The 71,830-nt window shown below is 43.6% G+C and overlaps 1 protein-coding gene across 5 annotated transcripts; it reads left to right on the top strand.

Annotated features, from left to right (window-relative positions):
- Positions 1 to 44,995: 44,995 nt before the first annotated feature.
- Lsm6 (LSM6 homolog, U6 small nuclear RNA and mRNA degradation associated) lies at positions 44,996 to 61,254 on the top strand. 5 transcript variants are annotated; one of them, XM_050161563.1, is made up of 6 exons: positions 44,997 to 45,146; positions 46,191 to 46,288; positions 51,095 to 51,328; positions 51,436 to 51,540; positions 55,371 to 55,484; positions 60,980 to 61,254. In XM_050161563.1, exons 4-6 carry the CDS (start codon positions 51,447 to 51,449, stop codon positions 61,012 to 61,014), a joined length of 243 nt encoding a protein of 80 aa, XP_050017520.1. In that variant the 5' UTR covers positions 44,997 to 45,146; positions 46,191 to 46,288; positions 51,095 to 51,328; positions 51,436 to 51,446; the 3' UTR covers positions 61,015 to 61,254. The 5 variants fall into 5 exon arrangements, with proteins under 5 accessions (XP_050017519.1, XP_050017520.1, XP_050017517.1 ...); XM_050161564.1 differs by lacking the exon at positions 44,997 to 45,146 and adding an exon at positions 45,221 to 45,497; XM_050161560.1 differs by lacking the exon at positions 51,095 to 51,328 and having other exon boundaries at positions 44,999 to 45,146.
- The last annotated feature ends 10,576 nt before the right edge of the window (positions 61,255 to 71,830 follow it).

Raw genomic sequence — 71,830 nt, 5'->3', positions numbered from 1 at the left:
AAACACAAACAAAATATCATTACATTATTCTGAGGATGTAGTCTAAGGATTCTGTCTTGGTTTGTCATTTTGATAATTCTTGGTTTATCTCTTAAAAGGTTGTTTTGTATGAGTGCCAAGATACAAGCCTTAGAAAAACTTAATACAACAGGACATAGGATAATCAAACCCAGACAGAGAAATTTAATGGAGAGCTAACTTCAGCATTGCATTATAAGATTAGAGATCACAGATTACTCTAGCCAGGACTTGAGACAAGCCCTGCACTTTCCCATTATACAGAGACTGGACAATAAATGATACAGCTACCTCTCCCAGGACTTGACAGTTAACCCAATTTTTTCTTTTCAGGATCCCCTAAAGATGATGTTGCTCCCAAACAGTGGGGAGTAAATTTAAGAATAAGATGCCTAAATTTCCAAGAGGTAGAGTCGGTGGGTTTTGGTCATTCAATTAGAGGCATATATTTGTCATTGTTAGGGGGATTATTACAAGTTGTTATTGGTAATGGTCCAGAAAAAAAAAGCTAAACAAAGGAGATTAGATTCAGGGTTCTTGTTTTGCAAAGAACAAAGGGGATATATACACATATATCATTTCATATATGTGTGTATGTATTTAAAAAGTAGATTATTGAATCTACTCTGAAAAGAAAAATGGTAGGATGTAGATATGAGATAGAAAGGTAGATTATTAATTCTACTTTTAAAAAGCAACTGCTAGTTTTAAACATTTTACATTGGAGTGAACTTTTGTATACTGTATACAAATTTGTTATACTGATACAAATTTGAGATTAATTTTGTTAAAATATATTATACATACATTTCTAATCTTGTTCAAGGCATTGTAACTATATAGCTCATTTAACAATATAATGCAAATTTTTAGTTCTGGAAAGTTATTATTACTAACTAATTAGGATATAAGGAAATGCAGGTTAGTAATTAGTCAACCATTACAATTAAACTTGCCATCACTTTAAGTATGTTTTCAAAGTCAAACATATATTTTAGATAGGACAGCTTCAAACACTTCAGAGATATACGGAATATGACATTTAAGATGTTTTAATAACATAGGTTCTTTTTCATGACAGTGAGACATGCTTGTTCTTGGCAGCACCAATTTACTTCAGAGAAGGATATGGGCATCAAAGAAACTCCACATGGAGTTTACTTTCTTGTGGCAAAAGTAAGCCACTGATCAAGAAAGTGCTCTTGCCTCAACTGCTGACAGTATGCTGTCCTAATTGGACAAGTAGGACACAAAAGAAAGTGATTGCCAAACATTGTCAAGACAAGACAGGACAGTCCTTCAAAAATCCTGCTTCCCAGAAAAGTCTGTCAAATATTCTAAGCCTGTAGGCCAAGAGATGGATGCTCCAATGTTGCAGAGGAACCTTGGGTGAGTGTCCAGGCAGCCAGCTGCTTCTTTCATTTCTCACAATTTTTGGAAGTCACTTGCTCACACTTCCTGCTTACTCAGTTGATATCATTTCCTCCTCAGGTCTCAGAGGGAGTTGAAGACTAGATAGTGATAGTTTTCCTTGTTTACTAGACTTGGAAAAATTCACTAAAGAAATGTAAAGTATATAAGGTTGAGAGACATAAAAAGATAGTTTTGAGTTGGTAATGCAAGTTAGAATAGAAAGTGAATTAGGTACAATACTTTGGACTCACCAAGAGAGGCTAGATAATGAAGTATTTTATCTGAATTTGTCAAATGCAAAGGGACCAGACTTTGTTGATGTATTTATTGCCTGTATATATTGTATATAGTTATTGAATACATTGTATATAATTTTTATATTAGCTATAGCCCTCTTTTTTATTTTAGACAAAAAAATGGGAAATGTGGTGATATTTTATTTGTGATTTAACAAATAAAGTTTGCCTGAAGATCAGAGTGCAGAGCTAAGTCACTAAAGGCCAGGCCGTGATGACATACACCTTTAAACCCAGGACTCAGGAGGCAGAGTCAGGCAAATCTCTGTTAGTTCATGGCCACCCTGGGCTACACAAAATTGATCCAGTCTAAAAGAAAACCAGAGCTCACACAAAGGTGATCCCAGCACTTGGGTTCACAAGACTTTAATCCCAGCTCTGGGAAGGTGGAGACAGGAGTGAAATGGTTAGGCAGAGAGAGAGGAATACAAGGCAGGACGAGACAGGAGATCAGATGCAGTCTGAGGATTCATAGAGACAAGGCAGTCTGAGGACGTGGTCTGAGGATTTAGTCTGAACCTGCATTCTGAGGTTCTGTAGAGATAGCAGTTTGTCTGAGGACTTGTAAGGACAGGATGGCCCCTTTGGTCTGAGCATTGGTAGAGGTAAGAACTCTAGTGGTTGGCTGCTCTGCTTCTCTGAACCTTCAGCTTTTACCCCTGATAGCTGACTCTGAGTTTTTATTATTAAGGACAATTAGAATTGGTGTATTTCTTTAGGTGGAAAGAAAATCCAGTAGAAACACAGCACAAAGTCTGAATATATTGTTAAGAATTTATTAAAGTTTCTTCATAGCTCCACAATATATTTTAAAAAGTATCCAGTGGGGATTTGTAAGGAATATGTACCTATGTAAATTGGTTACCTCACTAATTATGTGTGACCTTAACTGCTTATAAAGTCTTCTATCTGCCTCTGTCCTGTACCACATCTCTCTTAAGACATCCAGTGGCGACAGTTCCTTGCCCACTCTTTCAGGAAGCTTATTTATATCTTTAATATACATGTATGTGAATGCACATACACATGAAGTTTTTAAATGCATAAAAATTCAATTGGTTTATGACCATTGTATAACATATACTGTGTTTCATTTGGTTTAGTGACACAGCCAAAACCACACAGGCAGACACACCTCATTTTGTAGCTCTTTTTTCCCCAGAATTATTATTAAAACTGTCCCTCCCCAGGTCATTAGTCTTTATATTTGATCTTGGCATCAATTTTCCTGATTAACAATCAGGGAATGTGGCTGCATGTAATATTTGGACTTTATTGAGATTTTCTTCATGGCCTAATGTGTAATAAAATTTTTACATGCTCTGTGGGGTTTTGGAAAGAATGTCTAGTTTTTGGCTTTTGACTAGCTTGTTAATTGTTTATGCTTCAAGTTCTTTATGAAGTTGTAGGTTTGTAACTAGTCAACGGGCCACGTTTTGGGAGGTGTGAGTCTCCCATTGAGCTGGTTTGACAATCTTCATCCTTTAGTTATTTGCCGCCTTGACGTAAACTAGTGTCCTTTGGGAAGAAGGAACCTCAATTAAGAACATGCTCCCAGCAGACTGGCCTCAGCAAACCTGTGAGACATTTTCTTAGGTAGTAATTGATAGAAGAGGGCATTTCCCACTGTGGGTGCTGCCACCTCTGGGCAGGCAGTCCTAAGTTGTAGAAGAAAGCATTCTGAGCAAGCCGTTGCCTCTGCTTCAGTCCCTGCTGACTTTCTTTGATAATGAACTATAAGCTATTAGCTGAAATAAACATCCCTTCCCCAAGTTCCTTTTGGCCGTGGCACTTTATTACAGCAATTAGAAACCTAACTAAGATATTTACATTACAACTTCCTGATTTTTATGTGTGTTTTCATCTCTGTGATTGGGTTAAAATGCTTTGGGGTTAACATAGCTTCTTTGTGTGTCATACGGAGTTGTATGCAGTTGGTATTTTCTTTGGGCTCCTAACCAGTTCCCAAATGAAGACATGAAGATTTATTATTAATTATTATTATGAAAGTTTGGCCTTTAGTTTATGCTTGTTCCTCTAGCTCTTATAACTTAATCTAATCTGTTTCTGTTTATCTATGTTTTGCCTTGGACCTTTTTACCTTTCTTTCTGTATGTCCTGCTTTCCTGTTTTCTCTGTGTCTGTCTGTCTGAATGGTCCCTGGTGTCTCCTTGGCATCTCCCTCTGTCTCTTTTTCTTTTTTCCCCTAGCCTAAATTCCTCCTCCTCCTTATCCTCCCTGCCCCGAAGTCCCATCTATATCTCCTTCCTCGCTTTTGTCCATCAGCTTTTTATTAGACCAATCAGACACTTTAGGCAGGCAAGGTGAAACAACAACACATATTTACATAACTAAACAAATGCAACACATCTTTACATAGTTAAAACAAACAAATTTTTGCATAGTAAAACAAATATTCTGCAATACCATTATAAGTCAACATAAAATATTTCATTCACTATCTAATAAAAATTGTCCTAACCTCTATAGCAGTTTTTACAAGCAAATGCCTTATTTAGCTGTTATAGCATGGTTTACTTTTTTATTCAACCAATGACAGCTTTGTATCCTATAAGTAGGTTTCGTGGAAATAGCATGTAACTAGATATATGTGCTATAAAAAAAAAAGTCTGTTGTATACAGAAGAGAAATTTCTGGAGTCCCCGAAACCCAGATCTAAGATTTGTTTCCATCACCAACTGCCCATGTAATGCATGCAAATTATGGCTTCTCCAAGACTCAGTGTCCTTACTTGTAAAATGGGCCAGCATATTCAAATTAGTTACAACTATGGACTGCAATAACAAATGAAGTTCCCAACCAAGGAAAACGCCAGTGGTTTTGCAAAGGAAGTAATAAACGTCCAAGTGGGAGATGGGAGGCATCTCTTTGTAGCCCAGTTTCCTCTACAGCTTGTCTCATATCTTCAGAAAGGGCCTGACTGCTACTCCTTCTCTCAAAGTCTGAAACTCCAGAAAAAGACTCTTGACCGGCACGCAATTCACGTGACCCATACCGTTTAAACATGAGAAGAAGCATTCAAGAGCAGGAGAGGAGACTAACTTTCCACCTCGGGGTGAGACAAGGGCCACAGCTAGATACCTGGAGCAGTGGCATGTCGCGGGTACCAACGCCACCTTTCACAGCTGGTGCCTTTTGTGCCTCGTAACCAGTGTTATCATGAACTAAAGACTCCAGCCCTCTAAAGAGAACTGCAGATTTCTACCATAGGCAAGACATGGGGAATAGTTCACGCTGCTTGCTTTCCCGGTGAGTGGAAATGTCCACCCAAAATGAGATGATTCTTCCAAGAAACAAGCACTCAGCTTCAATGATGTAAAAACTGGACTCAAGTTAGTTCTAAGTGACCAGAAGGGCAACAACCTTTTGTCCCCTTGGTCATCTTCTAAGACTAAGCTATTTCAGAAAGAGTCCTCTCTAAAGTCCCTCCATCTTGAGCCCATTGTCCCATATGTGGGGCTGATCCCAAGAGCTCACTGAGAAGAGGCCCTGCATCTTGGTAAAGTCCTGCCAGACCTCCAGAAGTTGAGTGGCGTGTGTCTCTGTAGCATGCCATCAGGACACATCCTCTTTGTGAGTAAGGTTGTCACTGTGTTATGGAGTTCTTCAGCACAGGTTTGGGCCTAAGCACAGTTGGTTAGAGAGGGGTTCAGCCAGCAGGGTGGACAGGAAAGCAAGGGCAGCTGAGGGCAGGAGGCCCGAAGACCAAAGCCAGATCTCACCCTGAAGGCAGGACAGAGGCCCAAGGTCCAGTAGATGTCCAGACTTGAAGTCCAGACTTCCGCTAGAAGCTGGCAGTTCTGAGGTCAAGCCAATCGGGGCTCTCCATATAGGGTGTGTGAATGGTGATCATGGGATTCTGATGAGGCTAGCTGAGTGAGAAACAGGAATCAGAAGAGCAGAGCAGTGTGTGGTGCTCTACTAGAGGAGGGCGTGGACATCGGTGGAAAAGCCCGGTCATATCCGGTGGCCAAGCTTTCTTTCTTTTCCAATGTCCTCCCAGAAGCAGGCCCTGTAAATTCTCTTTAGAAAAGCCTTTGAGTCCGTTTCTTCTTGATTATTCTCACTCTGTCACCTGCCTCGCCTAGCCGACCCCAAGCTCTACCTGAACAACAGGGACACCAGTCCAGCCATTCCGCTGAGGCCAGTGGCGCCCTGCCCTTTGTCTGCACTTCATGCAAAATGGAGTGGTCCTTTGAAAGCACAAATATGATCATGTCTAAGTCTTTGTCTCTAAAAATCACATTCCTAGAGCTCCTGAGGGCTGCGAGACCCGCTCGCTCTGGTGGCAGTCTTCATATCAGCCTCATCTGGTCTGCGCTCCCTCCATCACTGCAGCTCGCTACCTTCCCTTGGTCCCTGGACCAACAAACATGCACGCCCAGTTCCACTGGTCCAACTTTCCCTTGTTCTCTTGGAAACACGGCTCCGCCTCTTCCCCCCCACCCCCACCCCACACTTACCCTTGCAGCCCACGCCCTTCTTGCGAGCCTTTCTCCATTACCGTTTTATTTTTATGCTGGCTCAGACCCTGAGAATTGAACATGTCCGGCAAGGGCTCTCCCCAAGACCTGACATGGATAGCCTTTCCACAGCAGCGCCCCAGCTCCAGGTCTGTTCCCCGTCCAGGAGGTTCTGCTTGTTCCCACGGTGGAATTTTCTCCCACGCTACCCCCTGGGTGCTGGCCTATTGTCTGTGATTGTCATTAAAGCGAGAGCTCCAAGAAGACAGAATAGCGCTTCTTCCCTGCTTTCCCCTGTGACCACAGGGTTAATGAATCCATTAATTAAACACGATTAGAGAAAAAAAATACAGATAAACTAGGCAGCATGCAGAGCTCACTAAGGAGCATTGTGGGTTCCGCTGTGCCTTCCAAAGGAGGCTTTAAAGTCCAAACTCTGTCCCTACAGGTTTTAGAAAGATCAGGGCCCTGCCGATGTCTAGGTGTAAACTTCCCATCTGCAGACCAGGAATCACAAATTTCTGCCTCTCTGACCCACCTAGTTGTGATATTCTGCAGCACTAGCCTTAGGAAACCAACACAGCAACACTTGGCAGAGCCCAGGTACCCAAACCCTACAAGTTTTGTGTAACGAAGCTAGTGGCAGACACCACTAGCCAATGGCCTGGCCTGTGATCACACTGAGTCAAGACAGGTTCAGGAAATGCACGAATGAAGTTGCCAATGATAGGCTCAACTGAATCCAACAAGATGTGTCTGAAAACCCAGAGCCAACCACTCGGAACTCTGAGGACTGGGGAGGGGGAAGTTACTGCTTATTCCATGGGGAATAGGGTGTCGTTGGATGGCTTAAAACGTCAGAATTGCGCAGAGAAACCACCCGAAGCTGAATGACTCCTCCATTGCCCACCACCTCTGCTTCAGAAGGAGACAGGATAAAGGGAAGCTCAGAGTAGAAACTGGTTCAAGCAATTTAGGATGCCAGAAGTAATTGTGGAGTCAGAAGTTTAAAGGCTGTTAGGTAGGCACAGATTGTATGAGGGAAAGTGAGGTGGGAAATGAGCTACTTCTATTCTCTAATTAGCCAAGAAGAGAAAACATGTGTCGCCGGCAGATGTGGGATGTCCTGTATATATGGTGAATTTATTGGTTAGTTAATAAAGCTGTTTTGGCCTATGGCAGGGCAGAAGAGAACTAAACAGGAATTCCCAGCAGAGATAGAGGAGGAAAGAAGGCAGAGCCAGACGAGATGCAATGTAGCTGCCGAAGACCCTCACCAGTAAGCCACAGCCTCGTACCAATACACAGATTAACACAAAGGAGATGGCAGACCTTCAGTTAAGCCAGCTGTGATCAAAAGAGGAGAAGTTATTCCACTCCTCATCAAGATAACATTGTTCTGGTTGATTTTGTGGCAGCAGAGCCTAGTAGTATTACTTAGAGTCTGGAACCCAAATCCTCAGCTTTCAAACAAGTATTCAAAAATGGAAAAACCCCATCATTTTCCATTCAGATCTGACTATCCAAGGGCAACATTAAAGAGACAACTATACCATAGAAAGACTGCAATAAGAAATGATGTTCAGATTGCTTCCTGACCTCCTGAAGATGGCATGGAATTTAGGGGCTTGACATTGTTGTTAATGTTGTTAGTTCCTTCCTATTGTTTCCCTGTTTGTTTAAGTTTGGAAAATCATATGTTAAATACTTTTCATGTTATTCATTTCTTGTCATTAAACATAAAAAAGATGTAAGAATTAGTTAATAAGAAGCCTGAGCTATTGGCCAAACAATGTTGTAGTTAATACAGTTTCTGTGTGGTTATTCAGGTCTGGGCAGCTTGGAAACAAATGAGCAGTCTCTGTCTGCAACTCACCAACTGGAAACTTTTCAAAGTCCTTGTGATGGGGTGATTTGTGTGAAAGCAGACAGAGTGTTCATTGGTTCAGAAAAGGGATTGGAATGGTTAAAAATTACATCATTTGAATTGAGGGTAGGAAACATTCACTTGAATGAGTCATTCTGATGAGGGCTTCTGGAAATTATGGACGCATGTTTCTGTGCAAAAGGCTTAGAATGCATCCAAACTTAGAAGATGCTGGAGAGCACCACTGAGCCCAAAAGGTTTTCCTTACCTACCGATGAATACTGCCCAGTGAGCATTCCCCTGTTGTATCAATCCGTTCTTCAAGTAGAATACACAGGCCTGTGTGCCAAATGGTGCCCACATGGACAACTGCTTCCACAAAAAGCCTGAGAAAGCTTGGGAAAGAATGGAGTGAAGCATGTTTTCTTGGTAGCAGAAGTTTCTTGGGTCTGCTCCGCTTGCTAGAGGCAAGCAAGTTCTCTCATCTAAGAGAGGCTTCCTGACTCAGCTTCAGCTGCAAAACCCTGCAGTTCATTAAGATGTTCTGCCACGAAACATTTAAATGGTGTTGACGAAAAGCTGAACGCATGCTTTTCGGTTTTCAGCCGTAGCAGGAAAAAAGCTGTGCTGTTTAAAAATGCCGGCTTTCTGGGCCGTCCTGCCAGGGCAAACTCTGACTGAGGCAGGAGGGCCAACTACTGAGAGAGGACTTGACTGTTGTCTGCTGTAGCTTGCTGGCTGGCAGGGACCTTGAAACGCCATAGAATTGTGGCTATAAACGTGGCTACAGCCTGTATCTCCATCTCCGCCATGAGGCTGGAAAGCTAAGGAATGGACTGGATCTACCTGGCAAAGCCACGGCTTTAATCCTACTCATACTGCTCAGTAATTTAAAGACTCATGTGTTCAGAAAAAGAGAGATATATAGTAGAGAGAGATTCAAAGACAAAGAAAATTTTAAATGATTTACAGTGTGTTGAAAATAATATGCAGACTAAAAGTTAAAATTCTTAAAGTAGAAAAAAAGTAAGAAAAAGAGAAGTTGTGTGTGGTAGTACATGCCTTTAATCCCAACACTTGGGAGGCAGAGGGAGATTGACCTGTGTGACTTCAAGGTGTGGTAGCACAGGCCTTTAATCCCAGTGCCTAGAAGGCAGAGACAAACAGATCTCTGTGAGTTCGAGGTGTAGTAGCAAACACCTTTAGTCCCAATGCCTGGGAGGCAGAGACAGGCGGATCTCTGAGAGTTCAAGGAGAGCCTGGTCTACAGAGTTATTCCAGGTCAAAGTGCTATAGGGAATATAAAATAAAAGTAAAAATAAACGAAATAGAGGTTAAAATAAAGCGTACAAAGATGGAAAATACACAGAGAATCTTGGTACTGTATACTATTATGCTCTCTTTGAATTGTTTGAATGCTGAGGAAGGAGCAACAGCTGCCAAAAGATATTTGTTTATAAATGCTGCTGAACTAATCCAACATAGAAATTTTCAAAATGCCTTGGCTTTGAAATTTGGATCTAAGGACATGATCCTTTGGAAAGGAGTTTCTTTTTTTGTTTTCACAGAGGATGGGACCCTGTTCATTTCTTCTATTCTGATATGGTATGATGGACCACGTCCTATTGAAGGGTTGCTGTAAACATCTTAAGAAAATTGCTTCGCTCACCTGCCAACTGAGATGAAACTAGCACACAGGTTATACCATGAAAGACCTAATTAACGACGCCCCCATTCAGCAGGAAGCAGTTTGGAGAGAAAAAACTGTGCCCATGTTCCCAAATATGATTTATAAATGTTCTTTTACATTTAAAGGGGGATATGATATAGATATGAATAATTTGCATTAGTATAGATTTTGCTTTATTAATAGAGATTTAAGGTCAGTTTTGTTATATGTATATGTATTTCTGATCTTTATTAAGGTATTGTGATTGTGTAGTTCATTTAAAAATGTAATGTATATAGGTTGTTAATGGATAATCATTAATAATAGTCAAGTTTGTAGTCATGTTAGTTAGATTTTCTAGATATATAGATATATATTTCAGTTAGATCGGCATTCTTCATCTCTTTCAAAGACTACGAAATATGCTATTAAATGTTTTAATAACTTAGGACTTTTCATGACAATGAGACACTCTGCTCCTGGCATCACCAATCTACTTCAAGAGGAAGATGGGCATTGGAGAGGAACCTTATGGAGTTTGATAGCCATTTGGGCAAGAAACTGCTCTTGCCTGGACTATTGCATAAACTGGACACAGAGAACCCGCAGAGAGAGGACTGCTGAACTTGCCTAAAGGTGAGATGATCTTTCGGGGTTCCTGATTCATGAAAGAGTCTGCAAGACATTCTTCAGGACAAGCAGATAGTGACTGCCTTTGTAATTTCCTGCTTTGTGAAAATGTCTGCTGGAAACTATGGGCCTGTAGGCCGAAGATGGATGCCCCAATGGTACAGAGGAACTTTGGGTGACTGTCCAGGCAGCGAGATGTCTCTGTCATTTCTAGAGTTTGAAAGTTGCTTATTTCTTGTTTGCTTAGGTAATATTGTATCTTTCTGGACTCTTTGAAGGAGTTGAAGAATAGTTAGTTGTAGTTATAGTTTTCCTTAGTTATGATATAGATTATTGTAATTTTTACTTGATAACTGTTTTGTTATATGTAATTTTGCTCCATTAAAGTTAAAGCCTTCTGTTTTTGTTTAAACAGAAAAAGGGGAAGTGATGTGGGAGTGTCATATATCAATCTGTTGATTTCATTGGTTAAGCAATAAAGGAACTCCTTGGCCCTGATAGGTTAAAACATAGGTGGGAGGAGTAAACAGAATAGGATGCTGGGAGGAAGAGGAGGTGAGGTCAGACCCGACAGCTCTGCTCTCTGGAGCAGAGAAGCCATGCTCAGCTCTCCCGGGTAGACTCGACAGCTCTGCTCTCCCAGGCAGCTCTGACCCAGGAGGACGTAGGCTAGAAGCTTCCCGGTAAGCACACCTTGGGGTGCTACAAAGAATTATTAGAAATGGGCTAGTTCAGGTGCGAGAGTTAGCCGAGAAGAGGCTAGATAGAAATGGGCCAAGCAGTGTTTAAATGAATACAGTTTGTGTGTTGTTATTTTGGGCATAAGCTAGCAGGCGGCCGGGGTGCTGGGGACGCAGCCCCGCCGCTCTTATTTCAACACCTGTGTGCTGGCTTTCCCTCTTAAACTCAGTGCTGTTCCACTGGCTTAGAGGTAATAATGATGACCTCATGGTAAAAAGTCAGTCACAGACAATAGCACCTTACCTTGTTTCTCTGGGGCAGACTTTTTAAAAATGACATTTTTAAAAAACCAAAAAACACTTAAAATTGAGTAAAACATGATTACATTGACTCTGGCTGCCATTTCTCTCTAAACACAGTAGCTTTTTTATCTTGTCTTCATGATTTAAATATCAAAAATAAAGAAAGCATTCTTATAATCAGGAAGGGAGAGATGATGGACAATTGGAGTTGGAACAATTTCTTCCGTTCCCTCTCTATGCAGAAGTCAAAATGCTTTTCAACAGAAGCTAGTTCAAAGGCCGAGGGAGGCTGAATGGTTGAGTCCATATTCCAGGACATGGCCATTTGATTCAAGTGACAATGCAGCTGCTAAAAGACTGAGTGTTGGGCTGGAGAAGTAGCTCAGAGGTTAAGTACACTGGCTGCTCTTCCGGAGGTCCTGAGTTCAATTCCCAGCAACCACACGGTGGCTCAAAGCCATCTGTAATGGGGTCTGGTTCCCTCTTCTGTTGTGCAGGCATGCATACAGACAGAACGCTGTATTCATAATATATAAAATCCTTAAAAAGACTGAGTGTTAAGTCTTCAAACAGGAGCCTTCTTGAACTTCAATTATTTAGGTCTAGTACATAGGAATGAGGGAGAGGTCTACATTGAGATTCACCAGTGAGTTGATTACCTTGTCTTCTATTGTTAGAACTCGGTTTCTGTTGTGGACTGGATTTTCTGCTGGGATGTTGATTGTGGAGCTGCTGGAGTAGAAGTGTGCAATGCTCTACCCCAGTGCCCATTTAGTGAGCTGCCCATGTCTCCCTTACTCTTACGGTGCTGTTCTCACTTCTTCTGCACACAACTTGAGTTGTCACTGACCTGTAACTAATAGATGACACAGACTGACTTGTTAGATGCCCGTGTCTGAGCTGGCAGATCTGTGCCACACTGGAATGCCAAGGGCGAGCGGGAGCAGACGTTTCCTGTGTAGGAAGCTGGATGGACAAGCAACCTCATCAGCCCTACTGTGATTCACCAGGAAGCCCCGCCAAGCATTGGCTCTGACTTCTCGAACCACTCAAGCACTCTGCTAGCAAGCTTCTCTCACCAGAGCTACTTAAATAAAAACCGTGTGCCCGGATACAGGTGCCAGCTCTTTCTTTTGAAAGCCAGTAGCCTTGGCTGTTTCTGCTCCATCTCTGGCTCTATCCTCCTTGTTTTTCTCAGCTACACACGACACTTAAAAATGGTGAGCTACTGAAGTGACCTTGGTACCGTCTTGTCCTTTACTTTGGCACAGAGTCAGCACTTTTGACTGTGGACATCCCTGGGCCGTGTTGAAATGTCTGGGCTGATGCCTTCCTCCCACCCAGAGCTGATGTGTGTACCAGTGTTCTAGTGTCTGCACGCACAACCACCAATAGCATGGCAGCTGGCCCACTTCCAACAAGGCAGCACGCCAGTCCAGGGCTGGCTCAGATGGGGTCTGAGCAAGTGACACCTCACATGGGCAAAGAGCTTTCCTGTGGCCAGCGTGGCCTCCCCATCCATGGAATGCCACTATAGAAATATATATTCTATATTTCACTGCACTATTCTTACCAGTCTGGGCATTTTCTTGTAAGGGTGGAAATTAGATCACAGGAGTTTGTAGAAGCACAATTTGAAGTCAGAGTTCCTCTTGTTGAAGGCAGAAGGCACAGATGTGGGTAGTATGGTGCACAGGAAGGCTTAACAAGAGTGTAAGGTGACCTTCCTGCCCAGTCCATGAGATGGCTGGAACACAGGCTGGCAGTAATGCCCTGAGGGCTAGGGCCCCGGGCAGCTTTGGCGCTGGAAATGAGGAAACACTATGGCCAAGCTGTCATTTCAAAAAAATATTTGTGTGTGTGTGTGTGAGTGTGTGCGAAAGTGAGTATGATCGTGTGTGGATGTGTTAATGTGCGTGAGAATGTGTGTATGCCTGCATGTGAGTGTACACACATGTGTGTATGTGTGTGGGTAAGTGAGAAAGTGAGTATGATCATGTGTGTTAATGTGTGTGAAAGTGTGTGTGTGCCTGCACCTGAGTATATATGTATGTGTGTGAGTGTGTGCCTCTGTGTGTGTGTGTGTGTGTGGATGTATGGGTGTAGATGTGTGTGTAATGTGTGTGCAGGTAAGTATATGCTAAGACATCTGACTTTGTGAACTGGGCAGCCACTGTGTTCTCAGTCACCACACATATGTCGTGGTCAAAGGACACCATTGTGGAGTTGGGTCCCTCCTTCCACCACCTGCGGATTCTAAATCCAGGTCACCAGGCTTATGTGACATCTTCACCCACTGAGCCAGCACACTAGGCTCACAGTGTCCTTGTGTTGTCCTGTCTCAGGAAGTTCCCTACTCTGCCTCCGGAAGACAGGCGTCATGAGAGAAGATGCTCCCGGAGACAGAACAGGTTTGGGGAGTAATGCTGTCCATCCGTGAAAGGGAACCATGGAAATTCAGTCTCCCAAAAGGAAGAAAACCCCAAAAGTCTCTTTCTTGAGGATGTTGCTAATAATAAACTTCACTCCGAGTTAGGCAAGTTCAGGTGAAGACCCAGGAGCCTCCAGAGAATAGGAAAGCGAGGATAAAAATGTTAGCAATATCTTTTCCTTCAGTGGCAAGGTTACATTCTATTTCCTTTTTATGTAACAATCTGTATTAAGAAAAGTTCTCTAGAGGAATGGAATCAATAAAACATGTGTATGTACATATATGTAATATAAAATATATGTACACCCATAATAAAACCCAATGATATCCATTCATTAGATTGGCTTACATGATAAGAGCGTGGTAGTTCAACTGTGACTGACTGCAAGCTGGAGAGGCCGAGGACCTGTTAGCAGCTCAATCCACACACAAAACTGGACGGTTAGGCAGTCCCAGCCCGGTGGGTGCTGAAGGCCTGGAGGATTCCTGGGGAGTCGCTGGTCTTCAGAGCACATTAGAAAAGCTGGGGGAGCTGCAGTCTGATGTCCGAGGAGGATGGCACCAGCAGCGAGAGACACTCGCGTAGGCAGAAGCAGGGGCAGGCAGGCTACTTTTCTTTAAGTCTCACCTGCTAGTTGGAAGGTGCCACCTACTTGGAGAGCAGTTTCCCCTGCACTCAATCTTTTCTAAAAATAGCCGCGTAGCCCTGTCCAGATGTGTGACTCTGAGGTGAGGCCACAGTCTCTCCAGCTAACGATCCAGGTAAGCACCCCACTGTATTTCCCCACTTCTCCCTAGGAGCTATGTTTGTTTTATAAAGTAACAAACATCGGGGCTGAGGGGATGCTTCCAGGGTTAAGAGCACTGGTTGCTCTTCTGGAAGATCCAGGCTTGGTTCCCAGTCGCCACAATGTATTTCACAAGCATGCCTAAGTCCAGTTCTGGGGAATTCAACATTTTTCTCTGACCTCCCCAGCAGCAGGCATGAATGTGGTGCATGTATATATATATATGTGTGTGTGTGTGTGTGTGTGTGTGTGTGTGTGTGTGTGTGTGTGTGTGTGTGTATATATATATATGCAATTTAAACACTCACAAATAAAATAAATAAATCTAAAATAAGAAACATGGCCTCACAAGGTGGATCAGCTGATAAAGATAATTGCCACGAAGTCTGGTAACCTGAGCTCAATCCCTGGCACCCACATGGGGGCAGGAGAGAACCCACTTCCACAAGTTGTTCTCTGACCTCCACACGTCACCATGGTGTGTGTTCATACACGTAAGCAAATAAACGTGCTTAGAATTTTTTAAATAAATAATAAGGCACTGGAGAGATGACTCAGCAATTAAGAATACACGTTACTCTAGCAGAGGGCCTGGGCCTTATGCTCAGAACCCATACGGAGTGGTTTACAACTGCCTATAACTCCAGCTCCAGGCAAATTACAGCCAAAGAATTTAGAAGCCTTGAGCGAAGTTCAGCAGGCATTTTTGGTCAGCAACAACGCTGACGGGCTGACATCAAGGAAGAGGACGTCTATGGAAATGCAAGACAACTTCCCAGAGCCCGCGCTGCTTTTCTGTTGTTTCGTGGCCAGAAGCGAATGCAATCTGCAGTGTCGGAGCGAGCTGCAGTGTTGGAGCGAGCTGCAGTGTTGGAGCGAGCTGCAGTGTCGGAGAGAGCTGCAGTGTCAGAGCGAGCTGCAGTGTGTCGGAGCTGGCCTTGCCCAGAAGCTTCTCACTCCTCCCAGGCAGTGCCATGTGTCCCAGAGTCACCAGAGCCGCAGCCCTGGGTGCTGCTGATATCGAGGTGCACGGCTCTGGACCCGGATCGGCGGTAGTTGTTGGAAGCCCGCCCATGGGCCGAGGGCAGCGGCAGGAGTCTTCACTACGATGTCCCTTGGAGCTGCTAAACACGGTGGTATTAAAACTGAATCGTATAAGCCAACAATTTAAGAAATTCTGCTCAAAACCAAAGCAGTAAACACTTACATTTCTGTGTAAGGTTCTGTGCACCGTCTAGTCTATAGGGTAGAATCTCTGTCCACCTCTTCCCTGATCCGTGATTAGTAACATCCAGCAATTGCTTGAAACCGGCCATGAAAACGTGGATGGGTACGAGGATAGAGATGAAGAAAACAGCTTTGACAGAGACAGAGTCTGACTATGTATCCCAGGTTCCGGATCTTCTTGTATCCTTTTCCAGAGTTTGGGAATCACAGATGTGCCCAGTTATGTTGCAGCTTATCCGGGTCACACCCCAGACTGACACCTATGCAAGCTTCCTGTGTAGGAAACAGGCCAAGTCTCTCACACATCCCTTACCTTACTCTGCTATGTGTTCCTAAGGCTGAGCTCGGCCTTGGATGTCTTCTTTCCAAACTGGAGATGTCAATATAATTTTTCTTTATCTATCTTTTAAGCTGCTTTAAGATCATAATATAATTATATCATTTCTCCTTCAAAATCCTCTCATGCACCCCACCCTGCTGCTCTCGTTCAAATTTATGGCCTCTTTAATTGTTGTTACATATATCTATGTGTGTGCATACATATACACATATATCATATTCCTAAATGCAGAAACACAACCTGCTCAGCCCATATAACGTTGCACTCAGATCTTGTCTCAATTGTGGGTGCCATTTTTGCACAATGGGGAACAGTAACCCCCTCCTGCTTGTGCTGTTTCTTGGGACCTTTGTCTCTTCAGATGGTTGGTCCCACACACAGACTGACAGTATCTCCTGCCAACGCTACCACTCGGACAGCCTCAGGTACAATCACATATTCCATGTTTAATCTAAGATGAGGAGCTGTTTTTCTTCTGTTTCCCGAGATGTAAAGGGGAGATTCTCCAGTTCCTGCCGAGATACAATTGTGTATGTCTTGGATTTGGAAAAGCGGTGAAAGAATTGAAGTGGGGTTTGCAGAACACAAACGCAGGAGGTGTTTACTGATGTTTATGTTTCTAAACTGAGAACTGGTTCTTCTGCAACTCAGAAAATCCAACAGTCCAGCTCGGGCTCTTGATGAGAGCAGAACTACTCCAGACCCACACGCCATCTCCCTGCACTTCGGAAGGAGCAGAACATACTTAAAATATGATTTCAACTTAACAATGTCACTTCGAGCAATAGATTAATATTGTCCAAGACATAAATCCTGAGCGTACATCTTAAACTATGAGCAGGGTTTGCCTCTCAGGAGATTCATTGATCACGTTAAGTCCTCCAGTCAGCTCACTTCTGTTTTCTAACACAGCTATAACAAGCATGACTTGTTTCTATAACTTTAAAAAGTGTGGGGCTGGAGAGATGTCTCGATGGCTAAGAGCACTTGCTACTCTACCAGAGGGCTGGAGTTTGAATCCTAGGACCCACGTGGGCTTTAACTCCAGCTCCGAGGGGCACTGATAGTTCCTTCTCTGGTTTCTGGGGACACCACACACACACACTCACACATATGCACACAGAGGTGGGACATAGACACACAGACACACACAAAATCTTTTCAAAATGAAAAGCAAAGACTGTAATTTTTTTTTTTTTTTTTTGGTTTTTCGAGACAGGGTTTCTCTGTGGTTTTGGTTCCTGTCCTGGAACTAGCTCTTGTAGACCAGGCTGGTCTCGAACTCACAGAGATCCGTCTGCCTCTGCCTCCCGAGTGCTGGGATTAAAGGCGTGCGCCACCACCGCCCGGCAAGACTGTAATTTTTAAAAATCCTTGAAAAAGATCTTCACAGCCAATCTTAGTCAGCTTTAACTAAAATTATCTCAATTTTCCTTTCCCCCAAGTCCCTTGATTTGACTTTGTTTTTCCAGAAAAACCACTTGTCGATGTCAAGCAATCAACAGTTTTCTTTCAGTTTCCTCCATTGTAATAGGGAATTTAATGTGTCTTTCAGGAGAAGACGCTATAGCTGGCCGTGATGACAGCCCTCTTCTGAGAAAACCCAACTCCTCTGAGTGGGGCTTCAAAGGGAAAAATGGCCAAGTGGTTTCATATAAAATACATAAAGGACACACACCATGGTGCACACAAGTGTCACCTAGAGAGCTCCACTAACGTGAAGTCTGCTCTTTATTTTGACTTATTTGTGTACTAACCCATTCTAACATTTTATTTTAGACTATCAGAACTCTAGTTTTGTCAGGCTGACACAGACTTCCCCCCTCTTTTCCATAGTGCCATTTTGTGGGTTTTTGTTGTTGTTGTTGTTGTTGTGACTAGAATGCTTGGAGACTTTGACTTCTCTGTTGTAGCAGAAATGTTCGCTGGTCTTTAGTCTGAGCAGGTGGGCAGAATATCAACTTCCATGGTTATTTTCATATGCTTACTTAAAACTTAGAACAGAAGAAATCTTGAATACATTATACATTATACAACACTTTTTAAAGATTTAAGCTTCGTGAAAGAATTAATTTTAAAAGATCAGTTTTGTTCCCCTGCTGTTGATTCTGATTATCTGGAGAGAGAAAAAAACTGTATGAAGTTTAAAATAAAATAGTTGAAATTCTTATGAAATAAGCTAATCTTTGCTACATTCAGAACCACCACAGAAAGAAATCTCCAACTTCTGCACATCATCACATCACATCACACACTCAAAGGGTTTGTTTGTTTGCTTTTGTCTTTGTTTGAGACAGGGTCTCATGTCATCATATAGCCCAGGCTGGATTTGGATTAACAGCACCCTTCCCGCCTCAACCTCATGATGGGTGGGATTAGCCACCACACATCCTCACTTAAAATACTTTACCCGTATCTGTTAACCTAATGTCTTGAAAATTCAGTAAATATGTTAAGTTTTCATGCACATCATAAAAAGCTATATGGAGTGGACTTTTTAGGAGTAATGGTGTCCACCAAAGAGTGCTCTTCAGTGGTGGAAATACTTGGTGGTAATTGTGACCACCAGTCACTTGCAACAGCTGAGCATCCCTGACGTGTCCAGGGGTGACTGAGGAGTAAGAGTTTTAATTATACTCAATTTTAATTAATTTAGATGTAAATAGCCACACATGGAGAGTAGCAAGCATATTGGTCTCCTGCCTCTAGAGTTATCATTGGTTGAATTACATTTGGATAAAAGTATCTGTGGAAGCTTGCCACGCAGTAATGTTCTTTTCGCTTTTGTAAAATCAATATTGGGATTTGCCTAATTTCCCAAAAAGAGTAAATTAGCTTTTTTCATTGCCTCTTTCCTTCCAGTCCATCCCTGGCAGATGGTGGAAATGAGAGCTCCGTCTATCCCCTTTGAGAATATCACTGGCATCTCACTCTGGCCAAGGAAGAAACTAGCCGAGCCCCAGGGGCTCTCCTGAAAAGCCCCAAACTGATTGGCAAAACGAAGCCCTTTATTTCCTACTTAGAGGAGATCAATGTGCCCATTACACAGCTTTTATTTTTACATACAACTAAAGACATCTACCGGTGATTTGCAGAGAGTGAGTAGGCCTTTCTGGGGAGATCTGAGGGTGACCGCTATATTCCTGTGCAAACCTTTGTGTATTAGGGCACCAACAGGAAACAAGGCACACGCAGCCTGTAATCAAGCTTGGAAGGGTTTCTTTGAAAAGATGCAGACTGTAGTAAATGAAAACAGAACCCAGGGCCACCTTGAAAGTCCCTTTGCTGTCAGGACTAGAAGAGGGGACACTTCTCTAGTTTGAGAGCCCTGGTGGTTGGCAGCGGCTGTGGTGAATGCCAGTCTTGCAACCTTATCTCATTCCCCTTGACTCTTTGTACAGTTACCTCAGACAGTCTTCCAGACACAGACAGGGCAGATACACACGAGCGAGAGACCTGAAGAGGCAACAGAAAGCAGCTGGCCTGCCCTTTAAGCTTGAAGTGGATGGAGAGAGACACAGATGGTTGGATATTCACCACAGGGTGAAGTGGCTGGCTGTGTGTTGAGAGATATTAGATTGAAGATAAGTCACTCTGGCTGGCTTAATAAAGAACCGAATGGCCAATGACTAGGCAGGATTTTCAGGCACAGAGGATGCTGGGAAGAAGAAGGGTGGCGTTTCAAGGAGACATGGAGGAAGCACGACATGCAGGAGACGAGGTAACAAGTCATGAGCCACGTGGAAATAGGTAGATTAATAGAAGTGGGTTGATTTAAATCTCTAGTTAGAGCTAGTGAGAAACAAGCCTAAGCTTTCATAATTAATGCTAAGTTTCCATGTCATGGTTTGGGGTCTGGCAAGCAGGACAGAAAAAATCTGTTTGTGTTTTCTTCCTGCAAAGCTCTGGCTGGGTGGTGATGTCAGTTGCCCCCTTTCCTTCCCGGCTTCACTTCCTTTGCCTTGAGTCTGGTTATGCTGGGATCACACAACCCCCCAAAGAAAGGGTCAGCTCAGAAACTAACTCAGTAAGGAAGGCAAGGAAAATGTCCTAGACTGAGATTTTGGATATTGTGGGCTTCTGTTTGAAATATGTGGGATGACCATGGCCCTCACAGCAGTTTCCCTTACCAATTCTTTCACCCTTAGTTAACTAGGCTGCAGTCCAGATCTACCATGCTTGATCAGTAACTCTCTAGGCAAAAAGTAATTACTTCATCCCTGAAAGGCAACAATGAAACAATTAAAGTACAGGGTGGCTGCTTTTGAGATATTTAACAGGTCCAGAGTGTCTAAGGACCAGTTCAAGTCATACTCTGAACGCCAACAATCCTCCGCAGTGAATCTGAACGAAGGTCTTCCTATCTTGCTGTGCTTAAAGTTGGCTGAGGGCATGAACACAGCATGGCCAGGCTGTGCATACAGGTAAATGTGGGCTTTGCACACGCTGGCCCACACCTGTCATGCGTCTAGCAGACTGACCCAGGAGGACCTGAAGTTTGAGGACAGTTCGGGCTACACACAGAGAGATGCTGTCTCAGAGAGAAAGCAAGAGAGAGAAAATGAGCCAGGCAGTGGTGGCGCATGCCTCTAATCCCAGCACTCGGGAGGCAGAGGCAGGCGGATCTCTGTGAGTTCGGGACCAGCCTGGTCTACAAGAGCTAGTTCCAGGACAGGCACCAAAGCTACAGAGAAACCCTGTCTCAAATAAGCAGGAGAGAGAGAGAGAGAGAGAGAGAGAGAGAGAGAGAGAGAGAGAGGATTATTTATGGCAATGGTATTTTCAGACCAAGACTCATGTGAATGTAAAAGATTAAAATAAAAAAACAAGCAAAACCTACCCAGCTTATAAGTCACCCAAATTTCAGTGTTGACTTCCTTTGCTGTGCTATTGGTTTTCTTTTAACTCGTGGTTATGCAGAACAATGGACTGTGGCTGGGTTCACAGAGTCTGGCTTCCCAGGCCTCTGATAGTTCAGTCTGTTCCTAAACAGAGCCGCTTTGTAGGCTCTTTGTCATCTACAAGAGTGTCAGCAGTGTGTCAACACATTTGTCTGAAGTAAGAGCACACAAATTTTTGAAAGACAAAAGGGCTAAACAAATATGATAAAACAAATCAAAGACAGAAAAGTCTAATCAAACAAAGCAAAAAAGTCAGTATGATTGATTCTGACTTCATAAGATAACTGACAATATTGACACTTCACCCACAGTTCTTAAATAATTTGTATAGTCTATAGTTTTGTTTTGTTGTGTTTTTTTTTTTTTTGGTGTTTTCCTTTGGGAAATTTCCATTGACATATCTTCCAGATTACAGATTGTTTCTTCAACTATGTCTAGTCCTCTGCAAAGCCTCTCAAAACACTCAGTGTTTTTGTTTGGTGGGTTTTGATTGTAAGACTTTCTTTTGACTTATTTTTTTAACTTCCATCTTCTGCTTACATTGTCCACCTGTTATGCCTGTTGCTCACTTTATCTCTGAGGACCTGAAACACAATCATAACTGATTGACATGCCTGAGAATCATCATTCCAAAATCTCTGTCATCTCTGTCTGGGCTGAAGCTCTCTCTTCAAACTGATCACTTTTTAATGTGCCCTGTCATTTTCTGCTGACTACAAGGGCTAAGAAAAGGGCTCCAATAAGTAGTGTAAGGCTCTCTGCTTATTTATGTAGGTGTTAAATGACTTGCCATGGGTGGGGACATCTGGGGCCAAAATATCTCAGGAGCCCTTGTTAGTGTTTTTCCTCTTGTTTGACACTTCCATAATTTAGGCCTGGTAAAAGCAATCTAGGTGAAATTCCTCAGTATTCAGAGGAGATTTACTGAGGATCTGGTAAGATGTAGTATGCTAATCTTGAGGTACGTCTCACAGTGTTAGAGAGACCGTGCCCCTGGACTGTGACTTTTACAAATACTTCTCAAGTTTTTCTTCCCTCTTAGCTGAAGCAGGAAGGTGAGAAGGGACTAGGTTTTTGGTGTTTGTCTTTCTACGAGTCAGCTGAGATCTGGTAGGAGTCACTTGACTGGGTTCCTAAATGACTCTTCTTGAGGACAGGCTTTATTAAGGAGAACAGTGCTCTGGGAGATTGCAAGGTGAATATGTTCCTCCTCCTACATCAGAAGCAAAATGGGATTTCACTGTGAGAACTTTATATATCTCCAGGAGGAAGAATTTGTGAGAATATGGATGTCCCTTAAGACTGCTCCCACCTCCTCCAGGTTGGCACTGAGGTCTCCATTACAAGCCCGTGTTAATTATATGAACCCATATGTGCTTTTGTAATAATCTGACCCGTGCATATAAAATACTTCAACCATATTCTGCCCATTTCTGTCTTTCACACCCTCCTCTCTGGTCTCCTCCCTGACCCCCACTGCGCTTGGCATCCTTCCCAGCCTTGTTGTCATTTATTTCCTTGACGATGCCCATTTTGACGGCTGAGACGGACTTTCCAGGTACTTTCGATTTGCATTTCCCTCATGAAAAAATGTCGGATATTTCTTCTTGTAATCATGCGTGCTGGTATTTTAACTCTCCAGATGTCCACACGGAGTCCCTAGGAGTTCGTCAGTCGCAGCTTAGATCTCGTGGACCTGTCATTGGCTCCTGTGGCCGTGTGTGTTCCTGGTCTTCTGTTCTAGTACAAGACTTCTTTTTTTAAAAAAGTTTATTTTATTTTTCAATTATATGTACATATGTGTCAGTGTGTGGGTATGGGAATGTAAGTGCAGGTGCCCGCGGAGGCCAGGAAAGGCACCTGATGCCCTGGAGCTGGAGTTACAGGTGGTTGTGAGCTGCCCGACCTGTGCACTGGGAACTGAATGTGGGTCCCCTGCTAGAACAGCGCATGCTCGTAACCTCTGAACTACCTCTCCAGCCTCCATACACGGCTTAGGGTTCTGCTAGAACAGCGCATGCTCGTAACCTCTGAACTATGTCTCCAGTCTCCATATGCGGCTTAAGGTTCTTCTTTGACCCCTTTTGCCTGAGAAATGTTTATGTGACCCAGTATATATACAAGAATATCAGATAGGCGAGGAGATCAAACCTTTACTGACAAGAAATCCTAAGAAATTTATTACAAAACAATTATCTAGTACACATATAATTAATATCATTTCACCATTCATTGACGTTTAAGGCAGATTTGCATATTAATGAGATGTGCTTGTTTGTTTTACATAAAGAGTCAGACCTCAGCTGAATATTTAATCCTGCAGGATTAGAGCATCTTCAATGTTTTGTAGGGTTAATGAATACTTATTTAATAACCTTCAATGCTGAGAATGGTACTTCATATAAATATGCAATAAAAAAAAGGCAGCAGGAATATTTAGGGCAATTGCAGAAATTGCTAGAAATTCTGTTCCAATCTCAAAAGAACTACAATGCATTGATTGACTTTTTATGAAAGTCAATACAATGACTCAAACAGCAATTCTTATAGTCAATCATTCTGATAGAATACAGTCCCTCAACAGCCGGATTAGACATTTTCATTCTGAAATACGACTGTAGGGGAATAGTGAAGCCTTTTGTTTTCTGTAATTAAACCACTGTTTCTACAGGAGCATAAAACTGTGTGTGAGCAGTAAAACCTGTTCCCACTGACAGTCACAGGATCTGTGTCTAAGCCTGGGCGTCACAGTCTGTAGTTGCTGGCTTGTCATGACATGAAGACACGTGCTGTGCAAAGTGCACGTATTTGTGTTCAGAAACAAGACTGAAGTGGTGTTATCTGGTAAAACAGAAATACTTCGGGTTAATTACATGTTTGATTTCAAATTAAGCTTTGCTTGTTACATGTTCAGAAATGTTTGTCATTGCCAAATCTTTCATGAACCGCGTATGAATCACACAAGCCCACATGAACACCTGACAGACATTTCTGCTTTCTGACTTCCCCTTCCCCACCCCAGCTCTGATGTCAGCACTTCATTCTATGATTTCAGTCTTCTGTCAGGTTTAAGAAGAGTGTCTACTTTTCAAGACATGTGGCTTCCTTCTTATTGTATGACATGCGGTGGTTTGAACAGGGCTGGCTTCCACAGGCTCATATATTTACTTGAAAGGGATTCCGAAGTGTAGCCATGTTGGATGAAGTGTGTCACTGGGGTTAGGTTTTGGGGTTTAAAACACTCAAGCCAGGCCCAGTGTCTCTCTCTCTCTCTGCCGCCTTCAGATCAGGATGTGGAACCCCCTGTTCCTTCTCCAGCACAAGTCCACTCGCCTGCCACAGAGCTTCCTGCAGTGACAATAACAGACTGAACCTCTGAAGCTGTAAGCAAGCCCCGGGGAAATGCTTTCCTTCATAAGAGTTGCTGAGGCCATGACATCTCTTCACAGCAACAGACACCCTAACTAAGACAGCGGGATTAATATCTTCTACAACTCTTACACATTAGCAGAAACAGGGAGGTAAATTTTTTAAATCTATATTTATAAACTAAACTTTTAGTGAAAGTTTTGATCCAGTGTTTTACTAATAACACTGCCTACCGTGTCCTGCACTCATGTCCATTTCTTCTGCACATATGTGACCATATACAAATGGCAAGAACAGGCAAACTGAAAGCCAAGAACTGGTTTAACATGTGGGTCATGAAGTCTTCCAGCCTCTACCTGAGTGGGCCATAGCCCAAGTCAGGGGCCACGGAAGCACCTTATGACCTCCCTTACCAGTATGGTTTTTTAATGGTTGATTTTGACAACTGGATGGGATCCAGGAACACCTGAGAAACAAGCCTCTGTGCACACCTGTGAGGGTCATCTGGGTCAGACTCACTGGGGTGGGAAGCCCCCTCAGCCAGGTGGACAGCTTCGATGGGCTGTGGCCCCCGAAGGAGTGAACAGAAGAAATTCCACCATCCTTCTGCTTTCTGACTGCAGACACACAGGACAGCCTTGAGCCCGCGGCCTCGCCCTCCATGCCCTGGGGAACTTCACCTTTGAACTGGGGGCTGAAATGCACCCTTTCTTCCTGAAGTTGCCTTTGCCAGGTGTTACGTCACAGCCACAGGACAAGTGATCACCTGCGTCCAAAGACTGCTGTTGGCTTTCATCCACAGACCCTGAAGCATCTCTCCTACTACCTAGTGTCCACCCACAACCCAAAGACAAGGCAAAGGCTCTTCCATATAGACAATCATAAAGACTGTACCAACATTCTAAGTTTTTGCACGAATCGTCTCACTGAAGTTACCCTTCATCTTTTCTTTCCTTATGAGAACCTCGGCAAGAGATGACTGGAGGAATCTGCCTTGGGCCAGTGTGATGGACCAGCAGGGGAGAGCTTTCTGCCAAGCCAGCAAACCTGAGTTTGACGCCCAGGATCCAAACGATGGACAGAGAGAACAACTCTGACCTCCAATGCACACCATGGCACTCACCCATCACACAATATGTATAGAAAACAAACAAACCCCACCAGGTCTGGAGAGGTGGCTCAGTGACAAAGATCACTGGCTACTCTCCAGAGGACCGGGGTTTGACTCCCAGCACCTGCATGGCAGCTCACAGCCTTGTTCCAGGGAATTCTCTTCTGGCCAGGCATGTTACAGACATACATGCAGACAAAACACCAGGTATATGAAATAAATAAATAAAATTTAAAAACAAAACAAAGCTCTAAGAAAAAAAAGAAAAGAACCTACCTCTTCTGACTCAGCCTTAATTTGGATCATCATGAACCTGAATATACCTCCTAAAGGAAAGGTAATCCAAGTCTTCACATAAAACAGAGAAGATAAGAGGCTTCCCCAAGGGCCACCCTCTCATCCACAAGGCAAGGCAGGTAACGTTAGGGATCCAGGATGTGATTAAGTCTGCATGCCACCTCCATCAGGGTTATCTGTTGAGTCTACAGACGCCTGGACCCTGTCCAAATTCACCACACCAGAACTTGTGAAGTTATAGTAAGCACCTCTGGTGTTCTTATGTATATCACAACTGAGAACCACTGAGTTGGAGTCTCGAGGGGAGGGAAAGGCAAACAAGAGAGGTAGTGAACAGCATGTATGTATATGTGTGTGTGTTCAAGTGAGTTTACGTGGTATGGATCCATGTTCACCAGTGGAATGTGTGGTGCTTTGAATGATAAATGTCTGCGCCATGAGCTCTGGTATTGGACCTTGGGCCTCAGTTGTTTGGATCAAGGTTAGGGGGTGCGGGCTTACTACAGGAAGTACATCACAGTTAAATCTCTTACATTGTGCTTGCGTTTGAAGGTGTGAACTCTCAGCTTCCTGCTCTGACTGCCATGCCTGCAGCCTGCTGCCATGTTTTCCCACCATGCTAGACTCCACCATCATGTTGGAGCCATAAGCCTAAATTATCTGTTTCTTCTAGTATGGTGAGTGAAAATAATTTTTGCTATTATCTGTACACTAATTGCAAATAGTGCAATTTTACATGTAATAAATGTGACTATAATGAATATCAATTTTTAATAATAACAATTTACATATTACATTGCTAACATTAATTTTTCACTTAACTATGCTTTGAACAAAATAGTGAATTGTTGCAAGGAGGGCGCTTGTTTGCTGCCAGCTGCTCAGACCCGAAATAATCACACAGAAACTGTATTATTTAAATCACTGTTTGGCTCAATAGCTCTAGCTTCTTATTGGCTAGCTCTTACATCTTAATTTAACTCATCTCCATTAATCTGTGCATCACCACGAGGCCGTGGCCTACCAGCAAAGTTTCAGTGCATCTGTCTCCGGCAGCTCCATGGCTTCTTTCTGACTCTGCCTCCTTTCTCCCAGCATTCTGTTTAGTTTTCCCCACCTACCTCCATGCTTTTGTCCTATCACAGGCCAAGACAGTTTCTTTATTAACCAGTGATATTCACAGCATACAGAGGGGAATCCTACATCAGTGAATGGTTTGCTATTTGTTGGTTTCATTCATTAGTTACCATGAAAGAAGTAAAATGACCTTCCCTTTTTACAAGCAATGAAACTGAGCCCGAAAGAAATAGCTAACTTTCCTGTACCCTGTAACTTGTGAGTGGCAGATTAGATCGCAGCCCAGAAAAGCCTGCCCAGCTCACAACCGTTGTCTCAGTGCATTAAAATTCATTAGATAATAACATAATAAAAAATATAGTCCTTTGTGATATTGGTCAGTTCTGACCTCTGCCTTTGCTGTTTGGCTCCTTTATACGATAAATCTTTGATACTTAATTTTGAGCATGTAGATCTCTGAATGTGTCTACGTTTAATTAAGGAGAAGTACATTTAATGGAGCTGGCAAATTTTAAGTGCTTGGCTATCCTCAGAGCTGGCAAAAGCCCTCTCAGGTCTTAAATTAACCCTCATACTTCCGGGGAAATTAATGGGAATGGCAAAAACCGACAGGGATCTTGAGTGTTCCGTTTTCCTTGCTACCAACACACAGCCCCATTCTCTCAGAGTGGAAGATGCTCCTGAAACCTTTGAAAGACCCTTTCCAGCCACAGCCATGCAGGAGGCCTGCGGAGTGCAGCCTTCTCAGATTGTTCTCCTTACAGTGTTGCTTCCTCAGTCACAAGTCTGTACAAGGACATTGGAAAAGCAACCTCTAAGAATTTCTTTTTCTCCCCGCAAAGTTAAACCTTTAAGGCCTCATTTGCAAATAAAAGACACGAGTGTGTGGCATTTCCTAACAATAGGGGCATCCTGCTAATGACAGTGTAGCTGTCCAAGTCTTTAAGTTCTGAGACCACTCTGGGGCGGGATAAAGGGGACAGAGAGACAAGGTCAGAAGGCGGCCTAGCTTTCCTTTGCCCGTTCCCTGGAGGGTTTTAATTACACTCAGAGTACCACGCCTCGCCCTGTCCCTTCTCTCAAGGTCAGCTCTGTCCGGACAGTTTTAGCATCAACTTCCCGAAGCTACTGCACATCCACAGTGAGCTGGTGCCTTTGCACCTGAGGCTTGGTTTCCTTTTCTTCATTACCTGTGTCCTTTCTGAGGTGACAAGGTCTCTTCCACCCCAGCCAGGACAGCCGCCTGGTGCTGACTGCGAGTGCTCTGGCTGCTTCTCCCTCGTTAGCAGTGACATCACTGTACATTAAGGACATCATATCTCCTTCCGTATTAGAATGCCTGTCAGTTCTCCTGCTCAAAAGCCGTAAATCTGCCATAGCAGCCCGAGCTTGGGGAGTTTTCATTATGAAAATATGAAGATAAGCGGTCTGTCTTACTGTCAAAGGCAAAGAGGTAGACTTCAAGCAATAGCATTACTTGAAGAAATAAATACACATTGCCTTAGCTGAGTGTTATATAAGCACAATTTGAAAAGATAGCTCTCTTTAAAAATAAAAAATAAAAAGGTTTTCCAATCCAGGCTTTCACAGAGTAGGCTGGCGTAGCTCAGATGGGAAGCAGAAGCAGAGGACGATTTATGAAGACATACACTTCACCCGCGCCCTCGCAGTAAGGCAGGCGGCCCAGACAGCAGTGTTAGCCTTCCTCTGGAGCTGTCCAGTCTGAAAAGCGGCGGAGTACTCACCCCACAATTCACCTTCAGCCCACAGATGAAGCTGCCTTTGTGTGGGGATAGCTTTCTGGTCACTCCTTCTTTTAAGCCTAGCAGTGCGTTCTTCCTGGCTAGAGTGTGTTTGGCCTGCGTTTCACACAAATGGTCAGTGAGGTAAAAGAAGTGTGACCCAGGAAATGTGGGGGTAAATTCCTATCTAACCACAAAAAAATACTGGAAAAAAATTGAAGGACTCTGAATCCTTCTTGTAAATGGATGGATTTATGAGCTTGAGAACTGTTTGCAGACAGACACAGGCCCAGAAGTCCGTGAAACTGTGAAGACCCAAGTGAACCCTCCAATAGCCTTGTGCCCACCTGTGAAGAAAGCCAGAACTCCTCAATGGGGCCATTAGGAACTTGTTAGTTTTTTCTGACCTGGGAGCTTGCAAGGATACATCAGGTTTCATATGCTCTTATTTTTGTCACTGAAAGAGGCCCCCAGGATCAAAGGGGGTTATTGAAGACGAGTCTCGAAGGGAGAGCAAAGCAGGCCAGCTGTGCTCGGCATCTGACTTTCTAAGGACTCAGGAGGTTCAGAAAATTCTGCCCGTTAGACCTGACCACGGAGAACTTTTCATAGGCCAGGATTAATTTCTTTTACAGTCAGACAGGGCTAGCATCTAAACATCTCTGGAGGCATCACTGTGACAATGAATAGGAACAACCCAGTGCTTCCTGTCTTGCTTGGACACAAAGCTATGTAAACTGGCCATTAGAACATTTCCAAGGTAAACTGTGAAGTAGCTGTATGGATGGTGTTTGTCTGCCCTTTAGTTAGGACAGGCCATTTGGCTCATGGGTAGAAAGCCACAAATAGATTGATGGATTTATTCAAACCTGGAGAGTCACTCTCACAGGGGCCCAGAATGGCTTGGATCTACAACCAGCCATCTAATTACCAAGAACAAAAATGGCAAACTCTCCCGAGATAACTGGAGCTCAGGCATGCCCCTGTTGCTGTATGTGAGGGACTGACTGTCCCTTCAGCAGCCTTGCCTGATAAAACCTGCTCCGGGCCTATCTCATTGGAAGAAACAGCCCAGGTGAGGAGGGTCAACACCAACACCAACAGAGAATTCCTGCGCGTGAAATGAAGAACAGTAACCAGCCCTGCACTTCCCTTAGAGCAAAAAGTCCTCTTGGCAAGATGAGGAATTTGGGACACTCATCTGTCTAGGCCAAAGAAGTAAGATGTTCTCAAGAGGATGTTCAGCCTCCATCTCTCTATCTTAGAAAATGTAGATCATGTCAAAGAAGTTAGCAATGTCAGACAATAATGCCGAGTGGGAGCTGAGGGTAGGAAATGGCAGCTCAGAAATCATCACCTTGGAAATTATCTACAGGGAGCCTGGACCAGCTGAACCACAAATTCAAAACCAAATCGCATTTCCATCCTAAACATCAAATCTGACCAGTACTCTGGAGAGTCCATGACTTAGCGATCCTCCGGCCGGGCAGCCCTAGTCTCTGGAGTTTCAGAGTTTGGCTTGGGGCTAGAAAGCTCGTGAGGCTAGCTGTGCTGGGTACCCCAGGAAAGTGGCAGGAAATGCTTTCATTGGTCACCCCTACATTTTGAAGTCATAGTGATGACTGCACGTAGAGACCAGCACAGAGGTAGGGGTCAAACACAGGAGTGGTTACTGAGCCCTCAACCCACTTGGGACCAGTTAGCTGCTAAAGGCAGTGGTGACAACAGATGGAGCTTAGAACATACTCTGCGTGCAGAGTTCTGGGACTCCACCAGTTCCAAACAAATGACAAGATGTATACAAGAAACCAACCAACCGAAAGATATACAACATCCCCAAGGCCACAAAGGAGCAATGCAATCACTCCTAACATTTTTCTTTTGGGGACCACTACCTTTTCTGCCCACAGCAAGGGTGAGTAGAATGCTCACCTCCAAACATCTCTGTGAATAGCCTTCTGTAGTAAAGAAAATCCGAGCTAAAAGGGAAGACCCCTGCAGCGGGTGTCCTACATCACGATGTGCTCAAGCCCGGCACTCCTGGCCAGCTGCCAAAGGCAGACACTTGACTACACAGCAGTGGCCCAAAAGAGGGACCCCGGCTCTGCCGCAGTCAGCAGCACAGTCTCTAGGTTCTCAGTGCACTAAAACCTTCTTTCAATAAGGAGTTTTTGTTTTGTTTTTTGAAGCAGAGGATGTTCTGAAACTCTACAGATAGCTTGAGAATCTTGAACGTAGAGGCCAGGGGCCTGGGCTCCATTTACATACAGGCTGATGGGTTCATTTTGTCCCAGGGCCATTAGCTACTGCACTGTCCTGTGAGTACATGCTGCCAATGTGTCATCCCTTACGTACATCCTATCAATCAGAAGAACAGGCTGTTGACAAACTGAAATGAATCAGTGAACACGTGATCAGCTCCGTGGCATTAAAAAATGAGTTTTAAAGCTTTCCATGGGCTACAGAAATTAGTTATGCAGTAGGCAGTATTTCTCAAAGCAGGCAGCAACAAGGTATATTGCTATTTGCTCCTCTTCCAATTGAGAGGTGGCCTCAAAGACACCCATGAAACTGGAGATGATTTGTGACTATCTTGACCAATAGAAGATGGCTGAAAGGCCACATGTGGCTTCTGCGGGTGGGTCATAGAAGAACACCAACTTGTTTGTGGAAGCATCCACGCCAGAAAGTCTTCAACTCCCATGTTAGTTGCTTGCTGAGGCAGCTGTGCTATGCAGAAGCACAGATAGCTTATGTAGGGAGACTGTGCAGGGTGACTTTGTGAGGAAACACACACAGAGACACATACACAGACACACACACACACACACACACAGACACAGATATACAGATACACACACGGGGGATCAGCCACACCCCAACTGCATACATCTATGGTTGATTCAGATTTAGCCACCATTTGACTGCAGCCTTCTGAGAGATCCTGGGCCAGAAAATCCAGGCCTATTTAAAATTGCACAGACACTCAAAGGTGATAAAATACTGCTATTTCACACGGCGACTGTAAATGCAACAGTTGACAGGGACAAAGAAGTATCTGACCCACAACTGCTACAGAGCACAAGTTTACAGTCACAGCTGTGCACAAGTGATCAGGAATTCCTGGGTACAAACTCTGGATCTGCAATGCATTAGCCACGTGACTTTTGGCAGGTTACTTGTCTGATCTCAGTCAATTCCTTTACAGCTTGGTGATGATCATGGTCATAACTTCACAGGGTTTATATGGGGGTTAAATTGCTTTAGACCCGTACAATGTGCTCAGAGAAAAATCTGTCAACTAGCAAGTGCTTCCTGAATGCTATACAAAGAATTCCATGTTCTGGAGAGTCTGAAACATGTACAGTTCAATTCAGTGTCCCCTAAAACAAAGAGTTGGCTCAGCAGGTAAAGGTGCTTGCTGCCAAGTCTGACGACCTGAGTTCAGTCCTTGGAACAAACATAAAGGTGGAAGGAAAGAACTGACGGCCACAGTTGTCCCCTGGCTTCCGTGAACACATTGTAGCACAGGTGCTCACACACACACACACACACACACACACCTGGGCATGCTAAAGAAGTAAATACACATTCTTTAAAAATCCAAATATACAGATTTCCAGATATTCAGAATACTTGGGGTTAGGCCTGTGGCAATGTGTTTGGGGGTAACCGTGAGTCAGCCCTGTCCTTGTATTGTAGGAGTTTCTACTCCACAACGGTCGATGGAAAAGCAATCTTTACCGAGGAGGCTATGCTTTAAAGGAGCTGTCTCCATGCTTCCTCACTTGTCATGAAGCCATTTCCCACAGTGCCACCTAAAGCATAACTGACATTTGAGAGTGTGCAGGTCTCTAGGAATGGAACTCAGTGGTAGAGGGTTGGGGCAAGCATACTAAAGCCCCGGGTTCCAGCCACACCACCACAAATATAATCCCTGAAAATGGTGATTTTACATCAGGGGCTTTGTCTAAGCAAGTACTCAGATGGGAATTTTCTATATCTGTGTATGTATATATGTGTGCAGATATCTAGGCAGAATGTTCACATGCCTATACATTCAAGTATGTGTTGTCATGACTGGTGTAAATAAAAATGCACGGTTGTATAATAATAAAGAAGTTAAGTTTCTGTGGAGTATTATGCTGCTATGAAAATGATCTCATAGTCACAACATGTAAAGATTTCCATAAATTATAATTAAGAAAATTAAATTATAGAACAGTGTGTAAGATGCAGTGTAGGAATTAAGAGACACATGAAGGGAGTGGCTCCACCCTGAAACACTGTTTTTCTGGGAGTGGTGAAATGAGGCACATTTTGAGATTTTTTTAAAAAAAATTATCATTCCTCCTGCTTATTTACATACTTTTATGATATATGCAATTGAAACTTTGTTTGTGTGTTTCTGAGACAGGGTTTCTCTGTAGTTTTGGGGCCTATTCTGGAACTCACTCTGTAGACCAGGCTGGCCTTGAACTTACTGCCTCTGCCTCCAAGTGCTGGGATTGAAGACGTGCACCCCACCGCCTGGGCCAAACCAAACTTTTAAAAAACGAGCGACTACATCTCATTAAAACTTGCCTATTGCTTTAGGGTGATGAACCTTTCTCACTAACTCTCAGTTCTTGATCCGTCTTCGGTTCAAACACATAATTAATAAACTGCCACTTTTTCTGGGCTGGGCACACCTATTGACTGGAATCCAGATGTGCTGGAAGAGCAGGGAGATGCAGGTTTGTTGGGAAGAACAGGATGTGAGCTAATACACAAATCTCTGGAAAGCCAGCCCTTCAAGTCCGTGTCTGTGAGTGAAGCATGCTCATATCTGCAATGAGGGGAATCAAGGGCTAACACGGGAGCTGGGAGTGAAATTCAGTGGTGGATTATGGGAGTGAAACTCAGTGGTAGGTTATGGGAGTGGAACTCTGTGGTGGATTATGGGAGTGTGTATTGTGGGAGTGGAACTCAGTGGTGGATTATGGGAGTGAAACTCAGTGGTAGGTTAAGGGAGTGTAACTTAGTGGTGGATTGTAGGAGTGTAACTCAGTGGTGGGGTACCTGAATAGCATAGGATAAGCCCTGGGTTCAAACCTCAACATGAGTAAATAAATAAAGTGTTAACAGTATTAAAAAAAAAAAAAAACAATAAATCATCTCTGTTATTTGATTGGATTTGCATTCTTAGTAATAATCCCAGGCATATTTATCTCAAAAGTCCTTGGTGCCCTTGCCTTGACCACAGCTGCCAGCATCCTAAGTGTGTGTGTGTGTGTGTGTGTGTGCCTCTGTGTGTATGTGTGTGTGTATGTGTGTGTGTGTGTGTGTGATCTTTTAAGGGTGGTAATGAGTGACCCAAATATTTTGGGTAATAAATATGTAGAACATTAAAACTGAATAAAATAGAGTCCATGACCTTCCTTCCCTCTCAGAAAGCAGTCACTAATCATTATTATTGTCATTCTTATAACTTCATTGTTCTTACTATAGCCAGTACATACCTGTGCACACAAACAGCCGATGATGTAACCCATCAACAGAGTTCACACATAGTGTTCTCGGCAGACCTATGGAATCCATCTCGATCAAGAGAAACTTTCTACCTCCTGAACAACCACCACCCATCAGCTCTTTCCCCAACTCCTGCAACCATTGTTTGGGTTTGTGGGTTGTTTCTCCTTTAGATGCTGTAAGTGGTACTATGGAAAAGAAAAGAAAGGATTGTGTTCTTGGTGACTACCTAACTTCACAAGGTATCTTATGATATCTTATCTATGTTGTTATGTGCTTCCTTCTTTGAAGTTGAATAGCATTACAGTAAACATGTCTTGTGGTTTATTCCTGTAATGATGGATACTTAGTTGACTGCATGTCCTTACTATTTTAAAATAGTAAGTATAAAAGAAAACATTTCATAGATAATCTGACTTCAATTGTTTTGGGCAATCCCTGTTGGGGATATTCGATCACACTGTGAACCCCAAGTTTGTGCTTGCATTAATTAAAATTAATCTTGTATCAGGAGGCTGAGTTAGCAACCAGTTAACAGAAAGTGATCGAAGAACATCAGAGGGCATCTGGGAGAAAGAGAGACATGCACTGGAAGTAGCCAGGAGGGATTTGGAGTGGCATGGCTCTTTTTGTTTGGCAGAGTGGAAGACTGGTGTGGGAGGTCCTTCTGTCTATGTGTTGCTTTTATTAATTAATGAATAAAGAAACTGCCTTGGCCTGTTGATAGGGCAGAACTTAGGTAGGCGGGGAAAACTGGACTAAATATTGGGAGAAGGAAGGCGGAGAGAGATGTGCTGAAACTTTGCTGGTAGGCCACAACTTCATGATGATACTCAGATTAATAGAAATGGGTTAAATTAATGTAAGAGTTATCCATTAAGAAGCTAGAGCTTATGGGCCAAGCAATGATTTAATTAATACAGTTTCTGTGTGGTTATTTTGGCTCTGAGTGGCCGGGACAAATATGTAGCCTTCTCCTACAGAGGACACCAGCAAGGAGAGGAGGTTACTTAAGGCAGAGATATCAGGCACTTAAAAGAAATCTCACACTGGCTCAGAACTGATAGATAGATAATTATTTATTTAGGAGGAAAACTTACAAATCAGGATTATCTGCTTGAATGGAGGATGGGGATGGGATCCAAAACAAGCTGACCGAGCAAACGGGAACAAGGGGGGTGGAGAGAAGAAGAGGCCAGACACACTTCAGCATCCAGGTAAATAGTCCATGAGACCGCGCCCCAGTAGGCAGGTAAACCTCCCACAACACATCCCCTTTTTGTTTAAATAAGAGAGCTCTAAACCTAATACAAGATTATAAACAATAAGAACAAATATCCTATTCTAACTAGCTTAAGTCTTGTATAATAAATAACTTGACCAAGTCATGAGAGGAAAGTAACTACATTTATCTAGTCTTCAACCCCATCAAAGATCCGAGAAGGGAAATAATGTTACTTGAGTGAGTAGGAAGTGCAATCAAGCAACTTCCAAAACATGCAACAAATGACAGAGACAGCTGGCTACCTGGACAATCACCCAAAGTCTCATTTGCAACGTTGAGCAAACAACTTTGGCTAAGTCCTAGAATAACTGACAGATTATTTTTAAAGGCAAGAAAATTTTCAAAACTGTCTTACCCTGTCTTGGCAAGATTTGACAGTCTTGCTTATCCATTTTTGGATACTATGTATTTTGTCAGTGGATGAGGTATGGGCAGTTCCTTGCCCAGAGACCGGTTTTGCCAAGAAAAAAACAAGCTCCAAGTGGAGTGTCTTTGGGGCCCAATATTCTCTAGGGAATAGATCAGTATTGCCAGGAGCAATTGTGTTTCACTTCAACAGAACTCTAAGTGATTTAAATGCCATTTTCTACAATTCTTTGAAGTAGTTGAAGATTATCTATCTATACAGAATATAATCTCTATGTATCTGAAGAACCTGATTAGTCTAATTATAAATATGACATAGATGACTATTGATCTATAATACTTAAAACCTATATAACTTAAAGACTAAGACAATAAACAACTGTGCAATAAATGAAGACAATGACCTCCAAATGTAAAGAATGTATAAGTATCTTGAGCAGAGGTAGAAATGTATACTGCAATATGGTAAATATATATATCAATACATAAAAAATGTTTTAAACAGACATAGAAGCATGCATGCATACAATATTTAATATAATTTAACTTTGTTTCAATATACAAGAATTTATACCAATGTAATTGTCTATAAATAATAACTCACAAATACCAATCTATTATCCCATCATCCAATTTTCCCTCTTCTTTTTTTTTCCAAAAAGATCACTGAGTTTATAAAATTCCTCCCACAACCCTCAACTGTATACTAATTATAATCAACCCCTAAATGATGTCCATAAGCCCAAGGACAAACTTTTCTGGGAGAGGGGACGTCATGGAGTTTAAATCCACATGGGCACCAAGTAAAGACAGAAATATTGGCTGAAAAAAAAAAAAAGAGGCCGGACGCACTTCGGTATCCAGATAAATAGTCTATGAGGCCATGCCTCAGTAGGCCGGTAAACCTTCCTGCAGCAGGTTACGTAAGTGCTACTCAACCTCCCTGAGCTAGCAGGTTTCCACCCCAACCTTTAAATTCTGAGTTTTATTTATAAGTAGAACAATACAGATTTAATTAAAGATACTTTTAGTGGCAGTGGCAGAGCCAGTGCCTGCAGGAACAGAATTTCCAGGGCAGGGCTCTTCCAGAGAATCAGGCCAGTACTTGCAGAGTCCCAATTGCTGGCTGAAAGAGCAGTCGACTAAGGTGCAGTCACTGAGCCCAAGTTAAAACAACAAATCCCCAAACTGGGATTGTTGGGGTCTACTCTTTTATATTTTACTTTAAAGTTGTATTTATTTATGTGTCTGTGCACAAAAAAAGCTGGAAAACGGTCAAGGGATGTAAATGTCTCAGCCCCCGTTTTGTTCAGCACCTATGCCTAGGAAAAGTACCCATTCTTTCTCATGGCTCTTGTGAGCTTTGAGTGGAGTTCAGGGCTTTATGCTTTGTCAGACAATACCAAAGCTAGGTACACTGGGTCAATGAAACATCAGCAGTGGGTGAGGACTGCAGGGACATCAAAGAGAAAACAGAGCTTTCCTGAGCTCTGCCCCAACTAGTGAAGCCTAATAAAGTGTTATTTAAATACCTAGACACAGCCTAAGAAAATAAAATCCACTTTCTTTCTTTCTTTTTTTTTTTTTGAGGGAGCAGCAATTTTCTTTAGAGTTCTTTCAGAATCTATTTTTTCTTGAATTTTGGATGTTTATAAATATACAGTTGAATTGTTCTCACAATAGGTTGCACTAGAGTAGTTTGAGCTATTTTGGGGTGGGTGGTATACCTAACACTCTAGTCCTCCTTAATGCCTAATGTACAGTTAACTTTTCTTGTACATGTATGTGTATGTCATGTGCATGAATATCAAGATATGCATGCATGCTGTGTGTGTGTATGCACGTGCATGTGCATGTATATATGCAGCTGGTGATCAGAAATAGATGCCAAGGATCTTTCTCAATCTCTTCTCCACTTACATATTTCGAGACAGCTCTCACTGAAGCTGGAGTTCACCGGTTGGCTAGGCTGGCCAGACAGAGAGCTCTGGTTCATCCTGTCTCTGCCTCGCCAGCACTGACAGCCACCCCTGCCCTTTTTCCCACATAGGCACTGGGGACCCAAAGGCAGGTCCTCCCGGTTTCAGTTTACCTGTGGGCTATCTCCCTCGCCCTCTGTCGGTTACTTTACAGAACTGGGGTGTCCTTTGGAGAGTGATTGTGTCCTTGAAGGGTCTAGCGTATTTTCCGCTCCTGAATAGAAATAGATGGAGACGTTAGACTTGGGCTAGTCATCAGTTTTAGGTACTTAATAACTCATGGAGAAGTATCTATTAATTAATTGTGTATGATTGGGGTGGAGAGGGTAAAGTTCAAGGAGTGCTTACAGTCTAATTCCTCTAGGACCCACTAACGAACAGCATTTTCCTTCATATTTCACTTGATATCTACTACGTCAGTGATACTCAGAGAATCTCACCCTGGGACCAATTGAGGGCTTGTTCATTTAGTCGTTTATTCGGCAGTTTATATTAAGAAGCACCTTTTATTTGCCAAGCAGAAAGAAAATAGGCAAATGTTTTCCAAAGGAACAGGTTGCAATCCGAAAACGATGGAGCCTAACCTAGCCCGTGCCCAGACTGGTACCTAGCCAGGACCAGTGGCTTGGTTCCTGACACGAACACAGAGATGAAATGCACCCAGCAGCATCTATCCTGATCACTGACTAAACCGGAAGCTGTCTGTCCTCGCCACACTCTGTGTCATCTACAAGCTGTCTGGGTCTTTAGCAGGAGGCAGCGGGTCTTGTCCCTTCCAACCGAAGGCAGCCAAGAGTCTTCTCATCTGGTTACATACAGAAGACATTCAAGGCATACATCTCATTATTTTACTTCTAGTTATAATTCATGAAGGAAGTTGTTCGGTCCCCAATCCTCTTTTTAATGTTACTGCTTAAGCATTTCTTTAGATGAGGTTTTCACTGTGTTTCTCAAGCTGATCTTGAACTCTGGGGCTTAAGCTATCTCTTGGCCTAGCCTCCCGGGTACCTGAGACTGCAGGTGTGCACGGCTGTGTCTGCTTCCAGTTCTGTGTGGACAATGTTGTTCTCGTGAGACTCCCCTCATCTTCTCTGTGTTTGGGAAGTTGCTAGAATCATGTCCAGATGCTGAAGCACCTTTTGTCAAAAGAGAAACAAATGCACCATTTTTTTCCCTTGAGATCTTAAGGGAACAACAGATATGGATTGTTGTGTTGTTTTGTTTTTGTTTTTAGGTTTTGCTTTGTTAGAGTCTGAAGGATGGTAATAATATATATGTTGGAACCTAACACACGGCATGATAAATAATATTAGAGTAGACAGCTAGGTGTGGTGGCCCCATTTGTAACTCCAGCATTAAAGAGGTACGATTGAGGCCAGGCTGGGCTATTATTCTAGCTGGATTTCTATTGCTGTAATAAAGATCATAACCAAAAGCAACTTAGGAAGGACAGAGTTTATTTGACTTATACTTCTGGACATCCATCACTGAGGGCAGGAACTTGGGACAGGAGCTGGAGGCAGGAACTAAAACAGATACCATGGAGGATGTCGCTTACTGACTTGCTGCAATTGCAATTATTCCACAGCCCAGGACCGGCTGCTGGGGGGCGGGGCACCACCTACAGTGGGCTGAGCCCTCCTTATAGGTCAGTCTGATGCCAGCATTTTCTGAATGAAGGTCGCCTCTTCTCAGATGACTCCAGGTTGCGTGAAGTTGACAGACGAACCATCACAGCTGTGCAGTAAGAACTGGTTGCGTGAGGTGGCTCAGTCAGGAAAAGCAGCGCTATGCAAGCTTGACAGCCTAGAACCCAAGGAAAGGTAGAAGGTGAGAACTACTCCACAAAGTGTCCTCTGATTCGCATCTGCTGTGGCTGCGGTCCCCCACCAGTGTGTGCCATCACATTGAGCTAACATAGTCATGACCACAACAAGAAACAATAACAGCAACAATGACACATTTTAAAACAAGAGAAAAGAAGTGATGAAGTCACAGGCCCTCATGACTGGTTCTGTATGAAGTCACAGCCCTCACGACTGGATCTGTGTGAAGTCATAGGTCCTCAAACTGGATCTGTGTGAAGTCATAGGTCCTCAGATTGGATCTGTGTGAAGTCACAGGGCCCTCAGACTGGATCTGTGTGGAGTCACAGCCCTCAGACTGGATCTGTGTGAAGTCATAGGTCCTCAAACTGGATCTGTGTGAAGTCACAGGTCCTCATGGCTGGATCTGTATGAGTCACAGGGACCTCACGACTGGATCTGTATGAAGTCACAGGGCCCTCAGACTGGACCTGTGTGTAGTCACAGGCCCTCACGACTGGATTTGTGTCTTTATATAAGTGGCTAGGGTCAGTTTCCTTGCCACTTTCCTCCTTATGAAAATGAATTCAGAAGGTGCCGTCAAAGATGCAGAGAACAAGACTGTTGGTACCTTTGTCATGGGCTTCCTTCTCTTGAAAACAGTGAGTAATGAATTTCTGTTGTTTATGAGTTGCCCAGTCTGCCTAGTCTAGGGTATATTGCTACAGCGCCATGCTAACTCATTAGTAATTTCTAGCTCTATTGATTGCTCCATGGGAAAGACAGTTCTAATGCTGAAAGTTACGAAGAACTAACAATCTCTGTTCTCTGCGGATGAAAGTCTGGGCCCCTGTGATTGTTCTAGAACTTAATCCTGCTTGTTTACAGTTCACTGTATTCTAAGCACACCCACAAGATGGTGAAAGTCACCTATACCGGCAAAGCATATGGATTTGATATTCCACATTGGAAAATTAAGGACATCTGGGTTTTGCTATAAACATTTTTTGAAAGTCTAAACATAAAGCATTGGTCCAATTCATCAATATCTTGGGAAGAACTTAGTCATTATATGTCATAATAGAATGTGCTGTGTATTTTTTCTGTAGGGGGGAGAAAACCCAGACTGTCACATTTTCAGTTAAAACCACATTATAAAAAAAATTTGAAACTGAAAGCAAGCTTATTTTTAAGTAATGAGGTAGAGATATTCTGGAAGGGGAAAAATCCTTGAAGACATAAAAATCCATTTTAAGAGTTAAAATAATTGCATACCCTAGCAACCTTTTGCTGACATCTAAAATATCCCCAAGTTTTATACGCTGCTCTTTATTTATTTAAGTTGCCCATGCAGTTTGAATTAGCTCCACTATGGTCAAGCCAGCTTTCCTGAAGTTGGAATGCACTACTGCAGACGTGTGTACACAGATTTCCAACATAAACTATAATTCATAAGGCTCGGTGCAACTCTTTTCTTTGTAGTTGGGTAACCATTTATGTTTGAGGTGAAGATGTTAATATGGAAATTTTTCTGAGCTCAGAAAGAGGACGAATGCTATCATTCTAATTTATGACCTTTCTTATAAGGCCAAACGTAAAGGCAACTACAATTGTTTTATAACCCAGAGCCAGCACATAGCAGACGTATGAAATCTGGAGTGTTAGATATAAACTTTTATTACCAAATTATAAATAATTTCTACCACTTATAATGTTCACCTTTCAAGTTCATCTTGATTAGAATACAAGGGCAGCTTCACAGCAATCTCGCCGCACTTTACAGCTGAGAGAGGCTCTCTGGGCTCCCGGGGCATGAAACATCACAGCGTTTAGGGTACCCTGCTTGTGGGGCTCAGACCCAGGTCCCACTTACTGAAATCCAAGTCACACCAGAGTGGTGGCTGGCGAAGTTCAAACACTATGTAAACATATCAAATATTATATCTGAAGTCAAGTATTCATAATGTAGAATAGAAACTCTTTATAGGTTAGACAAAAGACATATTGGCTTTTGTGGAAAGTCTGAATGAAAATATACCTCCTGTAGGCTCAAAGAATTAAATATTTGGTCCCCAGTTAGGAGCGCTGTTTGGGGAGATTATAGAGCTTTTAGGAGATACAGCCTTTCTGGAGAAAGTGTATCACTGGGGCTGCAGGGGTAATGTGGTGTGGGGGGGGGCAGGTTTCAGAAGTCTTATATCCTGGCCCCAGCTGATATCTGTCTGTCTGGTCTGTGCCTCTGTCTGTCTTCGTCTCCTTCCCCCACACCAGCTTCATACATGTGGATGAAAATGTGATCTCTCAGTTCTGACCACCTGCTGCCGTGCCTTCTTCACCATTGTGAACTCTTCTCTCAGGAACCATATAAAGTCTTTCTTCTGTAAGTCCCTTCTGGTCATGTTTTATCACAGTGACATTTGCCCATCAGTCAATTAGCACATGAATATCATAGAAGATATTTAATTCCAGAATCAAATGAAGAATGTTTTCCTTATCATTTGCTTTAACAAGTAATTTCCACATTTTCTTGCTCAATTGTGCCACAAGGACATGTGCTCAACTATGGTCATAGCAGCATTGTTTGTCATAGCCAGAACCTGGAAACAACCTAAATGCCCCTCTACTGAAGAATGGATAAGGAAAATGTGGTACATTTACACAATGGAGTACTACAGAGCAGAAAAAAATAATGACATCTTGAAATTTGCAGGAAAATGGGTGGAGCTAGAAAACATCATATTGAGTGAGGTAACCCAGACCCAGAAAGACAATTATCATATGTACTCACTCAAAAGTGGTTTTTAAACATAAAGCAAAGAAAACCAGCCTACAAATCACAATCCCAGAGAACCTAGACAACAATGAGGATCCTAAGAGAGAGATAGATGGATCTAATCCATATGGGAAGTAGAAAATGACAAGATCTCCTGAGTAAATTGGGAGCATGGAGACCATGGGAGAGGAGAGAAGGGGAGGGGAGCAGAGAAAAATGTAGAGCTTAATAAAATCAATAAACAAATATTGTAACTGTAATATGTAATTTTACTATGTTAAAGTTAAAACCTTCCTTTTTATTTAGACAGAAAAGGGGAGATGGTGTGGAAAGTACTTCTGTATATGTGTTGCTTTTATTGGTAAATGAATAAAGACACTGTTTCGGCCTGTGATAGGGCAGAGTAGAGCTAGGCAGGAAAACTAAAGTGAATGCTGGGAGAAAGAAGGTGGAGTCAGGGAGAAGCAATGTAGCCACCACTGGAGATAGACACACAGAAACCTTGCCAGTAGGCCATCAGACTCGTGGTAAAATATAAAATAATAGAAAAGGGCTAATTTAAGACATGTGTTAACCAGAAATATTAAGCAACCAGCCAAGCAGTGATTTAGATAATATAGTTTCTGAGTGATTATTTCATGGTCTGGGCAGCCGGAAGCGAACAAGCAGCCTCCTACTACACTATGCAGTGTATATCAGGGGTGCATCCCAATGTCAATGATGGTCTTTGCCTGACACTGTCGGCTTATTACTGTGACATCTGACCTAAGTACACTGGACTAGGCTTGCCCAGTTGTTTTTAAAGATGTTAAAGTCTCCCTAGTAAAGTTATGTGTGGAATTTTGAGGGCTGGCTTTTGAACTGGAATCTGGAATAAGTTTTGGACAGGTTTTCCTGGTAAATACAGGATGAGGATCTGGAAAGTGTACCCGTGGAATGTGGAGTGTGTCTGGTGTTTTGGCAAAGCCAGTAGTGAGCTACTGAGAGGTTTCTTGGAATAACCACATATTTATAAGTTTGTCGCCTAGGGGCTTTAAAGGGCTGTGCCCTTAAAGACAGTGGCAGCTATTCTATTCCGCAGACAAACCGAGCCCCCAAAACTCTTCTCACTCGAGGCTTGAGGGCTGCGTCACAGCTCCATGGCAAAGCGAAAGCAGCCATGAATATACCTGTCTCTGTCATGTGTAATACACACACAATAACCACAATCATCAGCGAGGAATGCAGTACGCTTCCCTTTTTTGAGACAAGGTCTCAAATTCATTTTGTAACCGATGATGAACTTGAATTTTTAATCCCCCTGCACCCACGCTTGTGTGTGCACCATCACTGTAGTGGCAGAGATGTTAACACACACTAGGCATGCCATCAACTGCTACACCCTCAGCTTCAAGTTCGATTTACAAAGCCATTTATTTTAGGGGCAGAGTATAGCATGCTTCTTCTTTGTAGACAGCTTGATTTAAATGTGACTTCACTTGTATTGTTAATTTTATACTTTATATTTCAAGAGTCTAAAATGCTGTCTTATTACTGTCTGTAACTGATGGTTTTGACATCAACTGGGATTATGCAGAGGAACCAAAGGATATGGCTGTTATCAAATCTTATCCAGTTGTTCTCTGTCTGTGACACCAGTCACAGGTCCATTGCTTTCACCCTTCTCTAAGAGGAACTTAGAAAAGAAGGAGCCATTTTCTGTCACAGGAAACCATTCTGCATCTTAGATACTTAACAGGATCTTACAAGATCCTTAACAGGGGCAGATAGCAGTTCTTTGGCGGATTTATAACTGTGATGATGAATAAACATCAGAAAAAGAATTAAAATATAAATTCAAAATACAATATAAAATATAAATCAAAATGTCACTATAAATGAAAGTATGGGTAAAGAAAGGAATCAGGTCTTCCTGTAATCTTTTCGTTCTATAAATAGAAAACACACACTAAGAATTCATGCAATATCCCAAACCAAGTTCCCCTACAGCACTTAAATGGTATCCGCATGCAATTTTCAATTTAACTAGTTTGTATTGTCTTCTTAGAATTGGTGCCATTATAATTCAGTTGCTTTAAATGATTTGTATTTTTGTTGTAGCAACATTGCGATGGAAACAATCTCTAGCAGTAACTTAAACTTCAACCATTTAATTAATATTTAGAAGTAGGTTTGGGGGCTTGAGGCTTTTAACTTGTATTTTCTTTAAATTATTTTAGGATGCCGGGCAGTGCTGACGCCCGCCTTTAATTCCAGCATCAGGGAGGCAGAGGCAGGTGGATCTCAGTGGGTTCCGAGCCAGCCTGGTCTACAAAGTGAGTTCCACGACAGTCAGGGCTGTTAAAGGGAAATCCTGTCTCTAAAAACCAAAATAAAACGAAACAAAAACAAATTAAGGCTATTTCCGGGTGCTTACAATAGCCTATTCGTTTTTGTTTCCTATGGTTTTAAGGTATTCTTTACTGTAATGAAATCTCACAAGATCACTTGTAGTATTTTTTTGTTGGTTGTTTTGTTTTTGTATTCGATTTTCTAGCAACAGAGGACATCAGAACACCGGACCTTTACTTCAAAACCTGGGCAGCAAATCTCTCACTGAACAATCCAGTTCTTAGAGGCGAGCAATCCGTCCCGGCGTGGCCTTTTTGATCCCCGCAAGCTGCCGTAGCTAAGCAGGCCGCTGATTGGGTGAGGCGGGAAAGCGCGCTGCCGGGGGCGGTTTCGGTTTTCGCGGCGCGCGTCCGTAGAGGCCCGGCTCGCGAAGGCTCCGGATCCGGCTGCGAGGTGAGTCCGCGGCCCGGGAGGGGCGAGTGGGAGCGGGTGGGCGCTGGAGCGGTCGGCCTAGGTTCGCGGAGGCCCGGGCCGGGCGGGGGAGCGGCTCGAGCCCAGGCCGGGCCTGCAGCGGCAGATGGCCGTCCGGGCCACGCGGCCTCGCGCGCTCAGCGCTGTCCCTTGGTGCGCGCGCCCGCCGCCCGCCGCGGTCCCCTCCTGCGCGCGCCCGGGCTTGGCTGGGTTTCGCGCCCAGGGCTAGATGGCTCGTGACTCCTATGCTGTCCTCCACCGTGCGCGCTGGGAAACCCTAACTACCACGAGCTAAGGAAATGATCCTTGCTGAACGCCACCTCCTTTCCTCTTGTGTGTGCCTGTTTCTGTTTCAGCTAAGACCACCATTTATTTTAAATCAGTTATCAGTAATATTTAGTTTTCTCTTTGCGTTGATAAGGTAGCAAGTTGTAATTTTTAAATTCATTTCTTCTGTTTGGTCCTTGTTTTTTCATTGGATCCCTGACGGATCCCTTTGGGTGGTTGACTTGTCCATTTTAGCCTCCCGTGTGACCCTTAACTCTCCTTGGACAGGCTCTCGGAAGAGAAGTTACTAGGTTAGATAATTCCTGCACATCGCCAGGCTGGTTCTTTTTTAAAAGTGTTCGGAATTTACCTTGCTCGCCCGTGACACTGCTGCTTTCACCCAGATCGGGAATGCTCGTATTTTGTTTCTGAGGTTAGCAAGGCGCAGCCTCTCTTTTGGAATCACTACCGTTGGGGAGCTTGTTTAAAGCTTGTTTAAAGTTGCACCAGGTGGCTCAATCTGACCTTGAACTCTGGATCCTCCAACTGCTGCCCTGGGATTGATTCGGGCGTTGTTATTTTTTTTTTTTTTTTATTGTAGTGCCTGTCTGCCTTCATGGTTTTCTTGCACAATCTGTGTGTGTGTCTGTGTGTGTGTCTGTGTCTGTGTGTGTGTCTGTGTGTGTGTCTGTGTTGGTATTACTGCTGGACAGGAAGAGACGGTCAGTAACCATCTAGCATGACTCCATTATTTTGCAGATGAGCCTGGGGCCATGAGAGGTGACCTGGTGATAGTTACGAGCTGCACAGCTGATTAAGTAGCGGAGGAGATTAGAACTCAGTTCCTGGCCTCCCAAGTGAGTACCCTTGACTACTCATCAGGTCTTTTCTCACTGAAGGGTGGCCTAGTAAGTAGTAGAATTTAAAAAAAAATAAATAATTTTTTTAAAAAAATTCCCCTGGCTTGTTTTCTTTTCTAGTGAAGGACTGGAAAATAGAAAAGTCATTTTTTTGACCAGCACTAGAAATTTATTAGTTAGAATGTCGACCCCTTCGAGATTTTGATGGTTGTTTTCAGATTCTTCATGTTTGGATAAAATACTCCTGTATCTTAGAGGATGCAGAACTCTCAATACCAGAAAGTGCATGGATGCTCAAGTTCCATGTGTGTCGCATCTGACCTACGTTCATGATCCCTAGATCACTCCCCATGTGTAATATAATGTGAGTGGTTGCAGTAGAATGTTGTTTAGGCAGAGATGACAAGGGAAAAGTCCTTTATGTCTGTAAAGGCAAAGCCTTAGGAGTTGGACTTGCGACTTCGCTTTACTAGGTGTGAACCAGGCTTGGCTGGACCCACAGCTAAGGAGACGTTTATGTGCTCATCATCTGGTTCTCGTTTAAGCCTTGATTGTCCTGAAATACCTTATTTTAACCAGGAAATGAGGCCTGAAGAGAGGGAAGGAGAGGTGGGAGTTAGGGCTTGGCTGAGGTTCTGTGGTTGGCATGTTGGACCACACGCTCCTATGTTGTAAAGGCTCCTCTGCACCAGTGGTTCCCAGCCTGTGGGTTGGGACCCCTTGGGGCTGTTGGAAGATCCTTTCCCGGAGGTCACAAATCAGATATTTACATTATGATTCATAAAAGTAGCAACATTACAGCTAGGAAGTTCAATGGAACAGACTCCCAAAAATTGTCCTCTGCACCTATGTGCATGCTGTGGCAGGTGCTGTTACTCCTGTCCCACTAAATAATGAATGAGGTAAAATGCAGAAAAAAACCCTAAAGTGTCATTTGGCTGCATAAGCTTCAGAAACCTGCATTTGCCCAGGCATCTTTGCAGACTTGGATGCGCCTTCTGAGCACCGAGTGCTCCTGTCTACCTTGTGTCAGTGGTCATTCATAAAGGCCTTGGGATTATAGATGTTGAAGTGCATGGTGTTGTAGGTGCCGGACCTGTGGGGTGGACATCGGTGAGGAGGGATGGGCGGGGCTTTGTTTGACACTGGCTTTGAATGCCTCTTCCACAGACTTGGTTGGTCTTTTTAGGAGCCAAGGCTACCAGAGAAGTAGGATATTTTTCTGTCTCCTTCAAGTCCCCTTAAGTATCTGCAAGAGACTGGAACTAACATGCCTCATCATTGGGTGAATAAAATTTGACACACATACCATACCTCCTCCCCGCCTTCAACCCATTGCTAACTGTGAGCAGATGTGGCATGTTAGACCACTTGGTGACTTCTGACCAGAAACAGAGTGCTCCGACTTAACACCCACTATGAATCGGGGGGGGGGGGGGGTCCAGAGTCCTAGAGAGTAAGGCTGAGTTGAAGGGAGAAGTTTACTAAGGTGACCTTGGCAGAAGGAAGTCCTTTTCTTGTATTTATGGTTCAAGAGTCTTAGCTCTAGCTTCAGAAATTGTCAGAACTATTCCTTCTGCCTTATCCAATTTAAAAGATGAAAAAACTTAAAATTACTTGATCCAAGTGATGGGAAAAATTGTGGTGTCAAGACCAATTTACTTGTACAGAATGGATTTATGAGCAAGTCATTAAGTCCCAGGCAGTACCGAGGAACCTAATGAGGAGTAATGCAAAGGGTCTGCCTTCCTGGGTGAGGATGAGTACGGCGAACTTGAGGCAACCATACTTGTTCCAGATAACTTCAAAAGCATCCCTTTCAGGCCCTCTAGCAGAATGTACTCTAGAGAACAAATGAGGGCCTTGCTTTCAGCCCATCCTTTCATGTGGCTTGAAGTCTTTAGAGAAAAGTCTGCCTTTTTTAGGAAGTGCAGATAGTGACGCGTGCGGGAGAAAACAAGAGGCAGAGTCTGAATTAATGTGTGCTGTGCCACCGCAAATAGGAAGTAGGACACAGCAGATCCCTGTGCCCTTTTCTGGACCATGGTATCCTCCAACTAGCCAGTTCCTAAGAGTCTACAGGTTCTGGTCCAGACATGCTGGCACATGCTGGCTGGGTTCTCCGGATGGTCCAGATGATTCCAGCTGAGCCTGTGCTTCTGTTCCCTGAGAACGAATGTGGCCCTGCGCTCCAGCAGTGTCTCTGTTTTGATGTGTAGATTTCACTTTAGAATATCCAGTGCCTTTGCTCAGCTTCTCTCTGCAGCTAGTGTACTTTTCTGTCAAACTTGGCTTACATAGTCAGTAATCCTCCTGTGATGTGCCACGTCTGGGCTCAGTCCTCTCTTGGTAGACCTCTGTGTGTAATTCTACCTGAAAGCATACGTTCTCTATGAAATTTGCCACTTCTGTGTGAGTGTAGCCCCCTGGAGAGTAAACGCCAAGGCCCCAAGGCCATTTCTTATGTGTTACAGCCTCACCCTACAGCTAAGGCTTAGTAGGTAGCTTAGTGTGGATTGCCCTGGGAAGAGGTTGATGGTGATTGAAATAAAGATGAGGTTCAATCGGGGTGTTATTTTTAGCAAGTTTAGAAGAAAGTGTTTCTGCTTTCTCAAAGGTACGGACAGTTAACATTTTTAAAGCACTGACTGCTGTCAAGCCTAGGGCTGTGTTTTCTTCTTTCACTTGTTTTTTCATCCAAAAATACAGATGTCGTTAGCACCAGTGAAGTTAATTTCTGCATTTACCGTGAACTGGATTTTAAAAAGTGTGTGTGTGTCTGTGCCTCTGTGTGTCTGTGTGTGTAAGGGGGGCAGGGTCTCGGTGAACCTGGAGCTCACTAGAGCTAGACTGCTGTCTGGCAAACCTTTGGGATCTCCCTGTCTCTGCCCCCTAGTGCCGGAGTTACAGATGTCTCAGTGCCTCTGGCTTTTACCTGGTGCTGTGGATCCAGGCTCAGGTCCTTGTGCTTGAACACAGCACTTTACCCACTGAGCCAGCTTCCCTGCTAGGTTTGGGTTCTGGCTTTTAATGCAAATAGACATTTTTCTTATTTCGGATTGTACGTGAGTGAACCGGAATAGTAGAATTTGGCCTCTGTGATTGGAAGTAACCCCAAGACTTGAGAGATGAGTTAATAGTGTCCCTAGAAGTTTTTTAGCTGTAAAACAGCGCATGTGCAAGACACACATATGTGGCTCTTAGATGAGGGGGAAGATTTGTTTGTTTTACTAAACAAATGAAAAGTACTGAATCTGTTACTTTGCCATTTTTCTCTTTAAACTCAAAACAACACAAATAAGATTGTTGTGTGGCCAGCATCTTGGATAAATAGCAGTTGTAATTTTAGATATTTGTTAAGACTATGGACCTAAGAAAATGAGCCAACAGCTTAGTGAAAAAGTTATTTGCTAAGCAAAATAATCAGTTGATTTTTTTAAACAAATGTTAGCAGCTGTAGATGGTTCAAGTGATAATTTCTAAAATTTGTATTTTCTTTTATTTAACTGAATACTTGGCTTCTTGGGTAAAGAGAATTATTTCCCTTTTTGTCCCTTTGATTTATTCGTGTCCTTAACACACAAAGTTTAACTTCTGGATTCTAAGTTCCTGAAGTGCAAGCCTGGCACATATTTTCTGATTGCCTTGCACAATGTGTGTGTGTGTGTGTGTGTGTGTGTGTGTGTGTGTGTGTGCACTTTGGTTGAGCTGCTGAGAGATCTACCCCTAGCATCCCAGCTTCACCAACTGGCTAATCTTCCATGGTGGACATAGAGAGCGTCTTCACGGCACTGGGTGGATTAGATGGAGATTCGTGGAGTAAAATCAACAATGCTGTTTATGGAAGAATGTAGTCTTGATTAAAAACAAAAATCTAGGATTGGGGATGGAGTACGTCCCTAAAATAGTGTTCCATGATGCATGACAGTTATATAAGAGATGTTGCTGAATTTCACTAAAACAAAAGCAATTTCTAGTCTCTGACTTTTGCTTAAGTGACTAATAGTTTCCTTTTTTATTGAAACATTTGGGGGGGGATAACTATTGCATAGCAAGATAAAGTTTGAAAGATGTGATGGGACTTGACATGCCTGGTCCAGTTAATTTGGGTGTGCAGTGCTGTTTCTTTTGCTGAGACTCAGATCTGAACGCTCAAGTCTTTTCCCTGTTTGCTCAGAGCACTCCTACCACAATTATACCTGAGCAATTCAAAGTCTAACTTAACCACCTCTGACCTTGGAACAGAGTGTTCAACAATCTGTAAATGAGGCTGGGGAGGTGGCTGTCAGAAAACGTGTTTGTTGAACAAGCATAAGACCTCAAATCCCTTGCACCCATGTGGAAAGCAGAGCAGGTAGATGAGGGGTCTGGAGGGGATTCCCTGGCCAGCCAGGCTAGCCACATCTGTGAGCTCCAAGTTCAGCGAGAAACCCTGTCTCAGAAAGTCAGGTGGATAGGGACTGAGAAAGATGGGCACCAACAGCCTCTGGCTTCCACACTCGTGTGCACTCAGGAGGTACCTTTTCATACACACAGCATACACTAATGCTGCTTCCTTGGATAGTGAACTTTAAATGAATCTGTACATGTAAAGTACTTGGGAAAGTGCTGGTTTATACTGTAGGTTTCAGTCATGACTTGTCAGTTGTTGATGAGTGGACCTACTTTGTATAATGTGGGCTTGAAGTTAGATTTAACTTAAATATTCTAACATATTTTTGTTTCACCACAATTTAACAGAAGTCATTTAATCTTTCTATTCTGTTTTCTTCAGTAAAATGGGAATATTATGCCTTCTCCTAGGGTTCTCACGGAGATCGCATGTTGTATTTATGGTGATAGAGTTGCCAGAGGTGGCTATACGGGTGTCTTGTGTGTGACACAGCAGGACACGTGATTAGGAATAACTGCTCTGTGAAGAGCTCTAAGGCTGTGCTGTGGGCTGCTGTGGGGCTGTGCGAGGTGGTGTGTGCAGCAGCCCAACTGTCCTGTGCATCAGGACGTCATACAAGTCCTTTGGTGGCTCATCTCCTATAGGTATGTTGAGGCCCGAGAGTTTTGTGTTACCTTGTGTTGGTTTTGTTTTTTGGTGACTAATTAACTTATAGTGTGCACATTTATTGTTCCTTCCTATTTCTGACCAGGATTGTTAAGAATGAGTCTGCGGAAGCAAACACCTAGTGACTTTTTAAAGCAGATCATCGGACGGCCAGTTGTGGTGAAGCTCAATTCTGGGGTGGATTATCGAGGTAGGATTTTCATATTTGATCCTAACTACCATAACCAAGAATCTATGACTTCTTACTTTATTGACCTCTTAAACGTACTCAGTAGACCAAAATGTTGCTCGTTTACAATTTTCTGTCTTCTACCTCTGAGGTGGTTCCTTTCATACTGAAAAGCCTGCCGGCAGCATAGGCTCTGACTTGCAGTGTTTGTGCTTAGTCCATCTCCTGTCTGTTCTGAGAGCTCTTCTGCCTAAGTCCCTGACACCAACTCGGGAGGCAGAAGTAGCTCTGCCATGAAACACTGGGAACCGAAGAACACCTGGGCTCAGCAGCGTTTGCTTTCGCAGAAGAGTTCAAGATTGGCAACTTGTTATTTAGACAGACTCATTTTACAGCATGGCCATCCGGTCATGTAATGTATATCCAGAGATGCGTCTTTGTTTTTAGAACACTTTGTCAGGAACTCTGGGAACAGTAAATGTACATGCTTGTGATCCCAGCACCGGCAAGAGACAGGAGGATTCGGAGTCTGAGGAGAGCTTCAGCTATATCTGATTTTGAAGCAAGCCTGGGCTACATAAGACCCTGTCTCAAAACAAAAAGAAACAAAAACCCAAAAAGGTAATGAAGACTACTGAGAGCCAGGCCGAGGCCCCTGAACGTGAACGTTGTTTATGGAATAGAAGCAGAGCTTGGGTCTCAGTCACAGTGCGGTGTTTATGGAGCCGGAGCTCAGGGACAGAGCTTGGGTCTCAGTGACAGCAGCTTCAAAAACAGTTCTCTGGAATAATACCAGATTCTGTTTTACCAATTATGGAATTTCTACTCTTCTCGAATTAAGATGTGCTAAACTACTTAGACTGTTTCAGAGTGGTAGCTAATTAATTCATCAGCACAGTTTTATTGACATTTCTTTGTCTCTTCCCTACATTTCTTCAAGGTTTTCTCTGTCCACACATTTACATGTAACCCAGTGTGTGTTGATCACTACATTGTCATTTTGTTTTCTATAAACTGAGATTTTGTGGTTACCCTCACCAAGGAAGTGAGGAGCCAGGGCGAACACAAACTTGACTGGAGAGCTTTGTTAAGAAATCACTGGAGGGGCTGGAAAGCTGGCTCAGAAGCAGGAGCACTGGTTGTCTTGCAGAGGACTCATTCGGTTCCTAGCACCCACAGGGCATCTCACAGCCATCGGTAACTTGAGTGCCCAGGGATCCAGTCCTCTTCAGACACCAGACAACACACATGCAGGCAAACATGACTGCAATAAATATTTAGTAACCCACTGGAATCCCAGTACTAGGACGAGGGGATTCAAGCAAGAGGGTGGGGGTTCCATCCCCAGTAGAGCAGAAAGAAAAGGCAGAGACTAGAGAAATGGTTCTGCAGTTAAGCATACTGAGTGCTCTTACAGAGGACCTGCGTTCAGTTTCCAGTGTCCACATTGGGCAGCTCCTGGGGATCCCACAGCTCTGGCCTCAAGGACACCTCTACTCATGTGCATGTACCTGTACATATACACATCATTAAAGTAAGATGAAATCTTGAAAAATAAAGGGGAAAATAACTGTTTTATTCCTAGTTTCTTGACATTAATAGCATATTGCCAGTATTTTTTGTCTTGCTTGCTTTTTGAGTCAGGATCTTGCTGTAATACCCGGCTATCTTCAGGCAAGTTCTCTTTCTGTCTTGATCCCTTCCCATCCCTAGGTTAGAATTATGGCAGTGGCCAGGCAGTGGTGGCACACACCTTTAATCCCAGCACTCAGGAGGTAGAGGCAGGCGGCTCTCTGTGAGTTCGAGGCCAGCATGGTCTACAGAGTGAGTTCCAGAACAGCCAGAGTTGTTAACACAGCAAGACCCTGTCTCGAAAAACAGAGAGAGGTAGAGACAGGGACACGGAGAGAGACAGAGAATGAGAATTATGGTTGTGTGTGCCGCTTTGCCCGGTTTTCAGCCATAAACTTTGGGTAAGCCCAAAGGAAAGAGATAGGGATTTCCATGTATTTGACAGTGGGTAAGACGGGCACATTGTGTGTGGTACTTTCTCAATATCCGCTCTCTGAAGAGGTTAGCTATCTTAGCCTTTTGTTCTTTTCTCTTTAGGGAAAGTGTTTCTGTTTATAAAAGTATAATACATGTTTTAGTTTGTTATTTAGGCCTTCCGGGCAAGTAATGGGAAGCAATGTTTCACTGTATTCCCTGTGTGGAGATAATCCCCTGTGCCACAGGGCAGGACGTTCACACCTGTACAGTCTGTTTTTTCTTCCTTCCTACAGTAACTGATGATGTTCTAACAAGAAAGAGCAGGGGCTGGGTGTGGGTGCATACCTTTAGTCCCAGCACCTGGAGGCAGCGAAGGTGGGTCTCTGCCAGTGTCTCCAAGGTGAAAGTCTAGGAAGGAAGAGAAGGGGAAGACCCGTGTCCTGTGACAGTTCTCTGGCTTGTCATTTTTCTTCTCGCTCTTGGAGAAGAGGAAGAGCTACAACTTTAACACCTTGAATGGCTTTGTTTTGTGTTTCTTGCATATGGGCAATTAAACCCAGGGCCTGACATGTGCTGGGCAAATGCCCTACAGCTGAGCAAAACCTCATTTTTTATCTTTTAACTCTTTTATAAGATTAGATATTTTTAGTAACAGCAAGTAATAGTTGCATTATGTTTTGAATTACCGTTTTGACTAATTCCATATTCATATTATATCCTTGAATTTCTTACTAGTCTGTAAATGTTCTTTAAATATAACGCAGTAGAGAAGCAGCCAACAGAAAAGCTGTCCTGAGCTTCCTCTGGCTGAGAAGTCATTGTGCCTGATAGTTGACAGTCCAGTCTGATCCTTTGCAAGTTTATTGCTGCTCATAGAATTCTGCTCGGTTAATGTCTTGTGTTCTGATTACACACACACACGGTTTTGAAAAGAAACCTCTGTTTAGAGAATAATGGGGGCAGAAGCAGAGAGCGAGGAGCATACTAATGAAGTTAAGATTTTAAATGGGACACTGGCTTAGTTAATTCAATTGAATCTGTACTATGTTTTTATTCTTAGAAATATCACTTTAGATTAGAGGCTGAGAATTAGAAGCTTACTGGTTTCATCTTTAGAAAAACATCACCTGGTCAGATTTTAGAAATTTGTACCATCTTAACACAATTAATGATTCACTTGAGATGTTTTCCTTGAAAGCTCTCTGGAATGTTTGTGGCCATTTTTCTCTATTAGTTTTGATTTTAAAAATAGTGTTAACTGACAAAACAGAATGCAGTGTGTTGTAATGCAATATGTTGCTCTCTGTTCACAAGCTGCTCTTGACTGCAGTCACAGCTTTGAGCTGTTCTTTCAGGAGCACCTGCTGTCTATTATCCTAACAGATTGTGGAGACTTCCTCTTAACCCGGAGCACATTCATCTGCTGCAGTAGCGTTGTGCAAGAGTGAGATAAATCTGCCAGATCCGTATTTCACCCAGTGGCTGAAGTAACAAATGTCACTAGGTTGAAGGCTCATTTGTCCACACATAGTTGCTATGTCTGTCCCTCGCTCCCAAAGAAGAGCACTTTGGTTGGGATATTCTAATGCTTATACTTTTGTGAAGGCTTTCAGAGTTGCTGTGGTGATCACACATACCAGGAGCGGAGTGACAGTTGGTTGCCTGTCGTGGAGTTGTGGATGCTATACCCATCCAGCCTTCATTAAGATTGGCACAGAGTAAAAGCTCCTTTTGTGTTTAAGTCTATTGAGTTTTGTTTACAGTGTGAATTTTTATATTATGTGTTTGGAGGCTAATGAATAAAGTGATTGTCGGTTCTAAGATATGCCCTGTAATTTCAGTCCTTTCTTACTTTTCTCCAGGGGTCCTGGCCTGCCTGGATGGCTACATGAATATAGCACTGGAGCAGACGGAAGAGTATGTAAATGGGCAGCTGAAGAATAAGTATGGGGATGCGTTCATCCGCGGGAACAATGGTAAGCGCTTCTCTTGTGGTAGTGTTCAGAATAAGCCTTTGTCTCATATGTGAGGGCACTGGGGGTTTCTAGATGATGGTAAGGCCCCTTTTCATTTTGTTTGTTTGTTGTGCTTATATTTTAGATCTTTGCATAAACTTGTTCTGTTTTTGAGTGGAAAGAGAATTTTCCATGGCTTGGAAGTAGAAATTTTTTCTCTCTATTGATGAAGAGCTGAGGGATATTTCTTTATTGACCAGGAGCCTGTTATCTTTTGTTTTGTTTTTTGAGACAGGGTTTCTCTGTGTAGCCCTGTCTGTCTTAGAACTCACTTTGTAGACCAGGCTGGCTTCAAACTCACAGAGATCTGCCTGCCTCTGTTTCCCTAGTGCTGGGATTAAAGGCAGGCAGCACTGCTGCCTGGCAACCCTGTTATCTTAAATATCTTTCCTCTTCCTCTTCCTCCTCCTCCTCTTCCTATCTCTTCTCCTTTTTCCTCCCCTCTGACTACCTTTTTTCTTCTTCTTTTTTTTTGGGGTGGGGGGAGTTTTCAAGACAGGTTTCTCTGTAGCTTTGGGGCCTGTCCTGGAACTTGCTCTTGTAGACCAGGCTGGCCTCAAACTCACAGAGATCCGCCTGCCTCTGCCTCCCGAGTGCTCCCTGGCTTAAATATCATTTATTACATTCTCCCAGTGCCATCTGTAGAATAGAATCTATTCCTATACCACCTTCACACTCTCCAAACTTCTGTTATTTTTCTAGGTAAATTTCAGGTGCGGGGATTTGTGCCTTTCAATCTAGCTGAAGTGACATAGTAGAGAGTGTGGCTCTGTAAATGGAGACTGCACTTTAGTTTCTCGGCTGTCCAGACCTGAATAATCACACAAAAACTATATTAATTACAACATTGTTTGACCAGTAGCTTAGGCAAATTCCTAGCTAGCTCTTACATCTTAAATTAACCCATTTCTATTAATCTCTATATTGCCATGAGGCTGTGGCCTACCTGTAAGGTTCCAGCATCCTCTTTTCAGCAGCTACATGGTGTCTTCCTGACTCTGCCTATTCTCTATCTCTGTTCAGATTTCCTACCTGAATTTATTCTGCCCTGCTATAGGTCGAAACAGCTTCTTTATTAACCAATGATAATAAAACATATTCATAGCATAAAGAGGGGAATTCTACATCATTTCCCCTTTTCTGTCTAAATAAAAAATATTTTAACTTTAACATAGTAAAATTACATATAATAAAACAGTTATCAAGCAAGAATTAGTTATAATATTTCTTTGTGAGTCTAAAGTTTTATATTTAATTTATCTTTTATTATAACTAAGGAAAACTATCATTATAACTACCTAGCATTCAACTCCATCAAAGACCCCAGAAGGATATATTACCTGCATTAGCAGGAAGTGCATTGTTAGCAACTTCCAAAGCTCTAGAATTGATAGAGTCATCTCACTGCCTGGACAGTCACCCAAAGTTTTTCTGTCACGTTGGGCCATCCATCTTCAGCCCACAGGCCCATAGTATTAGGCAGATTTTTCCATGAAGCAGGAAATTTGAAAGTCTGTTTCACCTATATTAGCAGTTTGTCAGTCACTTTCTTCTGTGTCCTGCAGAATGTATGGCAGACTCTTTCATGAAGCAGGAACCCTGAAGGACCATCCTGTGTTTTGGAAAGTTCAGCAGTCACTTTTCTGTGGGTCCTGCATATTCAGTTCATACAGCATACCATCAAGCAGTCCAGGCAAGAGCAGTTTCTTGCTCAGATGGATAGCAAACTTCATAAGGACCCTCTTTGATGCCCATCATCCTCTTGAAGTATATTGATGCTGTCTGAAGCAGACATGTCCCATCGTCAAGGAAAGTCTTAAGTTCTTAAAACATTTTAAATGCCATGTTCTGTATGTAGGTCTTTGAAAGGTTTGAAGAATACCTATCCATCTGAAATATATCTCTGTACGTCTAGAAAACCTAACTAACATGACTACAAGTTTGACTGTTACAGATGACTATCTATTAATCCATAATTTTTAATGAGCTGTATAAACATAGTACTTTAAACAAGAGTAAAAATATACATAAAATAAAATTGACATAAACCAAAATCCATACCATTGATTTCATTTCTAATCATACCTTTCACTTTTTTTTTTTTAAAGAAATTGACTATGACCATTAAACATTTATAGCCAACCCTTTTAAAATGAAAATAAATATTTATGCACAATCCTTTTGGGAATTTGGGCATAGTTTTCTCCAAACTGCTTCCTGCTGTTTGTTGGGTGAAGTATTTTTAGGGTTCATGGAGACCTTTCAGAGGGTCTTGTTCCATCAAGCCACATTGCCTGGAAGGAATCCACAGGTTCTCATCCTCTGTGGAAACAAAAGCAGAGCCTCTTTTTCCAAAGCAGTATATCCTTAGACCCAAATTTTAAAGTCAAGACACCTTTAAAATATGTATGTTGGTTTAGCTTAGCTCCCCCAGAATTAAATGTTTCTCTGCAGTCAAAAAATTCAAAGAAAACACAATAATACACATAATGCAGATTGTGTATTTTTCATTTTTACATGACTTTTTTTACTTATTTTTAAGATTTATTATCTTTACTCCTTTAATCTATATCTGTCTGTACTCTTATTTATACTCTTTTTCCTTTCTCTCCCACACCTATGTACATTTTTTAAACACACTGTGACCCGTACAGAAGTTTACTTTTGTCTGAATCTGTCTTTATTGTGCATCTGTAATCATTGTCTGACCAGAAACGCTTCTTAAAACCATAAGCGGGCATGGTTCGTGAAAAAGGACGCTTAAAAGAAATCCCACACTAGCTCAGAATTGAGAAATAGATGGTTATTTATTTAGCGGTAGACTCACAAATCAGAATCCTCTGCTTGAATGGAGGTCAGAAACCTAAATCCTCAACCGGAATAGAGAGGCTGGAAAAGAGGCTGGACACATTTGCTCTATATGGCTTGTCTAGTATAAGAGGCCACGCTGCAGTGGGCGGGTAACCACTAGCAGTAAGACTTCCTACTGCAGGCTAGAACCAACTCCTTGTACCTGCCTGTTGGCTCCACCCTGTCCAACATGGCAGAGGTATATTTGCCTCCTCTGCTAGCCGTGCTCACCACCCAGCTCCAGGGATGCAGCCGGTCCATGTTGCCTTAACAACTAGTAGCACGCTGCTCACAAACCTCCCAAAAGAGCCAGAGCTATCTGTGCTACCAACATGAACCAGGAAGTTGGCTCTTAAAGAAGCCATGGGGTTTTTGCTGCTAATGCTGAGTCAGGAAGCCTTCTCTTAAAGGAGCCGTGCCTGTGCTCACCACCAGCAAACAGCCTATCTGAGAAAAATGCAGATACCAAGAAGCTGCAGTTGACCCCTGTTTTTGTGGGTCTAGAAGTCGTTTGTTTTTTGTTTTTTTAATTTAAACTTTCTTAGGCTGTATGTCGAAATTCTTGCCCCATATTGGCTCCAGTATGTAAATGGAGACTTCACTTTAGTTTCCCAGCAGTCCAGACCTGAATAATCACACAGAAACTATATTAATTACTACAGTTTGGCCAATACCTTAGGTGTATTCCTAGCTAACTCTTATATCTTAAATTAACCCATCTCTATTAATCTGTGTATCTTTGCGAGTTTGTGGCCTATGGGTAAGGTTCTGAGCATCCTTCTTTGGCAGTTACGTGGCATCTCCCTGACTCTTACCTATTCTCTCTATATATCTCTGTTTGGATTTCCTGCCTGGCTTTATTCAGCCCTGTCATAAGTCACAGCAGATTCTTTATCAACCAGTAGTAATAAAACATTCACAGCACGAAAAGGGGAACCCACATCATGGCTCTAAGTTCTGCTGTGAGCAGCTTCACTGCCATGCTTACTGTGGCTATTACTATTTTTATTAGTATTAAAAATACTAATTGTCAATAAGATCATATTTGAGTACATGGGGGCTAGGGAAAGCATCGAATTGATTAGGAATTAACCCTCAGCCCACTTTTAGGTCCCATTCCCAGGTGGAGCTCTTTTATTTATTGATTTCTTTACTTCTGAATATGAGAATCTTTTAACAACCTTAAAGTTTAGGTCTTATTGTTAGGGATTAATTGTCCTGACTTTTTTACTGTGAGCTATTTATTATCAAAGTAAAAAGAGAGCACCGCGTCTAAACACGAAGTTGGTCCCAGTATAGAGACTCCTGAAATAGGATAGATTAGATTAGATAGGATAGATTAGATTAGGTTAGATCTGCAGATCTAACCATTCCATATAACACTCACGGAATGTTAGCATGCAAGAAATACAGGAGAACATAAGAACTTACTTTCATAAGGCTCCCGGGAGTATACCTAAAATAATTGAGAACAACAAAATATATAAAAATGTTCAATAATTTGAGCCTAAGCAATATGAAAGTGTGTCTGCAACTCAAGAAAAAGTCCTGACTTACATACATCTCTTGCTTGCATTTCAGTAGAACTTCTTCTACTTTCATATTTGTATTACTTGACACCCTCTTGCTTGGAAAGTCTCCCCTCAAGATACTGACAGCAGGAGGTACTCCTGCACTGATGTCCCTCTAGCTTGTGTAGATTCCCTGCCAGTGGCTCTTCTCTTTTCCTGTTGTACGCGGTGACAGCCGTCTTATTTGACAACTTGCATTTGACCCTTAAAGAGGATTGGGTTCACTTTGAACATGTGTGTCGGTGTCTGAGGATGTGTGGGGTAGGAGAAGGTACACCTGAGGTGGTAGCTTGCTCAGTGGCCCAGTGGCCCAGTGGCCCAGTTGCCTCCTTGAACCTGTCTCTATGCAGCACGTGCTGTGTTGTGCTCAGTAAGTTGGTCGTGGTGTGACCAGCAAAGTTCAACATTGGATGGCACCAAAGGTTGTTACTGATAGCAATCTCAGGATAAGCACTTGCTTATTCCTAAAAATACCTTCTCTTTTTTTTTTTCTCCTCTGGAAATTATAAAAGTGAACAGAAACTATAGTTTATATTGGAGAGATAGATGAAAATGTACTTTTAGTGTATCTGCATGCATGTAAACAAATCACATGTGTGCCTAGTACTTGAGGCCAGACATGGTCACTGGACTCCCTGGAATTCAAATTCCAGATGGTTGTGAGCCGCTTTGTAGGTACTGGGGACCCAGCAGTGAGGCTCTTGAGTGCTGAGCCATCTCTCCAGCCACGTGTGTTGGCCATTCTCCTTGTGAGATCCAGCCTAGAGGATTTAGCTGTTTAATTGTGGTACAGCTAATTACAAAACATTCTTAAGTTTTAGGCACGTCCACTTTTAATTTCTAGTCCAAATTTGTAAAGTCAGTAACATGTATAGATAGGACTAGTTGAAATCATGTCAGATACCAAAGCCAGGTTTGGACTCAAAGCTTATTTTATACTGATATTCTATTGCTTGGTCTATGGCCGGGCCCTGCTTGTCTTTAAATCTGCTACTGTGACATAGGAGTGATTATTAATTCTTTCTGTCTTTTCAGTGCTGTATATAAGTACTCAGAAGCGGAGGATGTGAAGACACCAGGAGCAGCCCTCTTCACACTTGGATGTACTTGATTATGAAGAGCTTGTTTTTTTGTTCTTTTACGACCCTAGTTGCTGCCTGTTTTCATAGTGGTTGGTGTGTTTTGTTTTGTTTTTTAATTGACATTTAAATAAGATGGAAGTGTTACATTACAAATCAAGTCTTAAACATTTCATGTTCACATTTACTCCTGTCTGTACAGAATATTAAAATTAAAAAAAAAAGCAAAAATACTAATACATCTCTCCTGGATTATTTTACCCGATTCCAGCAGTGTCCTTTCATTGAACAATCTAGTGGTAGTATCTCCACAAAGATTGCAAATCTCTTGATTTGGAAATTATGAGGTTAACCATGCTCTGCCAGTTCTGTGCAGGTAGGCATCTTGTGTTGACTTGCTTCCTCTCAGGAGCATTGGCGTTAATCGATGTAAATCTTGGCTTGCCCAGCCAGGAGGTGCTCAGCTGTTTCTGTGTAACGGGCTATGGTCAAGCTGGAGTACATAACTCAGTTTTCAAGTGCTCAGATGCTCCTGTCTCTTGCTTAGTAAGTGGCCTTGGAGAAAGGGTTGTATTCTGTCTTCAGGTCATGTGATTCCTGATGATGAAGCCTACATTCTAGAAACAGTGTGTTTGATTGCTTTGGTTGTGTGGACACTGGAAGACCATGGAGACTTTTGACTTTCCTCAGCCCTCCTTCAATCTAAACAGAATTCCTGTCTTGGGACTTGGAGTGTGTTTTTTAACAATTGCCTGATTGGATCTGAGGGCAGATGGGAAGCTAGGGAGGGAGAGAGGGGAGGCTTTTTGGAGAGGTGTATGTGACATTTGTCGCACTCAAACAGTAATCAGAAACAATTAATACTCAGGAAAAAGAGAAATGTTTTGTAAGGTTTGATGGTGTACACACTGAAAATAAAACACTTTATCTGAAGCTTCGGTAATTTATCACTTCCTGACAGACTTGAAAAGGAACTAGTGTGTAAGTACAAATCACCAATTTGCTCTTTTACAAATGGCTGCTTTTCTGGAGAAAATGGATCTCTCTCCGTATGGAGCACACCTGTTCTCATTTGTTTTGTAGAGTGTGTGAGGCTGCCAGGTTACTGTGTCCTTTCATTCACTCCATCAACTGCCCCTGAATGCACTTCCGATACTGTCTCTTCCAGTGTGTGGGACCCCGGCTTTGCTCTCTTCTTCCCCGACCTCTCCTCCAGTGTGTGGGACCCCGGCTTTGCTCTCTTCTTCCCCGACCTCTCCTCCAGTGTGTGGGACCCCGGCTTTGCTCTCTTCTTCCCCGACCTCTCCTCCAGTGTGTGGGACCCCGGCTTTGCTCTCTTCTTCCCCGACCTCTCCTCCAGTGTGTGGGACCCCGGCTTTGCTCTCTTCTTCCCCGACCTCTCCTCCAGTGTGTGGGACCCCGGCTTTGCTCTCTTCTTCCCCGACCTCTCCTCCAGTGTGTGGGACCCCGGCTTTGCTCTCTTCTTCCCCGACCTCTCCTCCAGTGTGTGGGACCCCGGCTTTGCTCTCTTCTTCCCCGACCTCTCCTCCAGTGTGTGGGACCCCGGCTTTGCTCTCTTCTTCCCCGACCTCTCCTCCAGTGTGTGGGACCCCGGCTTTGCTCTCTTCTTCCCCGACCTCTCCTCCAGTGTGTGGGACCCCGGCTTTGCTCTCTTCTTCCCCGACCTCTCCTCCAGTGTGTGGGACCCCGGCTTTGCTCTCTTCTTCCCCGACCTCTCCTGCAGTGTGTGGGACCCCAACTTTGCTCTCTTCTTCCCCGACCTCTCCTGCAGTGTGTAAGTCTTTATTTCCCCCTTGCCATTTCCAGCTTAATAGCTCTACCGTAGAGCAGTGTTTTCATCCACAGAACCACTTTTAATCAAGATTGTCTCTGGGAAATGCCACCATTTTTATGGTAATAAAGGACCATATTATGCACCTGGACCAGTACGTATTGTCCCCTGTGCATACCTTTATGTGATAGAATTCTGAAACAGATTGTAAATGCTAAAATTACTTTTTCTTAACTGTAGTTTATATGTAGTCCATGAATGGTTTTCATTTGGATTGCAGCAAAGACAATTGTTCTAGGGTGAACATTTTTCCGCTTGAGTAAATACATTTTCCTTGTCCCTGTACCCCCAAACCCTAGTTGCCATCATCTTCCTCTCGGGCTGTGACAAAACAGAATGTTTAGTGGGAAACAACTTGTGCTTGGTTTCTAGACTATCTGACTTCACATTTTGTTTTGGTCTGTGAGCTATTCCTTGGCTAATCTTCCAAGCTGAATTGATTCTTACTTCAAACGTGTTTATCCCAAAACAGAGCTGTTGACAAGTACAAATACAGATGGTGGGCATGTGGTCTGATTTTCGTGTTCTCCTCAGCATTCAGAGAACGGCTCCCATCTTGAGCTTCTTGTTGGAGGCAGTATGTAATGCAGGCTAGGAGCGCCTGATTATGTGACAGTGACAGACGCGCACGGGATCTCCTTACAGTCTGGAAACAGCAGCTTCCGTGTGTGTGTGTGTGTGTGTGTGTGTGTGTGTGTGTGTGTGTGTGTGTGTGTGTGTGTGTGTGTGTGCTGGCTCCCTCTAGCTTCACTCCTAAGGCCTGGGGTGAAGCTAGAGGGAGCCAGTGTCCAGACCCAGCCTGGGACTCCTCAGCTGGGAATCCTGATGTGTCAGTCAATCTCCCCGGGTGTGGCCCTGGCTGCTGGCCTTACTATATATTGCCAATATTGCCACAAGTGGACAGAAGGGTCCTTTGGTGAACCTGCTACAAACGCTGTTACCAAGAATGACAAAGGGGAGGCTGCATGTCAAGAGGACAGGTGAACAGCTACATCTTGGCTCAAGTGGAATCTAACCGAATTTCTCTTCTTTGGGGGACAAAAAACATCCTCTAAAGAGACCCTTGGACTGGACCTCAGTGGCTCCACAGAGGGCCTCAGTCACAACCAAGCTAATAAGAATTCCTGATGAGGCCAGGGATGCACCACGCCTCCTGTCAGTGTGCAGTCGGTACAGGAAGCCGCAAAAGGGCAGATTATCAACAGAGGGGCTCTTCAGCTTTGTTGTCTTAATGGCTGGGACTTTGCTCCTTTCTTTTTTCCTTCTTGCAATTAGACGTTCTGTTTGAAGAGTTAAACTCAACACAATGAATATTGTATAACCTGCTCATTAACTAGACTCCTGCGACCGGGGAGCTTCCTCTGTTGCCTTAAGGAACCCACAGAAATAGACATTCTGTCCTCTGCGGTGTCTGAGACTCATCTCCGCCAAACCTTTGAAAGAGTCGTGTTGGGGTTTAGCTCTTGCAAGAAAGAAAGAGCTCTTCCCCTTACTGTGCCCCTCTGAACCACCCAAAAAGATCTTGCAAGAAAGAAAGAGCTCTTCCCCTTACTGTGCCCCTCTGAACCACCCAAAAAGAAATGCTCTTTTCAAAACCAGAATTCCAGAACCATTCGGAGGCCTGATTCAGTGGCACGGGTGTAGGTGAGGGCATCTACCTGTCTGAAGCACAGGATGCTGGAACCGTGGGAGCACACCTAGAGCAGGTACCATGTTAGAGAGTGGGATGGAACACACTTGGGGACTGCATCCATGCCGTGCCAGGCCACGAGCCCCAGAGTGGAGCAAGCCTTTCCACCAGGTGCAATAGATGTGGGACTTCTCGGCCTCACACTTGATGAAGGGCTTGCATCCTCAAGCAGCTAAATCCATGCTGCCCTTTCTCAACGGTGAGGCTAAGACAATGTATCCCCCATGAAGGACAACTGTTACCTGGTTTATCAGAGGTTGTCAGGAAGAAAGCGTCATGGGTGAAGACGATTTGCTCTCCTAATGATGCTGCTCATTTGGTTTAGCAAGGGCTATGCAGGTACAGCCTGGTACCAAAACAACAGCTTCGAGACCACATGTGCTGGTGTCCGTGCGTGGTACACATTGGGATTAACTGCCCTTGTACAGATAAACCCATTGCAGAGCGGCCATCTGTATTAATGTGGAGACATGAACCCCACCAACGGGCAGGATATTTGCCTTCCACCTAAGTCCTAAAGTAGGGTGACAGAAACTGGGTGGTACTGCCCTTAGCACACCTATAACATGGAGGAAAAAGGTTCAGCAGTTCTAAGAGCAAACACTGTACCCGTTCACCTGCAAAGACACTGTGTAAACTGTCACGAGCCATTTCCCCCCTAAAAATCATTACAGGAACCATCACCCTGGGGAGTCTGCAGGGAACCTCACACCCATAATTATGTTCTATTGAGAGAACCTGCCCCACACCCAATTAACTTATCTGTTAGCTGAATGCGCCTCACACTCCAGCTATCCAGGGAACCAGGTGTGGCAACTTGTGACTTCTTGGCCTTCCTGTCCGAATGTAACCTCTTGGCCTACGTGACGAACCTGGCCTACGTGACCAAGACCACTCGGCAAGATCCCGTGCCCTGCCCACCAAGTCCTCATGCAGGGCCTATATAAGCAGCAACCATGATCCTAATAAACGGAGGCTTTGACAAATCTGCTTGGCCTCCTTCTTCTGTCCTAGCTCATTCCCTTCCAGGTAGCGCCCCTCCGAGACCCTGGAATAACTGATTGCAGGGTGGGTTACAAACCCCTAGACTGAGTAACCCACCCAACGCAATCGACAGTAAACAATGGTATTGCTCCTGCTTTTTCCTGCCGATTTCAGCTCATTGGATATTGATTGCGAGACTCTGCCATAGCGCTCCCCCCCCCCCCCATCTCTGGTGAAGCGATGCTTAGGTACATGAAAACCTAGGCAAATTACATGCTCACAAACGAATGTGTTCCAAGGACACTGTGGAAAGAAATAAACATTATATTCCAGTGAGGGCCACAACTATTCCCTCTATACATCCAACAAAAAGACATCCTTCCTATATTTTCTTCCCGAAAATGAAGCTAAAGACCCCACTAGTGGTGCACCCTTACCTGGCCACATCATACCAGGTGCAGCATGCATGAAAACTTTTGAGATTTCCCTGTGCCAGAGGGAGTGTGTGTGTGTGTGTGTGTGTGTGTGCATTTGTCTGTGTGCATGTCTCTGTGTCTGTGGGTGTGTGTCTGTGCTGAAAATAAAATGTTATATCTATTGATATAAAGCAAAATAGCCCAAAATGTGGTAGATTAAGACAACCAGTGGCACCATTAATTTCCTTTATTTATTTCTCAGAAAGTCTCACTCCACTAACTTGGAATCACTAGGTATTCTAGGTTCATCTCAAACTTGTACCAATCCTCCCACCTCACTTCATGAGTTCTGGGATTAATGCTGTGTGCCATCATGTCTGGCCGCACCACTGATACCTTTTATGGTTCTGGGACCACCTGGGTAGAGCTGGGAAATTCCTCTTTTCCTGTGAACGGCTGCACCACCTACCAGTACTCCGAGAGAGCTCCTGTTGGCTGATGACCTAGGGCTGCTGCTGAAGCTGGGAGCAGCTGGTTCCTTCCTGTGGCTTCTTACACAGTGTTATTCTCAGAAGAAGGGTTCCCGTCCACGTAACCAGAAGCCCCGGCTCTCCTGATGCATGGCCTTGGGTGTTACATAATTTTCCTTACACCACTACTACCTCCACTGATGACAGGAAGCCACAGAACCAGCCCTCGTTCAGAGTGGTGGACAACAGATCTCACTTTTGATGGGACACGAAGCAGCGGTTTTACAGCTATCTTTAATTCATTGTGCCTTCTGACTAGACTGCGCCTCTGTTGTCAGGACCTGTGTGACAGTTCAAGCAAGTGCCATTTACCCTGGGGAATGCCTGGGGTCAACTGCCCTGCAGAGCAGCCAAGAGAAATCCCTGAATTTCGGGTTGATAAAATTTAGGATCCCAGATGTCTCCCAGGGCCTTCCGTTTGTAAAGCTTGGTCCCCAGCTTGTGACACTATTTTGGAGCCTTAAAAAAAGTGGGACCTGGGAGGTGTAAGTAGAACTCTAGAGGAGAGCCATCAAAGTTACAGCTGACCATGATTCGACCGTGGAGAGCCTCTGCCACACAGTTCCACTGCCATGGTCTCTGCCTCCTCCCTGCCAGGATGGCCAGAAATTCCTCCAAAACTGTGAACCAAAATAAGTCTCCCTTCTCATAGGTTTTAGCTGCCAGGTGTTCAGTCCCAGCAACAGGAAGAGTAATTAACACATAAGCTTAGGCAGTCTCCTCTCCAGGTACATTAGGTTTGATGTAGAACAGTTAGGGTAGATCTCTGAGGCTCACCATCAGCCCAGAACAGTGGGTCATCAAAGTATCCTTTAAGTATTAGCAAAATTAATGTGTACAGTTCTTAGCTGCCTACTTAATGTCTAACCTGACATTAGTGACATAACCTGTCTGTTCTCAGTGACATCCTACAGCAGCCACTGTCTTTAAATCTCCATTCTTAGGTCTCTCTCTCTCACACACACACACAAATGTCATTTCCTCTCTGTGACTACTCCCTAATTGTTATAATTATTATTGTTGTTGTTATTATTATTATTTACTTGCCTCTATAAGTGGGTACCTGAGTGTGATCCTCAGAACCCATGAAGAAACACCAGAAGTGGTGGTGTATTCTTGTCATCTCAGTACAGGAGGAGGAGACCCATGGATCCCTGGGATTTTCTGGAGCCAACTTAGCCCCAAATGAGTGTGCTCCAGGCCCATGAGAAGCCTTGTCTCATAGGAGGCAGATGGCATTCCTGAGCGTGACATCCATGGCTTCCTCTGGTCCCCCCGTACCCATGCATACATATCTGCACATGCACACTCCACACATGTGCGCTCACACACAGAGGAGTGTGCACATTAAAAGATTACCCCCGCGTAAAGCGATGCTTTCCGGCAGCCCCGCACTCAGCCCCATCTTCCTTGCTGCTCGAGGCCATCGCGCCGTGTCAGCCTTCACGGTAACCAGTGGCTGTCATTCATGCCACGGAGCACAGATTTTTGCTGGCACATCTTGACGTAACTCTCTTGAGAAGGGCAGTTGGAGTCCACTAAGCCTGCGGAACATCAGGGGGAACCCTTTGGGTTACTGTGATTTTGAAGGTCCTCTAAACTTGAGAGAGAAACCCTTGAAGGGAGGGGGAGGAAATGCTAACCTAATCTGAAGGCTATTACTAAAGCACAAGGCCACTAAAAGTTAAAAAAAAAAAAAAGTCAAAGGACTCAAAATGCAACATCTTAAAATAGATTTTCTTCTTGTAAGAACAACTATGGAATTGTTCAGCCAACATTTTCTTGGAAGAAAGGAAGTTTGGTACTAAACACACATTTAAGGAAGAATATTGGAACATCAATTGGTGAAAACTCGATTTTAAGCAAATGCTTTTATATTTATTGTGCTGATTTAATGACCACAGCTCAGGGATCAGGGTGGACCTGAAATTTGTTTTTCAATCAGAAGCTGTGTCTGACATCTCTAATTAAGTGTGCTTTTGTGGATGCAGTTTTGGTGAATCATAGCCGTGTACTACAAAACTTTGCTGAGCTGGGGCTATGCTGAGGCTGTCTGCATTGATTTGCTGTATTAATGTTTGTTTTCTTAAAAAAAAATTAACCGAACAGGTCATCAAGCCCATAACTATTTAAACTAGCACCTCAGTCTGTTTGGACGCTCTCTGGGGAGTGCTAGCGATTTATGAATGAACTACAGATGATAGCTAGTCCCTCCCTTTTCCTGGCTAGGACTGCTCAGAACTAACAGGACATTCTGGAATTAGATGATTTGATGTGACTTCACCCCAGCTTGTCCCTGTCCTGCAAGTAGTGCATGCTGGGATTGTCTTTAATTCAAGCGGAGAGCATGAAACCTGTGCGCTCTACTCTTCCTAAGCCTGTCTAGCCGCAGGGCTGCAAGGGTCCTGGTAGGCAGCTCTCCTTGTGTCAGGAGGCTCTTCACGAAACAGAATATGTGATTGCTTTAGTTACTCTGTGTATTTGAGCATGTATATGTGCAGCACGCCGCTCCCGCCAGCAGAAGAGACGACTGCAACAGGATTCTTCTCAGAACACACTTTATTGGAGCACTTACACTTGAGGTTGTAGAGAGGCAAAAGACCCGGTCCCCGTGACGCAGAAGAATATATATGGTGCCAGACAAAGCCCTGACGTGTCATCAACCCAATGGCTCAGGCCAGAATGGAGTGATCGTGCTTAAATTATGATTGGCCAGATCGGATGGCCAGATCGAAATACTCCCCGCGTTGGGGGGGGGGGGGCTCTCGCGCGCATGCGCTATGTGCGCACATGCGCACAAGTTGTCTGTCAAGTTGCGCACAAGCTGTCAAGTTTGACGTGGAACAGCAAATGGCGCCCAGGCTCCGTGCCCCTGACATGACAGCGCCATGGTGCGCGCTACATATATGTGCGTGTGTGTATCTGGTGTGTATATGTGTGAATTTGCATGTGTGTGAATTTGTGTGCATGTATGTGCATGTGTGGATATGGTGTGTGTGCCTGCATGTGCGGTCCAGAGAACAACCTCCAGTGTTGTTACTTATTTTGAGAAGGTCTCGTTGGCCTGGAGCTTGCTGATTACGCTAGGCTGGTCAGTGAACCCCAGGAAAGCCCCTGGGCCTCTCCAGCTTTAGGATTAAAAGTCTGTGCCACTACACCTAGCTTTTTGCATAGGTGAGCTCTGGTTTTTATGCTTCCATCTCCCCAGATTTGTGTTATTTGGCTTTCTAAATGCAAAAAGAAAATGTCAAATATTTTTTTAAAAAAAAAATGCCTCTTCAACTGACAATGACGGTTGGAGGTGCCAGGAAAACTCACTTTCAAATGTCACAAATGTCATGCACATCTCTAATGGATTTTCATCTCTCTCAGAATAATATGTGAACATCTGGTGGGGTTGACCAGGTCCCCGGACACCTGACCACCAACCATACCCGTTGCTGATTTCCACACAGTACCAGAGTGGCCATGGTACCCATGGACAACACAACTCCACTCCTCTCTCTCGCTCTTGAATCCTTGCCTGGAATTCCTCTCTCCCCAAACCTTCAGAATCCTGTTATTTTGCTCAGTAGAGGATCCCTTTGTCTACAGCCACTTCGCAATCGCTCTGTGTCTGTCCCCCTTTAGAACAGTCCCAGCCTGACTCCTACCTGAGTAGCTTCTTGGCACCCACTGGCTAGCGTGCTTCATGGAGATGAAGATTTGTTTTGGTCATGGCTGCATCCCAGTGCATGGTCCCTTCTGCATTCCCCTAATATGCAGTGAGCCATCCACAACTATGTGTTTGATGTGTGACTGTGCTCACTGTACTGTTGGAATCAACTCTTGGGATAGACTGACTTTGAACACTGTGCAACTCTGGGATGCTTGGACACAGGCCTAGGAAGCTTTCCCCACACAGTCGAGCTAAAGATCTGTAGGCAACTGTCTCTAGGGCAGGAAGTGAGCTGTGTCTCAGAGCAAGGCTCCGGGGAGTCCTTGGTAGGTTCTTGAACTTAGATCTCACCTCCAATCTGATCTGGGGCAACAAGAAAGCTGAAGGGTATCCTCCTAGAACACATATTTATCTGGAAGATATGGTTTCCATTTTCTTTTCTTCCTTTCCTCCTTTCTTCCTTCCTTTCTTTCTTTCTTTCTTTCTTTCTTTCTTTCTTTCTTTTTTGGTTTATAGTCTGCCACAGGGTTTTCAACCTTTATGCTACTAACAGTTGGGGCCGGAAAGTTATTGGAATGGGGGAATGGGATGTTCTGGTGTAACATGTTCAGCAATATGCCTGGTGGAGGCACCTAGTCTCAGCCCCACAGTTTCCAGGAGCACTTTCTTCACAATTCTGAATAACTAAAAATGTGCCATATTTTGTCAGATATCCACTGGACAGAAAAATGGACTTTTCTGTTGCTGTGTGTGTGTGTGTGTGTGTGTGTGTGTGAGAGAGAGAGAGAGAGAGAGAGAGAGAGAGAGAGAGAGAGAGAGAGCCCAGTGACAGTGTCCACTCTAATATATTAATAGACACCTCCTTTAGCTATTTGTCCTGAGTTTCTTCAGGACCTTTGGGCCAGGTAGGTAAAAAGTGCACACCTATGGTGTGACATGATTCATACTGAGGTTAAGGACAATAAAACCCAGATCCTACCTTAAGGAGTGAGCTGGTGGCAAAGTGATTCCTCAGAAGGGACCAGCTCATGACGGAAGCCCAGCATGGAAGGCAAAGTATGTCCCCCTTGAAGTCCAGCAGCCTGAGCCCCCAGGTTAAATGCTGCACGCTGAACGCCCTGTTCTCTGAAGACAGCTCTCAGGTTTTCAGTTAGCACCAAGTCCACAGCCTGTCGCTCAAGGAGCTGATGGAGGGACACGCGGGCCAGGTGGGCTGATGGTGCTGCCTATGGAGGAGGAGAAGCCCCTGCACACAGCCTTCTGGTGGCCATATCTGGGGGCCTTTCCTTCCTCCTTGTTCCTTCTCAGGTCAGTGGTGAGCTTTGTATAAGTAGAAAGTGTCTTTTTCCCACAGTCAAGAGATCAGTTCACTTGAAAGAAAACTAAAGAGGGACCCTGGTGTGGACTTAGATCTGAGTTAGCTCGGTGGAGGAGACCTGCCCTGTCATCAGGACATACGCTGCAATTGACAGCTAGAGGCTGGCGCCACTTCCGAGAGTAGTGAAAGACACAGAGCCGATGCGGCAGCCCCACCCCGTTCTCTCCTCTGCAGGGGCTTCATGCAGGTGTCAGAAACAGCTGCAACAGGGTACTGCTCTCCTGCTCAAGGCTGTGCAGGACTGCATAAAACCTTTGTGCCTAGAGGGGGCTGGAGCTTCGCTGAGTTGTACCTTGTTT

This window comes from Alexandromys fortis, unplaced genomic scaffold, assembly GCF_014885135.2.
Source record: "Alexandromys fortis isolate MF-2015 unplaced genomic scaffold, M_Fortis_MF-2015_v1.1 scaffold_127, whole genome shotgun sequence".
NCBI classification, from domain to species: Eukaryota; Metazoa; Chordata; class Mammalia; order Rodentia; family Cricetidae; genus Alexandromys; species Alexandromys fortis.
The sequence above is the reverse complement of the archived record's forward strand: the minus strand, read 5'-3'. Positions and strand labels throughout refer to the sequence as shown.

Excerpts from the sequence above, each read along its gene's own strand:
- Lsm6 (XM_050161562.1), top strand. The coding sequence starts at position 51,447 with ATGAGTCTGCGGAAGCAAACACCTAGTGACTTTTTAAAGCAGATCATC. Across the intron at positions 51,541-55,370 it reads TTCTGGGGTGGATTATCGAG|GGGTCCTGGCCTGCCTGGAT; the intron begins GTAGGATTTTCA and ends ACTTTTCTCCAG. Across the intron at positions 55,485-60,979 it reads GTTCATCCGCGGGAACAATG|TGCTGTATATAAGTACTCAG; the intron begins GTAAGCGCTTCT and ends CTGTCTTTTCAG.